The 72,089-nt window shown below is 37.1% G+C and overlaps 5 protein-coding genes and 1 pseudogene across 6 annotated transcripts; 3 read left to right on the forward strand and 3 right to left on the reverse strand.

The window, feature by feature from the left end:
• The first annotated feature begins 22,320 nt into the window (after positions 1-22,320).
• LOC141596938 (F-box/kelch-repeat protein At3g23880-like) lies at positions 22,321-25,795 on the forward strand. Of its 2 annotated transcripts, none has more exons than XM_074417221.1 (5): positions 22,321-22,521; positions 23,216-24,505; positions 24,638-24,739; positions 24,871-24,965; positions 25,501-25,795. In XM_074417221.1, exons 2-5 carry the CDS (start codon positions 23,280-23,282, stop codon positions 25,509-25,511), a joined length of 1,434 nt encoding a protein of 477 aa, XP_074273322.1. In that variant the 5' UTR covers positions 22,321-22,521; positions 23,216-23,279; the 3' UTR covers positions 25,512-25,795. The 2 variants fall into 2 exon arrangements, with proteins under 2 accessions (XP_074273322.1, XP_074273323.1); XM_074417222.1 differs by having other exon boundaries at positions 22,371-22,521; positions 23,195-24,505.
• Positions 25,796-25,800: 5 nt separating this feature from the next.
• LOC141595326 (peptidyl-prolyl cis-trans isomerase FKBP65-like) lies at positions 25,801-30,074 on the reverse strand (annotated as a pseudogene).
• Positions 30,075-30,874: 800 nt separating this feature from the next.
• LOC141596940 (alpha-(1,4)-fucosyltransferase) lies at positions 30,875-35,145 on the forward strand. Its single transcript, XM_074417224.1, has 3 exons — positions 30,875-31,662; positions 34,018-34,191; positions 34,291-35,145. Exons 1-3 carry the CDS (start codon positions 31,204-31,206, stop codon positions 34,858-34,860), a joined length of 1,203 nt encoding a protein of 400 aa, XP_074273325.1. The 5' UTR covers positions 30,875-31,203; the 3' UTR covers positions 34,861-35,145.
• Positions 35,146-35,876: 731 nt separating this feature from the next.
• LOC141596941 (putative alkaline/neutral invertase D) lies at positions 35,877-40,756 on the forward strand. The gene is made up of 5 exons (XM_074417225.1): positions 35,877-36,035; positions 37,376-37,806; positions 38,120-38,551; positions 39,135-39,693; positions 40,203-40,756. The coding sequence occupies exons 2-5, from the start codon at positions 37,429-37,431 to the stop codon at positions 40,496-40,498; spliced, it is 1,665 nt and encodes a 554-aa protein (XP_074273326.1). The 5' UTR covers positions 35,877-36,035; positions 37,376-37,428; the 3' UTR covers positions 40,499-40,756.
• A 423-nt stretch (positions 40,757-41,179) lies between these two features.
• On the reverse strand, positions 41,180-44,121 carry LOC141596942 (uncharacterized). Its single transcript, XM_074417226.1, has 2 exons — positions 43,951-44,121; positions 41,180-41,627 (listed from the first exon to the last, which is right to left on the reverse strand). Exons 1-2 carry the CDS (start codon positions 44,024-44,026, stop codon positions 41,416-41,418), a joined length of 288 nt encoding a protein of 95 aa, XP_074273327.1. The 5' UTR covers positions 44,027-44,121; the 3' UTR covers positions 41,180-41,415.
• Positions 44,122-66,571: 22,450 nt separating this feature from the next.
• On the reverse strand, positions 66,572-68,939 carry LOC141595327 (uncharacterized). The gene is made up of 3 exons (XM_074415288.1): positions 67,719-68,939; positions 67,224-67,530; positions 66,572-66,777 (listed from the first exon to the last, which is right to left on the reverse strand). Exons 1-3 carry the CDS (start codon positions 68,937-68,939, stop codon positions 66,572-66,574), a joined length of 1,734 nt encoding a protein of 577 aa, XP_074271389.1.
• Positions 68,940-72,089: the final 3,150 nt, after the last annotated feature.

Here is a 72,089-nt window from a genome sequence, read left to right on the forward strand (position 1 = left end):
CGATCCAGATTCGATCCATTGCCATCTCTACCTGCTGCGCCTCTTCCTCAACTGTATTTCTGTGATTTTCCGCGTTGGATCTTTCCGAATTCCTTAAAGCATAATTTCCTATTCGTGTGGGTTATTATTTTTGGCAGTTCCGTCCAATCACTGTATTTCGAGTTTTCTAATTCCACAGGCACGTATTTCGAGGCGAGATCGGCATTTTCGTCATTTCAGCACACTTATCTATTTCTTTTTAATTTTCTTTTTAGGGAATCATTTCACCAATTTAATTATTTATTTCTTCAAACTTATCCATTTCTTTTTAATTCTTTCTTTTTGGGGAATCATTTCACTCCCGTTTCATATCACATTTCAAACTTATATGTTTTCATTTTCATTTTTTTAGGGGGTAACCCTCCCTACCGTCCGGTCATGCTCGGCAAATTATTTGCATTTTTTTCGAGTCTTTGTCTTGCGCTAATTTAGGCCATGTGTACAAATACGTGTTTTATGTGCAATTTCTATGTAAATTTCGGCAGTATGACGGCATAAACCGTCATCTACCAAACCTGTTCAAAGCTAACCTACAGGTACAAATAAGACAACTCAGCAGCAAAGGCACTCAGGCCGTCATATACACAACCAAAAAGACATATGTACACCAAACTGAGGGCTCGTGCCCGAAATAAAGTCCGAAAGTCCAAAATAAAGGTCCTAAAAATGTACAAAAGTGTATGCAGTGCAGCCAACAACAAAAGCAACAAAAAAAACAAACGAACTACTACTGGTCGCCGCCTAGCTCAGTAACTCTCGCCTCGAGAGAAGCGATCTCGGCGTCGCGGACCTCTAGCTCCCTCAGTAGGCGAACTGTCTCCTCTCGGGACTGCGCTAGCTCTCGCTCCAAGACACGCTCCCTCTGCACATGACAACGATTGACTCATGTCAATCATTTTAAATATAAAGAAAGTTAGAAAACAAAGTAAACGGAAGGTTCATACCTGACGTCCTCGGCCGCCAGCAAGTGCCTCGACGGCAGTAGCCCGTAGCCGGTTGCCTACCCTCCACAAAGCCACGAATCGAGATGGCGCTACCTGCATTTCAATAAACAAGGATTCTCAATGATTGGACAAGAATTAAACAAATGTATTCTTATACAAAAGCTAATTAAGTTGGGGAACTAACCCTCCGAATCAGATGCTGTCACTCGTCCAGGCCAGCATCTGTCACCGCCTCGCCGAAGTCGTGAAGCTCGGAGATCGTCGTCATCCCCGCCGCGTCAGTGTACTCGAGGGTCTCGGGGTACGCTGGGGGCTCGACGCACGCCGCCTCAACCTCCTGCAAAGTTCAAATGGTTTCCATTAATCGATGATCATTCATCTTCTTTTCAAGCCATTCGAAAGAAAAGTGAAGCACTCACCACAACCGGCCAGCATGCCAACCTCTGGTAGAGGAACGGGGAGTAGTCCTCGCCACGAAGAAGGAGAGTGTCACCACCGACGTCTGCCAAGTTATCCTCCCTCTCAGCATACGAAGGCTCCCTAAACATCGTCCGAGGAGGGTCGATGGGGACTGTGAAGGCATCTCGAGAGCACTGGCGAGCCAAACGCTCACCCAAGTACCACACAGGACCCATCGACATCCTCAGCAGCAACCGGCTCGAGCTCCTGGGTCGAAGGACCTCAGCCACAAAAGGAGGGGCGCCAGTGTAGTCCGCCCAAGGCCTGGGCACCTACTAAGATAAGCAAACAAGAGGTCATTCTTATGATCAGTTCTAAAAGGAAGCGATGAGAAAGCAAATAAAGGAAAGTGGTACTCACGCCACTCATTTGCAGGACGTTCACATCCCGTCGACAGACGTCGTGAGAAGAACGCTGACTCTTCTTCCGACACATCACCCAATCTCTCACGACGGGATAGGCTCTCTCCCCTGGCTCAGTCCTCTTGGGCGCGAAGCCCAGAAAGTAGGAGTACACCCACGCCTGCAAACAAGATAATCAATAACGATCTTTCGTGTTTCGATGAGAAAAGGAAATGATCTTTCATGATACGAAATTAAAGTTCATACCTCCAGCAGCACTCCAGGACCAACAGTGGTAGGAGAAGTCCCCTTCTCCACAAACTCAGGACGAACCATGGCCCTCATGTAGCGAATGAGGACCGCAAAACCAGCAGTGACCCAGTCCCAACGACCTAGGCCATTCAGGTCAGAAAGGAAGGGAAGAAGCTTCGTCGACAGCCTCTCTCCCTTGTCTCCGAGGTAGAGCGAAGACAAGAACCACCAGAGCCACAAACGAGCTCTCTGCTCCGCAATACAGGGAGGAGGAGTCGTCTCCCTCCCATCGATTGTCACCACCGTCGGGACCTTGCCAGCAAAGTAATCCCTGACATAGGAACTCGGCACCAACCCGGGAACCGCAGCAGCTTTCGCCGCCAGCTTCCAACCGATCAAGCTCTTAGCCTCAGCCGAGTCCACTATCATGGCTGTCTCCGGCCACACCACGGCCTCAGTCCCACACGGCAAGCTATAAATCATGCCGTAATCCTCCAACGTGACCCCAACCTCCTCAAAAGGCATGTGAAAGATCGAGGCCGTGTCCCAGAACCGATCAAGGAAAGCTCGAATCAGGCAAAGGTTAGCCCGAATCTTCCTTCCCTTGATATCCCTCCACGCTCGTACCAAAGCACCAAACGCTCCCCGCTCGATGATGGCCTGCGCCTCCGCCAATAGTCTCCCGTAAGCCTCCATCATCGTAGTGTAACCCGGGAAAGACCTGATGTTCCCGGCCTCCTATTTTGATTCAAAGCAAGAGCTATCTTTAGCTCAAATGAAAGAGGAAAGGGATAGCAAATGAAAATAAAAGAAGGTGAATAAAAGAATGGTGAATTCGACTTACCAAGCTCTTCACCGTCCTGTAGGACAGGTGACTCTCCGCTGCCTAGATGAGATGTCGGCTATCCCATTTCTCAGCCCACTTGGGTGCTCCCCTCAGCTGATGACCGCCTCGTCCGACGTTGGCCCGCCTCGGGGCCTCCTCCTCAACAGCCTCCTCCTCGACGACCTCGTCCTCAGCGGCCGCCACTGCAGCAGCAAAAGCCTCCTCTAACGCCTCCTCGAGCGTACGAGAAGGGTTAAGAACAGTGTCCACATCCATGGGACCTCTCCCTGATGTAGAAGCCTCGTCACCTGCAAAATTAAAGTAAATTAGGCCGCGTCTAGTGACGACGAGCCTTAATTAGGGGATTTTCGAGCCTTCAAAGCTCCGAAATCGCTCTTTTCTCGCCATCTTTGGCCATTTTCCCAAAAATCCGACCGCTCATGTGGTAATATGGGTCAAGTCAAGTCGAAGTTGAAGCCTAGTCATGGGTTCGAGTCGGAATTTCGACAGCATTTCGTTATAACGGTGATTATGCCCTAGAAAAGTGTCCTGAAAAAGCCGTCACAAATCAAAAATCCGAAATGGTAGGAAGTTTACCCATCATACAAGGATTCCATTTATCGAGTTTCATCACAAATGGGCAATCCTAAGGTTATTTTCGAAGCAATTTACGGTTCAACTGTGAGACCGTCACAATTTCACTCAAATGCTCAAAACTCAATGAAAATTCAAAATGAACACATGGTTATGATCCTTATACTACCAATTATCCATTTACAAAGGGGTTGTTTGGTTGCCCTCTTAAATCATGGGAAGTAGAAATTCCCATGAATTGCTTAAATATGATGTTGTTTGGTTGCCCATTTCATGGGAATTAGAACTTCCCAAGGAACTTCAATTCCTCCATAATGTAGGAAGTTGCTTACCTAGCCCCCCCTTGGTAAGTGCAACTTTCCACATGAATTCATTTCCCATATGACAACCAAACAACATTTTTACAATTCACATGAATTACAAATTCACATGAACTTAACTTCCTAGGAACTTTATCTTCCCATAGTGAACCAAACAACCCCAAAGTCAATTTTACAAGGCAAAATTGTTTGGGGGAATAGCCCCAAATTTTCGACATTTTTAGGGTTGGAAACCCTAATTTGTCGGTCCAAATTGTTCAAATGCAGAAGATTAATGCAAAAATTATACACATACCTCGATTAGTCATGGCAAATGCAAGTTTTTGATCAAATTTTGGCGAGAAATGGTTGGAATTTGAGAGAGTATTTGATGATTTATGTTTCGAAAATTATGAATAAAACACGATTTTTATCGAGTTTTTACTCAGACAGGGACACATCTAGGAAAGGACGCAGCAGGTGCTGCGCCTCTTCAAAGAGACGCAGCTCTTGCTGCGCCTCTTCCTCCGTTCCCCTCCAAGTCAATTTTTGAAAATTCGTTATAAGTTCGTTATTTGTGGGCCCATCTTTGGTGCGCCTCTTCCTCAACACCATATATCATATATTTGGTCCATTTGATGTTTATTCTTCACCCGGACCCGTATTTTCGAGCAAACTGCGAACTGTTGCGGTACTTTATCAAGACCTCGCTTGCCACAACGAGCGAATACCCTCTGACAGGTGTTTTGACACGCCTCGGTTATGTTCCCCCAGCGAGAGTTCCGGACAACAAATCGTCCCTCTCAACACGTGGAGATCAGCCTCGATTATGTTCCCCCAGCGAGAGTTCCGGACATCCAATTGTCCCTCTCAACACGTGGAGTTCAACATCAATCTCGAGTTTTTTTCGAAGTTTGTTTGAAGACCAACCCAAGCAGATTTCTCCCAGCAGTTCCTGTCAACATTCTGCTACCCTTCAAATATTATGTTTTGTTTCCCCTTGAAGTCCGACAGAGTAAGGAGTCTTAAGGAATCTCAGGTATGGTCTCTTCTAATGGCTGGCGAGCCTCCTCACGTAGTCCGGGTCAAAAACCGTCTTCATTTTCTAATAACCGTTTAAAAATGCCGAGTCAGAATATTCTGGAATGTTCCAGATATTTCTATTCCATATTTTCAATCTTTTAATCTTTGGTAAATTATATCCCGAAATTATTTTATAAATAATAAGGAAATCAAGATCAAACCGCAATTCCATAATAGAAACGCGGAAATCTTTCTTCCGCAAGGGGAAACCCTTGGGGAAAGGGCGCAGCAGGTGTTGCGCCTCTTCCAAGAGAAGCAGTGGCTGTTGCGCCTCTTCCCCAGCTCCTTTGTGCGTATTTTCAAATCTTTTCGAGATTTACTTCCAAAGTTTCACCGAAACCCTAATTCCTCCGTGTGATTAGTATAAATAAGGACCTTTGGTCCTCATATTTCTCACGCGAGTGTCCGCCCTTCTCTTCGCCCTTTGCATTCTAAGACCACGCTCTTGCTTTGTGGCGTCTACGTGTTTGAACTTTCGACCACGTAAGCTCGGATCCTTCTGAGTACCAGCCTCGTTTTGCATGACCGACCAATTTGACCAACTCCACATCAATCAACTTAATCAATCTTGTTCGTTTTCCTCTTAGAGGGCACTTTCGTCGTACATTCGAGTCGAGCATCACTAAACGTTAACTTAGTTAATCTCGTTTCGTCAAACATATAAGTCTGGGGGTGTAAATCCTATCTTTTACTATTGTACTTTATTTTTTGTAATCATTATTGTAAGATTTACGTCAAAAATATATTCAAAACCGTTTTGCAAAACCTTTATTCAAACCCTTTTTGCGAATTAACGGGAGACAGACGTCGAGAAGGAGCGCAGCAACCACTGCGCCTCTTCGAAGGGACGCAACACCTGCTGCGCCTCTTCCTGAGGCTGCCGCAGTTCCTGCTCTCCTTCTTCTTCCTTCGTCTTCTGTTATTTTCGTCTGTTATTTTTTGTTTCGTCTTAGATTGTTCTTATTTCATTAACACGATAATTTTAACATAATAGTTTTAACGTGTAAATCATTAATAATTTATCATCATTAAATTCCCAACTTAAATCCCTTGTAATTAATATTTGAGGGTTTTCGTCATTAAAATCAAATCCGGGTTTTAAAGATTCGATCCATCAATATCAAGTCTCTGAAATTCATCTTTCGTATATTTACATCCATTCATCGTCATCATTGTCAATATTTTAACATTAATTTAACCTAATTAGTTAGTTTTAACCAATTTAATTCATGTTTAATCTTGTAATTAATTCATTCTAATTAGCTCTAATTCATGTTTTATTGTTTCTATGACCCATTCACATGTAAATAATATATTAAACCACTTCTATCCGAGTCAAATATCGATAATCGAGCATTAAATTCACCAATGAACATTAACGATATGCAATTCCGGCTTCACAGCCAGAATTCACCTCAGGAACAGACGCAGTGAACACTGCGCCTCTTCCAAAGGACGCAGCAGTGCTGCGCCTGTTCCGGGTTGAATTCTGCCTCTGAACTTCCGTCGTTGCTTTGACCTAGTTATTAGCTTACGTATTAATTAACTATTACTCGTATTATCGCCCATTAATCTGTTCGTTAATTTATTTTCCCTTTCTTTTCTCAAACCATCCGTTTTAAATGTATTTTCGACGTAAATCAATTAACCCGTTGTATTTATTGTAATTTTCTTTATTGTATTTCTTTATTATCATATTGTTTTTATGCTTTCACATGTAATTAACCTAAATCTCTACTTCGACCCAATGCATGTGATGTGACCATAATTGGCGCATATTTAGCCCCCGAATTACCATTGTTTCCATGCTTTTTAGTGCCCATTTGGGTCATTTCTTATCTTTAGTTCTTTGTTTTGCATATTCTTTGAGATTTTGATCCCTTGGTAGGAAAGGAGTAAGAATCTTGCATTTTCATGGCAAAACGAGGCTAAATTGATCGTATTCAATGACCAAGCATCAAGGAGAGACAAGACTAGAAGGCCTTTGTACATAGCATAGTAGAAGAGCATTGTTGAGAAAGGATCCTTGAGTCCCCAAGGAAATCCCCAAGGAATTCATGAAGAAAAGGGAAGAAAAGAAGAAGAATTGATTTGCGGACAATCCGAACGGATTGTACACAATCCGCCCGTCCGTCCAGCCCAATCCGAGCGTCCCTCAAAGGAATCCGCTCGGATTCCCCTCGCCAATCCGAGCGTCTTGCCCAAGGATCCGCTCGGATTCCTCAGCCCAGATCCGCACGTCCCGACTCCCATCCGCACGGATTTGACAAAGACGTTTTCATTCTTCAAGCTACGATTAGAGAAGCCCTTCTCTCGGAAAATACCGGAGTCTCCTTGCTCAATTTAAAAAGTGTAATTACTAGTTTAGCCCTTAGTTAACCCTAATGCATCCTCCTAATTTCCACTATAAATACCCCATTAGTCTAATTAGAGGAGGATGTTCTTCTTATCAATAATTAGTGTAGTTAATATCAATCAAATCTCTCTTTAATATTGTAATCAAGTATTAATCAAGTTTTAATCCAAGTTTTAGTTCTTTAATCTCTCTCTTGTTCTTACTTTATTTTGGGTAATTGAAGATTATTTGGGTTATTATTGAGAGATTGACAACCTCTCAATCTAGGATTCAAGTACTTCTATTATTCTTGCTTTATTATTGGAATCATTAGTAGGTATAATCTCTTAATCCCTTTTTAATTATTGCTAATTACTTTCATTTATTCATCATGTTTCATTATGTTAGTATGATTGACAACCTTTCTAGCATGTTAAATATGATAATGAGTGAGTAGTCTCTTAGCTAGGGTTTAATGGGTGATTAGGGGAAACCAACATGGGGAATGATTCATGCTTAAATCAATATGCTTTCATATCTTATTTGCTTGCTTGTTTTGATCTTAATACATGCACATGTTATATTTGATGAAATGCTAAGCCTATGAATCCTTGCATTTACTATCATCTTCTATCCTTTCAACTTGACTTGTAAGACATAACCCAACTCGAGTCTTGTTAGACCATGCATGTTGTTAAGTAGGGAAGACTAAGTCGACTTGTAGGTGTTGTACAATCTAATCGATTCGGCTCCGGGACCCAAACTTTCCTAGGATTGTAAGATATAACCCAACTCAATCCATCACAACAATAATAATTGCTTGCTTATAATTTGAGAACATGTTTGTATGATCATATCCCATGATTCCCTTATGAACCCATGACACCCTAGTGCTTTTAATCAATTGTTTACACCCCTTATTTTATTCATCTTGCTAGTTTATTTTCATTGTTATTTTAGTTTAGTAACCTTCTACATCAACCCAATTTGTGACACCCCTTAGACACTACTAGTTACAATAGAATTCTCATTTCAATACCCGTCCCTTGGGATCCGACCTTTACTTGCCTCTTTACTAATTGTAGAGTTGTTTGTGAAGTATAAATTGTGTTTTGTATCGACCATTGACCAACGACCACATATGCTTAATTGTGAACACGAAATGGACCCGATCAAAAATGGCGCCGTTGCCGGGGACGGTGTTTAATTGATTTAAGATTTCTTTTATTGTTATTAGTTGTGTCTTTTGCACCTTGGGGAAGTAAAACTCCTCAAGGTTCGCTCTAATCGTTTTCAAGTTGTTTGATATTTTGCGAGAATGGATTTCATAGATTGTTTTGTAGAGGACCACTTGAGTATCCCTTACTTCAAGGATCCCATGCAAGCATTAGAGGCCTTAGAAGCAAGTAAGGCTAAGAGCATGTATTGGGAGTTGGAGGTGGATCTCTTTGAGGCCGCTCTAGCTAACAAGGAACTCACCCATGCACAATCCGAGTTAGTGCATAATATTCTAGTGGAAGCATGTCAACCCATAGAGGATGAGCAATCCATCCTAGAGGATATTCTACAAACTCAAGAGCAAGAGGAACCCATCATGGAATTTGAATATGATGAGGTTCATGAAAGTGAAGAAGAGTATGTCATGAGAATGGAATGTTTAATGGAGATGGAGCAAATTCTCAATGAAACTCCAAAGGAGGAAAGTGAGGTACAAACCCCTACTTTGAAACCCCTTCCCCCAAATTTGAAATATGCTTATCTTGATGAATCAAAGACCAAACCCGTAATTGTTAATGATAGACTTGATGATGACCAATTGGGAAAATTACTTAATGTGTTGAAACAACATGAGAAGGCTATAGGTTATAGTCTAGATGACCTTAAGGGGATAAGTCCCAACTTTTGCATGCATAGGATTCATCTAGAGGACGACCATAGACCTACCATTCAACCCCAAAGAAGATTAAACCCCCACATGCAAGAAGTTGTCAAAGGAGAGGTCATGAAATTACTTGATGCGAGAATCATATATCCCATATCGGATTCTTTGTGGGTTAGCCCCGTCCAAGTGGTACCTAAGAAAGGAGGTACTACGGTAGTGACAAATGAAAAGAATGAATTAATACCCACAAGAATGATCACCGGTTGGCGTATGTGCATTGACTATCGAAAATTAAACTCCGCAACAAGGAAAGATCACTTCCCCTTACCATTCATTGACCAAATGCTTGAGAGGTTAGCCTCTAACAAATTCTTTTGTTACCTTGACGGGTATTCGGGATTCTTCCAAATCCCTATACACCCGGATGACCAACATAAGACCACCTTCACGTGCCCCTATGGCACTTTTGCCTATAGAAGGATGCCCTTTGGATTATGTAATGCCCCCGCTACTTTCCAAAGATGCATGATGAGTGTCTTCTCCGATTATCTAGAGACCATAATGGAAGTTTTTATGGATGATTTTAGTGTTTATGGAAAGGACTTTGACTCATGCTTGCATAATCTTTCTCTTGTATTGCAAAAATGTGAAGATGTTAGTCTTGTTTTAAATTGGGAAAAGTGTCATTTCATGGTCAATGAAGGAATTGTTTTGGGTCACTTGATTTCGGAAAAGGGCATCGAGGTCGATAAAGCTAAAGTTGAGGTGATAGAGAAACTCCCACCTCCCGTGAATGTTAGAGGGGTGAGAAGTTTTCTCGGTCACGCGGGTTTTTATCGTCGTTTCATAAAAGATTTTTCGAAAATAGCGAAGCCCCTCACTCAACTTTTGCTTAAAGATGCCCAATTCCAAATTACTGACGAGTGTGTTGAAGCTTTTAATAGAATCAAAGAAGCATTGATCTCGGCACCAATCATCCAACCCCCAAATTGGGAGTTACCTTTCGAGATTATGTGTGACGCTAGCAACTACGCCGTTAGAGCGGTTCTTGGCCAACGGGTAGGGAGAGCTCTTCATGCCATCTATTACATAAGCAAAACCCTCGACCCTTCTCAAGTGAATTACGATACAACTGAAAAGGAGCTTCTTGCCATTGTTTATGCTTTGGATAAATTCCGTTCCTACTTGCTTGGATCCAAGGTGATTGTATTTTCGGATCACCGTGCTCTCCGACATCTCTTGATAAAGAAGGAGGCAAAACCAAGATTGTTGAGATGGATTTTGCTTCTTCAAGAATTTGATTTGGAAATAAGAGACAAGAAAGGAGCCGAGAATGTAGTAGCGGATCACTTGTCAAGAATCCGGTTTCATGATGAAAATGGAGAAACCCCGATCAATGACTCATTCCCCGACGATATTTTGATGGCTATTCAAACTCAACTTGAAAGGCACATCACCCCATGGTTTGCCGATTATGCCAATTATATTGTTAGAAAGGTGCTCCCTCCAAACTTGAACCACAACCAAAGGAAGAGATTCCTATTCGAAGTGAAGAGGTACTTTTGGGATGACCCAAACCTCTACAAGGAGTGTAGTGATGGACTCTACCGGAGATGCATCCCTCAATGGGAAATCCAAGGAATCTTGGAAGGATGCCATTCATCACCCTACGGTGGCCACCATGGAGCAAGAAGAACCGTTGCAAAAATTCTCCAATCGGGCTTCTATTGGCCTACAATGTTTCAAGATACAAGAGAATTCATCATTCATTGCGATGCTTGTCAAAGAACGGGAAATATATCTTGGAGAAACGAAATGCCACAAAGGGGCATTCTAGAGGTGGAGATTTTCGATGTTTGGGGAATTGACTACCAAGGACCCTTTGTGACATCCAATGGGAACAAGTACATCCTTGTGGCCGTAGATTATGTTTCAAAGTGGGTGGAGGCAATTGCCACCCCAAATGATGATGCGAAAACGGTCACCAAGCTTTTCAAGAAGATAATTTTCCCACGATTTGGAGTTCCTAGAGCTATCATTAGTGATGGAGGAACACATTTCCATGAGAAGAAGCTTGCATCCCTTTTGACCAAATATGGTGTTCAACATCGAACCGGCTTGGGATATCATCCTCAAACAAGCGGTCAAGTGGAAATTTCAAATAGAGAGATCAAGCAAATCCTTGAAAAAGTTGTGAACAAGACTCGAAAAGATTGGAGCACAAAGCTTGATGATGCTCTTTGGGCTTATAGGACGGCCTATAAGACTCCCATTGGTGCCTCCCCCTACAAGCTTGTATATGGAAAAGCATGTCATTTGCCAATCGAATTGGAATACAAAGCTTATTGGGCAATCCGAGCACTCAATCTTGATCTCAAATTGAGCGGTCAAAAGAGGATGATCCAAATCCAAGAATTGGAGGAATTCCGACTACAATCTTATGAGAATGCAAAGATTTACAAAGAAAGAACAAAATTGTTTCATGACAAACGAATTCGACAAAAGGCCTTGCACAAGGGAGACAAAGTCCTTCTATTCAATTCCCGCTACCGACTCTTTCCGGGAAAGTTGAACTCTAGATGGATGGGTCCCTATGTGATAACCGAAGTTGGGAAATATGGAGATTTCGAACTCAAGGCCGAAGATGGAAGCAAGTTCAAGGTAAATGGTCAAAGGTTGAAGCCATACGATGAAGGAGCATTTTTTGGAGAGGTCGAGGCTACCTACCTCGGACCTCCTTCCCCTTGAAAGAACCATCTAAGGGAGAGTTTGGTGGAGTCCTCCCTAAACCACCATTTGTAAATATACTAACCCTCTAACTTGTATTTATTATTTAATTGCTTTTATTTTAATAAGTGTCATAAACTCTTTTCATGAGCGCAAGTGAGGGAGGGTTACTAACAAGTTTTTGAATGAAGGAAGGAGCAAATTCCTAAGTGTGGGGATGCATTGAAAGAAAGAAGAAAAAGTCAAGGCTCGCAGCTAGAATCCGAGCGTCTCTCTGGAAATCCGGGCGTCTGGCAGAATACGGACGTCCGGGAGAAACCGCACGTCCATTTGTGTTGAGAAATTGAAGGTTTCTGGACTGATGAAGAATCCGAGCGTCCCATGGGAGAAGACGCCCGTCTGAGAGAATCCGGCCGGATTAGTGGAAAGACGCTCGTCTTTTCCCCTGAGCATTTCAAGAAATTTCTCTGTCAAAGAATCCGTCCGTCTTCTCAAGAAGACGCCCGTCCTAACCCTGAAGAATCCGAGCGTCTTATGTTCGGGACGCTCGTCTTGAGGCGAGAAAAATTTTGGGATTTTACTCTGTGGTAGAATCCGGGCGTATTGCCTAGAATCCGCCCGTCCCGTGAGAGGAGAATCCGAGCGTCTTAGCTTCGAATCCGCTCGTCTCCCTGCCCGTTTTTCGGCCCGACTTTTCTCAATTAAATTGCACCCCACCACCCATATAATGACACATCATACTCCTTCCACTTACCCTATAAAACCCACCTCCTTATGACTCCCATACATATCCAATTCACTCTCTTCACCCACAAAAATTAAAAATCCCCAATTTTCTAGGGTTTCCAATTCTCAATCAACAAGGAACATCCTTAGCAAATCTTCAAATCAAAAGAACCCAACAAAAGAAGCAAGAATGGCACCAAGGAGATCCTCCTTTAGAAGTGCAAGAAGACCAAGGATGGTGGGAAGTTCCTCTACCTCACATCTCAACACCATTAGAAGGGAGCATGTAGAGATTGTAGACCTCACAAGGCTCGATGATTTCTCGAATGTGGAATTCCTTGATGATGTGCAGCGATTGGTCTTCCATCGACTCTTAAGTAAGAATATTCTTCCCACTAAATTTCTTTGTCATGATACCTTAAGAAAGCTTGGAATCTTTCACCAAGTAGAAGCACTCTTTGAGGTTTTTGGTCTTTCGACTCTCTTTCGCATGTATGAGCCAATATATCGGTCCCTTGTGCTAGAATTCTTAAGCTTTTTGAGAATCACAACCTTGAACAAGACTATTTGCATAGAGTTTAGGTTGGAGAATGTCTCTAGAATGATGACCCTTGTCGAGTTTGCCAATGTGTTCGGACTTGATGTTTCGCCTACCCGAACATCAAAGCCCAAAAAGTATAATGTTGCACCATTGTGGAGGGCCATGACTGGCCGGGATTTCATTCTTACCAAAGAGTGTCTTGCTTTTTACATCCAAAACCCGATCTTGAGGCTTACATATAGATTTCTTTCGGGTACTCTTTTCGCCCGCCGTGATCCGGCCATTGTCAACCAATTGGACCTTGTATTCATGGAATCATACCTCAACATTCAAGGGACAGATGGGTATCAATTCAATGCACCTCTAGTTATGCTAGAGAAATGGGCAAAGTTTCGAAATGGGAATGATGATGGAATGAAGCACATAGTGAATGGTGGACTCATAACTAGACTTGCAAAGCACTTCAACCCAAGGTTCAATGAGAACAATGAGTACACTCCACTTGCGGGGAACACGAGAATTAATGAAGATCTCCTTATCGTCCAACACCATTGGATAACCCTTGAGGGGGTTGATAAGAGGATAAAGTGGTTGACAAAAGGGAGCGATCCACTCTATCTCCCAATGCATGATCTACCACGGGTCTCCCCAAGAAGAGGAAGCTTGTCCCCAATGCCCTCCTACCTCATCCCAAGTCAAAAAAGGCAAACTCCACCTCCACAAAATCCACCACCACAACAAGAACAACAAACTCAAAATGAAAGGATAAAAGTGCCTCCTTACCCCTTTCCCTACCAACCATACAACCACCCAAATCCCTTCATCCTCCCCCGTGACGACTTTGTCACGGGAATCTTGCAAGATTTACACTACCGTCAATATGAGACCTCCGTGGACACTTATTATGCTCTTTACCCCCAATACTATGAGATGGCTCAAAAAGGACGGATTAGTGAGGAAGGAGCTTTCCCCTCATGGGCTCAAATGGAATTGCTTTTTCCTAACTCGGAGAAGGCTAATGAAGGAGCGAACGGTCGCAAAGGGGAAGAAAGTGGGGACTCTTGTGGAGGTGATACGGTGAAGCTTGAGAGTGAAGATGAATTCATGGATCCAAGTTTAAGTGATGCTTCAAAGGATACTTGGGATACCGATATTGAAGGAGATGATGGCGATATCTAGGAGATTACTTCATCACTAGGTGGAGCGGGCAAGAGGCACCCACCTTAGTTCAAGTGAAGTTTTCTCATCTCTCCTCTTTATCTTTATTTTTCATGAAAAGAACTTTGTATCTTATTTCTTTGTATTTTATTTCATTTTGATCATTGTTGGTTTAGTCCTAGCAACATCAAAGGACTCACACCTCGGTTCCATTGAGGTGTTCTTTATTGTTCCCATTTTTGAAAATCCAAAATGACAATCTAGTTTCATGCATAGCATAGTGTGTGCATGAACTATACCCATCATTGACATTAGCAATAGTGTCTTATTTGGTTTGGGGAAGTTAATGCATACACAACGGGAGGTAATCTAAATTATCCTCTCCGTCATAACAAAAAACCATGCATCATGTAGTATAGCTTAGTGTAAAATTGCATTTAGTATAGAAATCATGCATCATTTTTGCATAATTTCCATCATTTTGGCCATTGAGGACAATGCCCATATTAGTGTGGGGATGGGAATTCTAACACTTAACTTTTATTCAAAAAACCCATAAAAATTGAAAAATTTCAAAAAAAAAAATCATAAAAATTTGAAAATTGAAAAACCAAAAACAAGTTCATTTCCTTTGTATATATTGTCTTGTATATATTGTGTTTGTTTATCCTTGTTCACTTTGATTGACTATGCCACATCCGAGACATGAGGATATTGAAGACCGCATGGTATGATCTTTCCAATCTCCTTTTTCCTCTTTATGTTAATGACTATGTGGCTTTATTTTGATTGATGCGGTAAAAACAATGTGAACTTAGGACTTGCATTTAGTTTATATGTCATATTAGTTGGTAGAATCATTTGCATTAGGATGTGTATATGCTAGTTGCATCATGGCATGTAGTTTGCATGTTAGAAAAAATTTTGTGAAACCATCTACTTGGGAAGCTTGACAAGTGTATATAGGCCCTAGTAGATCCTTTTCTTCTTAAGACTTTGCTTGTTAGAATACTTGTAAAACACCCTAGGATGTGTCATGCTAGTATCCTTTGACCCATGGATTAAGGCCTAGTCAAGAGTACCTTGTGGTGTGATAACTCCTTGGCTACCGTTTATTCCAAGGTGACCCTTGAAACTATGCATCCATCCATCTTTCATCCATGTTCTACCACACATTTTGTCATCAAAGGGAATGGGCACAAAAAGAAATTAATTTGAGTTCAAAGAAATGAAAAGTGAAAGAAAGTTTGCAAAAATGCATCAAATGAAAAGAGGAGCAAAAATAGAACTCCTAAGCTTCAAATACAAGGCACCCTCGTTACTAATTGGGGTGACTTTGAAAATGTTCAAAAAGAAATGCAAAAAGTTGAAAGTTGTCAAGTATTGAAAAGCCAAAAATCAAAAAGAAATGGCAAGAAAGTGTTCTCAAATGTCAAATGCCAAATGAAATTGGGGGGAAAAACAAAAATGAAAGCAAACTCCCAAAATGAAACTCAAATATCTATCGATCCCTTTATCCATCGTATCCATTTTTGTGCATGGTAGAGAGGGGACGACCCTTCTTCTTGTCTAGGCAAGAGGGGGAATTCCGCGATCCTCCAGTGTTTCTAACACCATAGGGAGTCTATTCTTGACAAAAGCATTTAACGATTGAGGACAAAGGTACCCTAGCTTGACACCTTTTGGAGGTGATTTATTGGTATCCTTCTAGGCCTAGTAGTTTGAACAAGTTGCATCTATGAAGGATTGTGTACCCTTGAATTGCTTCCCTTGTAGATAATTTCCGCCACTTAGATGAGGAAAGTGGCTATTCTTTTGTAGATGCATCCATTACTTGATTTTGTGTGCTTAATGTTTGGATGTGTCGCCATTTTGGCAAGACCCACCTTGCCTTGCAAGAAGGCATCCTACCTCATGGTTGTCTTGTTGTGAGTTGAAGGGGCGGAGTGAGACCCGCTAATTGTCTCATATCGGCTATTATTATTAGGTTAGGTTAGTATTGGTCCTAGTCTTTGTCACCTCTTTACTCGGGACGAGCAAAGGTTCGGTTTGGGGATATTTGATGTGACCATAATTGGCGCATATTTAGCCCCCGAATTACCATTGTTTCCATGCTTTTTAGTGCCCATTTGGGTCATTTCTTATCTTTAGTTCTTTGTTTTGCATATTCTTTGAGATTTTGATCCCTTGGTAGGAAAGGAGTAAGAATCTTGCATTTTCATGGCAAAACGAGGCTAAATTGATCGTATTCAATGACCAAGCATCAAGGAGAGACAAGACTAGAAGGCCTTTGTACATAGCATAGTAGAAGAGCATTGTTGAGAAAGGATCCTTGAGTCCCCAAGGAAATCCCCAAGGAATTCATGAAGAAAAGGGAAGAAAAGAAGAAGAATTGACGCTGCCAGACAATCCGAACGGATTGTACACAATCCGCCCGTCCCTCCAGCCCAATCCGAGCGTCCCTCAAAGGAATCCGCTCGGATTCCCCCTCGCCAATCCGAGCGTCTTGCCCAAGGATCCGCTCGGATTCCTCAGCCCAGATCCGGCCGTCCCGACTCCCATCCGCACGGATTTGATGACAAAGACGTTTTCATTCTTCAAGCTACGATTAGAGAAGCCCTTCTCTCAGAAAATACCGGAGTCTCCTTGCTCAACTTAAAAAGTGTAATTACTAGTTTAGCCCTTAGTTAACCCTAATGCATCCTCCCTAATTTTCACTATAAATACCCCATTAGGCTAATTAGAGGAGGATGTTCTTCTTATCAATAATTAGTGTAGTTAATATCAATCAAATCTCTCTTTAATATTGTAATCAAGTATTAATCAAGTTTTAATCCAAGTTTTAGTTCTTTAATCTCTCTCTTGTTCTTACTTTATTTTGGGTAATTGAAGATTATTTGGGTTATTATTGAGAGATTGACAACCTCTCAATCTAGGATTCAAGTACTTCTATTATTCTTGCTTTATTATTGGAATCATTAGTAGGTATAATCTCTTAATCCCTTTTTAATTATTGCTAATTACTTTCATTTATTCATCATGTTTCATTATGTTAGTATGATTGACAACCTTTCTAGCATGTTAAATATGATAATGAGTGAGTAGTCTCTTAGCTAGGGTTTAATGGGTGATTAGGGGAAACCAACATGGGGAATGATTCATGCTTAAATCAATATGCTTTCATATCTTATTTGCTTGCTTGTTTTGATCTTAATACATGCACATGTTATATTTGATGAAATGCTAAGCCTATGAATCCTTGCATTTACTATCATCTTCTATCCTTTCAACTTGACTTGTAAGACATAACTCAACTCGAGTCTTGTTAGACCATGCATGTTGTTAAGTAGGGAAGACTAAGTCGACTTGTAGGTGTTGTACAATCTAATCGATTCGGCTCCGGGACCCAAACTTTCCTAGGATTGTAAGATATAACCCAACTCAATCCATCACAACAATAATTGCTTGCTTATAATTTGAGAACATGTTTGTATGATCATATCCCATGATTCCCTTATGAACCCATGACACCCTAGTGCTTTTAATCAATTGTTTACACCCCTTATTTTATTCATCTTGCTAGTTTATTTTCATTGTTATTTTAGTTTAGTAACCTTCTACATCAACCCAATTTGTGACACCCCTTAGACACTACTAGTTACAATAGAATTCTCATTTCAATACCCGTCCCTTGGGATCCGACCTTTACTTGCCTCTTTACTAATTGTAGAGTTGTTTGTGAAGTATAAATTGTGTTTTGTATCGACCATTGACCAACGACCACATATGCTTAATTGTGAACACGAAATGGACCCGATCAGCATGTTAAATTACGTGTTTACCGACTTAGTTAATTCTCTCGTGCTAGGATTAATCTAATGGATGTTGCATTGCATGCATATAACCTTCAACATATCAAGTATAGACGATTTTCCCTAATCATTAGTAGAGGCCGCTATCGAGGCGGGCGGGAAAAGAGCTTCCTAATACATACCCTCACCCCTTACTTCAGATCTCTGTGAACATCCGTGTTCATTGGCATCCACGAGAGTCATTCTAGACATAGAATGCTAAGGGTAACGAGTTCTTGGTGTTCATGTCACTACTTTGTGTCTTGACATGGCCCGAGGTATTCGAACGGTTTCCAATTTTCCACAATAAATTGGTGGCGACTCCATAAATACAAAAGCTTGCTCGTTTTCTACCTGAGCGACCCCCGTGGGCCCGCGTCCACAATTGGTTGTTTGACCATTATTCACCTCATGCATCCTTGCACAATTACAACAGTACTTATAAGAACCGTCTTAGATTATGCAACTCTAAAAATAAATGAAATTTCAAAGGTATTAATAATAGAATGACTGATGGTGAACAAGTCATCTTTGTCGTCGTCGTCATCATTAATCTTTATAGCTTGAAAAAGGTAATCTCATTTTCATAGCTACTGGCTTATATATGGGTCGTACTTGGATGATTGATGGTGAAATTGATGATGGAATTGTTGAATTTTATAATTTCGTTAGTGAAAATTTTCATCTCCACTCATCAATCCCATGCCCTTGTAATAGATGTGGTAATATTAGGGTTTTGCTTATTCCAGATATCAAAATACACTTAGAAAAGAATAGTTTCAGTAGAGATTATAGGCGTTGGATTTTTCATGGAGAATTAGAGGATGAGGATGGGGAATCTGATGTAGAGGTAAATAATCATACACCTGAAGCTGCTGGTTTAGATATAGGGGATGGGGCATATGATATGTGTGTAAACAATCGTTCGCCTACACCTGAAGTTGTTTTAGGTGAGAAGTTTGCTGAAGATGATGGATTCGATGATTTTGAAGCTACCGGTGATGGGGAAATAAATGCTGATGATTTAATTGAGAAGTTGAGTCAATCTGAAATACCTTTATTTACTGATTGTAAGAAGTATACCAAATTGTCCGTGGTGGTAAAGTTATGTAGCTTGAAGGGGGCAAATGGGTAGAGTGATAAGATTTTTACGGATCTTCTAGCTTTGCTATGTGACATGCTTCTTGACGGTAATGTTCTTCCGAGTCGGACATATGAGGCTAAAAAAATGATTAGAGAATTGGGCATGGAATATGAGAAAATACATGCTTGTCCCAATGACTGCATATTGTACCGTAAAGATTATGAGAAATTATCATATTGTCCGCGCTACTCTGTATGGCGTTATAAGACTAAGGAAGGGATATGTTGGAAATAGCCAGGTTGATGGTGAGAATGTTGGAAACTGGGGAAAAGCCATCAGAAAAGGAGTTGGATATGGTTCAACAAGTTATAAAGAAAGCAGAGGAGGAGGAGGAGGAGGAGGAGGTAAAAAAGGTAATAATATTTATGTCTTATATACAGTGTGTTATATGATTTGGAAAATCAGTACGTGTTATATGGACAAGTGTTAATGTACAGAAGGAAGCCAAGGATGACATGACAAGGGAGAAGGAAATGGGAAAGGAGACTGAAGTGGGAGCCGAGGATCGATATCAGGCAGTTGAAGAGGAAGAGGATGCCAGGAAGGCCGTGACACAGGATGAAGTGGAGGTAGTTGATGATCAGATGTTCTTCTCAACACCGAAAAAGGTAATGGCTGCTAGTTTATAATTATTCATATCATACACGTTTTTTACATATGAAATTTATTAAAGGTAGTGAATGTATGCGTACTAATTGATTAAAGCTGACGTGAAGGGCAATTGCAAGGTGGCTTGTCGTCTGTCCTATTTACAGGGAAAACAGAAAGTTGTTGTTGCCAGGGGATACGTGTTCAATTACGACCGGCTTCAGCAAGTTAAGGTTCATGGTATACCCCTTCGTCACAATTGCAGGAAAGTAGAAGTGTCCCAATTATATAAAGACGAGTATGGGGAAGTAAAAGTACCATTTCCTAATGAGGAGGTCACTTATTTGAAAGAAGCCCTAAGCTCTTGTGTGCAATGGCCTGTCAACCTCATCAATGTTGTCATCCCCAAGGTACCTATATGCAGACGTTAATTATTACTTGTTCTTTAAATAGATTAGGGTACGAATATTAACATATCGTAAGTACTTTAATCTTTACATTTGCAGAATTTAAGCAAAGCCATGATGGCAGTTAAAGCAATTACTACTACGTTAACGAAAGTTGTTGCAGTCAAGCCTGCTTATGATTCTTATTATGAATCGTGTGAATATAAGAAAAACATGAAAACTGCTTTGCTGAAGGCTTTGCACAACCTGACTGTAAAGAGGTCACCTACAGGGGATGTAGTCATGATTAACATTGAAAAGGAAGTTATGGGTGCAGCTGATATAGCCATACTGGACCCAAAGCAACTGATGGAATTTGTCGACCTTGACAATTTAGATGTTGTTCACATTTTGATTTGGATGAAGTAAGTTTTATTAATAAAACTATTTAATCATTTCCATTTACGAATAATGATGTTTGTTTAAATTATCAATTACAATAACAATCTTCGTTCCATGTGGCGTAATAGGTACCTCAATAATCAGTTCGCTGAGTGGAAGGTCCTAATTCACGCCTACGGATTCTTGAGTCCTAAGGCGTTCTCTGGGCACAGAATTTCATACGAAGAACAAATCAATAGTATCGCTCATCGGGTGATGTCGTCCAAAAAACTATGGCTTGCCCCCTACAATGAGAATATGTATGTATAGTACGTGATTATTGTAATGAATCACGGTTCTATAAATTTATTATTAACATGCTTAAATGCGTGTAAATGAACTAACAGTTCAATGTCCCAAAATGAATAGGAAGCATTAGGTGCTACTGACAATCCAAGTAGAAACAAAAACAATGTACTGGATTGACTCTCGCGAAGGCAAACTCTCTGACAGTTGTGTAAGGATGATAACTGAGTAAGTTTACAACCTTCAATAATGTCATTTGTTATTGTATGACTTGAGCAATATATATGCAAATAACAATGGCATGTTGTATATTTATGAATTAGTGTTTTTGAAGCAAAAAAAAGATTATGTCCACTTGGGAAATATGAAAGCAACACTGATCCCAAATTTATCACGCCAATAGTAAGTGTATTCTTAATAATTACTCGTATCATTTAATTAATGTTTATGCGAGCGGTTGATTATCTAATTCAGCTAATTTGTGTGTGATTTATATAATAGTCTCCTAAAGCACCAGACGACAAACAATGCGCCTTTTATGTTTGTCAGTCCATGTGGAAGGTTATCGACGGAAAACTTTCTACCATTCTGATACGGGTTAGTGTGATTTAAAAATTATTTCAGACGTAAATTGAGTTTAATGCTGTATACTTCCATGTATTATATCTATTTTGATTATATATATTTTGAATTGTAGTTTTAACTAATATTCAACAAAGCCCCAGAATATTCGCCACAGGACATCAATCAGATGAGAGATATGTGGGCCAGTTATGTTGTTTCATTAGCGGAGTCTCAATAGTTTGCTCATGCTTTATGTACGTGTGTGTGCCATTGCGTATTGGCTTCTTTTGTTTTTTTGAGGAAGTTGTGTTTTATGGCTTTTGATCATCCTGTTTGTACTGTTTTGAAACTAGGTTTAATAGATTACAGGGTATAATATTTTGATGCAAGATTGAATTTTTGCAGTGCACAGCTGCTGGAATGCTATTTTCAGCAGCAGCTGAAAAATAGCATTCCAGCAGCTGCTACAAACGCTGCTGAAAAAATAGCATTTCAGTAGCTACTAGAACAAGCTAAAATCATTTAAAAAAAAAAAAAAAAATTAAAAACGATATAGGATCTGAACTGAACTGAACTTATAGGATCTGAACTGAACTGAACTTAACTTAACTTAACTTAACTTATAAGATCTGAAGTGAACTGAAATTAAGTGACTTTAAGTCCAAAACAACAGGGCCTCATTTTTAATTTACTCCCCTTATTTTTAACCCCTTAACCCCAAAAATTGTCGGGGAAATTTAAAATACTATAGAAATTTCCATTCGAATCACAGAAGTTTGGGAGTTACGGTAAAAAATAAAATACAAACGTAAATAATTGATCAAGACAAATCTTCAACTAATGAGATAGGTGGTATCAATCTAGTTTTGTTACCGAAAAAAAAAAAAAAAAAATGGAAATCCCACGCGCTAAAATAAACAAGCAAAATAGAACCAATTGGGTGAGGGTGAGGGTGAGGGTGAGGGTGAGGGTTTAACAATTCCCCTCTTTCATTTTACCAAGAACACAAACTGAACAAAACTTTCACCTGGGTTTAACAAACTGATTGAACGAGCTTCAGGAAGCAAAATTCAAAAGAAAATTCCTTGAAATCAGGTAAAAGTTGTCATCTTTGACTGAACCCAGTTCAAATATTACATCTTTAGCATAAATTCAGCATTTTCCCCATATCAATTTATATCATGCTAAGCTTAATTTCTGTGTACCCAAATTGCTTATTGTTTGAGCTCAAGAACAGTTGAGAAGATGTTATATTTGTCATTAGATTTACATAATTGTTTGGTATATGTTAGAAAAACCAGGCTGAAAGACTAGTAGACGTTCTCGGTTTAGTAAGAATTCCTGAATAAACTGAAGACTAGTAAGAAGTTTTTAGTTAGAATTCCTGAATTCCTTCCTGTGAAAACATATGACACCTTGTCGTGACTGTCGTCGTCTCTGTGAGCCTGGAATTTCTCATTGTTTCAGTCTTTTTTTTCTTCTGTTATAGCTCCATTGATCTTGCAGTTTAGGCTAGTACTCAATGTTACGAGCTAAAAGTATTACATGCGCTTTTAGTTGTAGCATCATCTAAAATTCTGTGAGAGTTTCGCTGATTTGGCTACTAACTTACTGTGAGGAAGAAAACTGGAATTCTATATTGCCACATTCTATCCGTTGAACTGCTTTGATCTCAAAACACATGTAGACGTGTAGTGTCAGCTTGAAGTTTTGATGGTTACATTATTTTTTGAGTTTTTTATAGTGCTTTGTTTCTGGTTGATTTCAGTTTGGTGCTCATAAATTGCAGGTCCATACTGTAGAATAGTTTTCCTAAGAAAATTTGGAACGTTTTAATCAACGAACTTGTCAAAATGTCTGATATAGACAAAGAAATCAGCGAGGAGATTTGGATTGAAATCCTGAAACTCCTTCCTGTGAAAGATCTCGGGAAATGCCGTGTTGTCTGTAAACCTTGGGATTCTCTTATTGTTTCACCATCGTTTATAAATGCTCACCTGAAATATTACTCCCAGAATGCTGCAAATACGCTAATTCTGTACAAACAGTTTTCTAACCCCCCTGAAAAACAAGAGCAGTACACGCTTTTTCGCGATTCAGGTGAAGATAAGGAAGCTAACAATCTTAAGGTATGCCACAGCTTCAGTTGTCCCTTCATGGCCACCAAGACCGGATACCATTTTCGTGTCGTGGGCTGTGTCAATGGTTTAGTGTGTCTTTCTGATGACCTATTTGGTTATACTTACACTGTCCTTCTGTGGAACCCTTTGATCCACAAGTACATTAAGCTTCCCGTTCCTCTTGCCACCTACCAAGTATCTGTAGGTGCTTACATATGTATGTTAGGGTTCGGATATGATTCCAAGAGGGGTGATCACAAAGTGGTGAGATTGGTTTATCTCCGTGATAAGAATCATTTGGACACTACTCCTCCAAAAGTGGAATTATACTCAGTTCAGGATAAAAGATGGAGGTGGGTTTGTGCTGATTATCTTGTCGATATTTGCGTTTGCGATATCAAGTGGTCTCAGTGCTTTTTAAACGGGAATATTCATTGGGTTGCATGGGAAAGAGATGCTAAAACCAAAGTCTTTGAAAAAAACTGTTTGTTGTTGTTTGATGTTGAAGGGGAGAGATTCAAGAAAATGAAACTACCTGAGCATCTTATCAAGGTAAACACACTCAATCTCAGTGTGTGTGAACATGATGGAAAGTTGTCGGTCATATATTCACAGCTAAAGGGAGGGTTTTCTGGGAAAGAGATGGAACGCTGTGAAATCTGGGTGAAGAACGAATATAATGTAGGGACATCATGGTGCCAAGTGATAAGCCTCGACTTGGGCTCTAATATCGGTTTAGGGTGGGTTCAATGTTTGAGGAAGAGCGGAGAGGTACTAGGATTCACCAAAAAAGGAACGCTGGTGTCATATGATCCAAGTACGAAACAATCTAAGAGGCTTGGGTTTCGTGGACGTTGGCGCTCCTGGTCTACTTGTGCCTTTACAGAGAGTCTGGTTCTTCTTGACAAGAAACATGGAGTAGGTACCTACAAAGAAGCTGGTGGTCGCATGAAAAAGAGGTAAAGCTTATATTGTAAACAAATTGTATGCATTTTTGTGACAGTTATTTCTTTTTCTAGTTAACATGTAATTTTATGATGAAAAGTACAAGTGATATAGCTATTCAGATTTTTTCACTATGTTGACTACAGATTTACTTACAACATTGATCGCAATAGTCATGCTCAAACTATTGATGAACATGAAGTTGTGCTCGACGATGGTGATGAAGAAGATCCAGTTGATGATAATATGTAAGATGCTTTTTCCTGTTTGCTGAAACAACGTAATTTTGAACTTGTTACTTGAATCTGCTAATCCTCGATAATGTTGTATTGACAATAAAGTTAGAGCTGCTTTGTTAAGTTTCCTGTTTTACTTGCAGCTATTATCAGGGGGGAGTCTTGTTTTATGAGGCATTAATGAAATTTGGAGGTGGCCAAGTGACGGGAGAGCTCTCGGAGTTCTTATCCCAAGCGGGTATGATACTATCATCTTTATTACGTATTTCGCTTCTTTGCAGTTTATAAGCTACTTTGTTTACAAATGTTCGTAAATCATATCCCATTGGGTAAAGGAACATTGGGGTCCGTTTCATTTAAAGTTAATGTTTTCGCAGCTCATCTTTAGACTACTAGCGTATTTAGGGTAATCCCAGGACTTAAGTTCTACAAAAATGGCTACTTTGGGAACAGATGATAAATCTATACACACAGTAACAGTAACATTATCCAACATAACCCTGTGCCTGTAAGGTTCCTTACCATGGCGGGGTAAATGGGGTTGGGTGTATGTAGCTTTACGCCTATGTTACCAAAACATAGTCATGTGACCCATGGTGAAAATTGTGTAGGGATTGAATTGAATGATAGAACGAAGGGCAGCCAGTTTATTAAACTATTTTGATGCTTTCATAATAATTTAAACCTAAGGACGATAAATCTGTACTTGGTATATTTTCCATCAGCCGCCTCAATGTAACTCTATATATATGTTGTTTTCAAATCCTATACAGGTCTTGTCTGAAGAGCTCAAGTTTAAGAAAGTATAAGTTCAAGTCTGAGAATGCAGTTTGTAGGAACTCATAACCTTTAGAACTCTTGTTAGTATGTCTGAGCTTGACTTTAGAACTCTTGTTGGTATGTCTGAACTTGAAACTAATGGCCGTTGCTATAAGCCTGTAATCGACTATATACTCGTTTTGGCTTACACTCACCTTTGAGACGTGTTTAGCTAACTGTCTCATTTGTGCAACAATCGCCATTTTATGTTGACCTTAAATATCGTTGTCTGGTTTAACTTTTGAAGCATTTATTTGTCGTCCATACCCCTTCTAGTGAGCTTCTGAACCCTTGCAAACCACTCGTGTTTTGCTGTTGCATCCCAAATGTTTTACCATTGTCTGAGTATGGTACATTTGTAATAGAAGGGAAGTAGCACAGTTATTGTGACTGATTTTGGTGATTTGCATTACTGTCTCTCTGTGTTTTTAGCCTACCATCTTACTCTGACTAGCCGCCATAGACAGGATTCTTGTTAGGCAATGTAATAATAGATATATTAGTCATAACATGATTTTATACAGGCTGCTAATGTAGCCTGTAGTTAAGTAGAATCCTTTTGATGTAGAATTTGCATTCAATACTGAGGGTGTGACAGGTTATAAATCATACGAAAGTAGGTAGGCTAGACTAATTTTGAGATCATTGTACCAAATTGTTCAGCTTGCTGTAAGGCATGCTCCTTTTGTTTAGCCTTAACCATTTTAAGAACATGTTTGATGTCTCTGAAGCACAAGATGATGATAAAAATGTCGGTTTTTGTTAATCGAGAATGATCAATGAACTATGCAAATAGATGCCGATAAGAGAGCAATGAATTTACATAGGACGTACTACTTGTTTGGATCAACTGTCAGTGCTTTTCTTATATCAGCATCGGCTTTGTCTAAATTAGAGGTATTCAGGTAAGCTTCGGATTGTCTGAAGAGGGCTTCGTGCTGTTTGGATCTAGCTCTAGAACCTATCATGAACATCCTCCCGTGTTTTTAAACAATGGGTAAAGGCGTAAGGCTGCACACATTGCAGCTTATTAATAAGCCCGCCGTTCTTAGAGACATTGAGATAACTTTGTTGAAACAGTTGGATTTTGCAACAGTCGAGTTTTTGCAAACCCCGACTGTGACTTAAAAAAGTACAGTTCTACTACACAACTACCCCAACTGAATGACCGTCAGTAACTGATCCAAGCCAAATGCTGCATTGTTCAGTTGACAAGTTAAATGCAGACCTATGTAGTCTCCAAGTTTGAGCTGACATGCTGCATTGTTCAGATGAGAAGTTAACAGCTGCGCGTTTGCGATAGACTTCTCCTCAGTTCAGCTGTGGCTGAACTGAATGCAAGTCGCCACCTGAATAAAGAGTGTACAAGAAGTACTGTAAAAGAAGTACTGTATGCATGTCACCGTCAAATTAGGACTTTTTGAGAGCAATGGTAAGATATCTTTGCTTCTCATAGCCAGGATTTTCCGGCTTTGAAGAGTTAGTTTCCGCTTTGTTTCTTCCTCTCACATGCTTCAATCTTCTCATGTGTGTCCATCTTCCAAAAGGGTTTTGCCTGGGAAAAGTAGCGCGCCAATGAGATAGATAGTTTGACGGGAAGATTATCGAGTCATGGACACGTTCCGTACCAGTCATGGACACATTCCTTACTAGTATGTGTCATCCGGAAATAGCATGTGTCTGTTTTTAACACAGGGCGAAAGTTGCATCAGTCTCGTCTAGCCACATTTATTTTGGGGAACTTGACGATACACAGCTCAGGCTGTTTGGTTATATTCAGGGATTATGACAGCATAGAGAGTGAGCACATACCTTAGTGAAATCAGGCAACTGCACCTCATAGACGAGCCTTAAGTCGCTGAAACCTAGTTCCTGCATTTCAGTTTCTTGTAGCATATCAAAATGAATGAAAACTTGCGCCTTTTCTTCCTTCTTCATCTACATTACTGCTCTGTCCAAGGCCTCGCTAACTTGATCTATGAACCAATGCAACATTCTAGCATTACTTGCACAGTTTTGAAATAAAAGAGAAGATGCAGGTTTGGGTTTTAGGCTGCCAAGGACCTTGGATCTGGAGGCAAATGTACTTGAATGGCTCTTGATAGGATCCCTTTTTTTCGAATATGGTCCCGTCTTCTCTCTTACCAACATATATACTGTTAAATTTACAATCCAATTTAGCATTGTGAACAATAAACGTTATTCAACCGATACTATATAATGCTCGAGAAACATTCACACCTTTCGCAGAAGAACCTTCATTAGGATGATCAAGACCTTCCCCGTAACAGTCTTTTTCAGAAGCCGAGTCTCCGAGACAGAAGCTCAACTAAGATAGTCACGTTAGAAACGTCACTGCAATAACCAACTTTTGTAGCTGCCCGACTTGCATCTTCCAATCCAAACCCATCTAACAAAGGCTACTCTTAAAGCTGGTACTACTGATTTTAGTTTACCTCACAGAAAACAGCAAGTCAGCCCTTCTATGCAACTATGCAAGTACTTTTAGACTAACAGTCGAACTTGACTGATAACTGGGATTTCTCGTTCTTCCTCATCGTCTTCACTACAACATACCTGTATACTCGGTCACCATCTTTATGAGTCGCCCATCCCTCTCCTTCGACAATGATCTTCTTAAGTACTCCTCCTGTCCTCCATCTCCTGTTACATCCCGGATGGCACTCCAAGATACAATCTCAACCTCGAAAGTCAGGGTTGTATTAGGCCGAACTAGGAGTGGAAAACCGGCCCCTCCATAGGCTAAATTAGGAGGTATGATAAAAATGGCTCTCCCCCTTTTTTTCATAGAGATAGATGCTATATTGCTATCCCTTCATCCAATCCTTCAATACTTCCGTGAAATAAACATTAGCTCAATTTAGTCATGGACTAACATCATCTCCTATCTACTAAAAGAATAGGTAAACTCACACATTTTCCCTCCAAAAAGCATCTTTTTAAATAAGGAAACTATTGATAATTTAATTGTATTCACTAAATAAGGAAATTAATAAATATAATTTTTTTCATTAAAATTAATCTTTTCATCAAATTATATAATTTTCACTAAAAACTAAACTTTTATTGATACTATTTTGAGAATGACTTGACTCATAATATGTATAAACAAAATTATAAATCGTTTTGATTACTTTCAGGAAAAAAAAATTGAGAGAATTTATAAATTGAAACCATTAGCTTTGTGGTATTAAAAAAATACTTTTTTAAAAAATACATTTCAGCACATTACTCAATTCTCTTGGATTAATTTTTAGTTTTAATTTTTTCTTTTTCTCGAAACAAAATACAATAACGAGAAAAATGAACAATTAATGAGATACCACTATTATTTTACAGTTCAATTTTATTCAGTTTTTTTGAATAATTTTACAGTTTAATTTTTTTCCTCATATAAAAATATAATGACGTGAAATATGAAAAACTAATGAGGTGTTAATTCAGCATGTTTAAGTAATACAAAAATAAAAACTCTATAAATACCGCGCATCCATTACGCGGGATCTAAACTAGTATTTTAGCATTCCAAAATATCTCCATCTTTCTAAATACGGGGTAAGACTGTATATATTCGACCCCCTTAGCCCATCACAAACGAGAGCTCACCCCTGGAGTAATATGTTATTGTCGTCGTATATATATTTCAGACTCTGCATAAATAAAAAAAAATCTTGCTAAAGTTTGAACTCAAAGGGAGCTCCATTGTCATAACTTTGAACCAAGTGAGCATCTATCTCGAACGCGCCTCGGGTAGTGAACTATTGCACCACAAATCACAGTTGTTTAACAAGAATACTACTACAAGTCTACAATGTTAAGTAAGCAAGCCTTTTTAGCTGAGGACCTTCAATTTCATCACCAGGAAATGGGGTTTGCCAAGTGGTTCCACGTTGAAGAATTGTCTTTTTAAGACCGAGATTTCCGATAAGCTTTTCCGACAACGTCGGAACAGGAGTTTGTTCATCGGCTTTTGGGTTGGTTATAGCCAAGTAAGTAAGAGGTAGAGATGAACGTACTAAATATTATTATTTGGTTTCTAAAAATACTTTTTAAAGATTCAAGTTTCAGTCCGGTCCAGTCTTGCACCGAAAAGACCGGAATTATTGTTATTTGATTTTTTTTCATAAAATATTATTGTAAAAAATATTGTAGGCCGACTTAATCCGTCTAATTGGTCCGATCTAATCCGAATTTTTGGACTGGAATTTGAAAAGGTGGGTATGTAAATATAATTTCGGTCCGATCTTGGATTGGACTTTTTCCGGTTCGTTCTCCGGTCCATAACTTTTTGGAATTTTGATTCTGGTCGGGGTCGATGCACAACCCTACATGTAACATTAGACGGGTTTTAACTTTTAAGCTAGTTCACATAAAATGAAAACATATTCTCCTTTCTATTGGGCTTGAACCAGTAAACTAAATGAAGTGAACCATTTTTATTTTTTGGGATATTCTCTCGTGTACCCCTAAACTTTTTCGTTTCTAAGATGTACTCCCTTCCATCCATCCTTTTTTTCCCCTTTGAAGTGGGCACGAAGATTAAGGGTGGGAGTATAATATTGATAAATATATGAGTGGGGTTTGGTAATTGGAGAGATGTATGAATAATTATGATTAAATATTAATAAAGGAGATGGGTGGGGTTTGGTTATTGGAGAGAGGTAGGAATAATTAGAATTAAATATTAATAAAGTATATAGTGGGGTTTGATGAGTGGAAAGAGGTAAGAGTATAATATTAATAAAAACTTTCTCAAAAAGGAAAGGGGAAGAAAACCTGAATAATCCGTTTTAGGAAATAGGGAAGAAAAGAGTGGATAGGAGGGAGTACCTCTCTTTTCTTGCAAAAAAACTTTGATTGTCAATAATTCTTGGCTACAAGTTGAGAATATTCTGATAAACTTTTTTTTCAAATTGACCGTTTTTAAGAGGTCTTTAGTTTGAAAAAGAATTCACCGACGTCTCACTCGTAGTCGGGAATTATGGTCGGTCAAAGTTTATTCGTTAAAAAAGCTTTGACCAATCATAACTACCGGCTAAATGTTGAAAAAGCGGTTAACTTTTTTTTTTCAAATTCAAGGCTTTGACGAGATAATTGGTTTGAAAAAAAGAAATTACCGTTTTATGAACTCGTAACAGAGAATTATTGTCGATCAAAGTTATTTTGTGAAAAATGAAAGATGTACCTTAGAAAACGAAAAAGTTTCATGGATACACGAGAGAATATCCTTCCTTTTTTTTTTTTTTTTTTTTTTTTTGTGAATAATGAATTAAGTGAACCATTTAAACACAACACACACGATTGACTGGGCCAAAAAGTAAAACACAAAGCATGCTCCAAATCTCCAAATGTATTTCTTACTCCTCTTCTCCAACTGAACAACACACAAAACAAGACTCTTCTTCTCAGTTCTCACACACAAAAATAAAACCGAACAAAAAAAAATCTGGAAAAATTCCTCCTTCAAAATCTCCAAAAAGAAAGTGATGTTCGCCATCAGAGGTCTTAGCCTAGAAGTTAACACGTAAATTCTGTAAATAATAGGTCACACGTTCGAACCATTTCTTGTTTATATTGTACTGGTCGGTCTTGTGCCTCGTCTTAAAACAAAATACGAAGGAGGAACCCATTGAGAAATGCGACCAAGAGCCATATTAAGCAACCCAATTACAATCGCAATAATGCTATCATTCTCTCTTCTCCTTCTAATTGCATTCTCAACCCTACTCCATTTCTCCTCATCACTCCCATCTGTATCCGACCCGATCATCAAATCCGGTCCCGACCCATTTACTGACCTGTTGGTTGCATTCAGTAAGTGGGATGCCCAAGTGGGTTGCCCCAGGTTCAGGGATAAAACCCGGAATTGGGCCGGAAATGGGTCGGATTCATTGCAGCTGAGTGGGGATTGTGGTGGGGTTGAGTTGAGACAGAAGCACGTGAGTGTGTTGGTGAAAGGGTGGACATGGATACCTGATAATATGGAGAATTTGTATAGTTGTAATTGTGGGTTGAGTTGTTTGTGGACTAAGTCTTCTGTCCTTGTTGATCACCCTGATGCTCTTTTGTTTGAGACTACTACCCCTCCTCTGAAGGTACTTTTGTTTGATTTATTTCTGTTTTCGATGTTTCAGTTTTTGATTTTGTTTTGTTTTGTTGTTGATTTATTTTTCATTGAAAAGTTGTTTTTTTCGACGAAATGGTTGTTGTAATTGGTAAACTTGTGTTTATTTGAATGAATATTTTGTGGTACTATGTCTTGATGGTTAGTGCAAAGAAATTGAATTGGGATTTTCATTGATGTGATGAATGAGGATATGGTTGAATAGGGTTCCTAGTCGATACGGTTGATCATGGAACTATGGGTAGTGCAAAGAAAGTTGGATTGGGGTTTGGAATGTAACTGGGGTTTCATTAATGTGATGAATGAGGATATGGTTGATTGGTCGGTAATAGGATTGGTTAGTCGATAGCCCCTGGTATAGTTGATCTATCTTTCAATGGCATTAGAAAAACCAAATTGGGATTTTGAGTCTAATTGAGATTTCATAAATGTGATGAATGAGGATATGGTTGATTGGTACGTAATAGGGTTAGTAAAAAATGGAATTGGGATTTGGAGTGTAATTATGAATTCGTAATGTGATGAATGAGTATAGGCGATAGGAAAGGTTAATCGATAACTCGAGAAGTTTGATCTATTTTTTTACGATAGTAGAAAAATCAAATTGGGATTTCATGGTAAATGAGGATATGGTTGATTGGTAGATAATGAGGATATGATGGACCTCCCTTTGTGGGATATGAGCTAACAGCTAGTCTTGTACAAAGCGGTTTAATGGTAAAAACGACTAACTAAAGTTACATATGGATAATACCCATACCTTTTTTATGGGGTATTTGGATCAAATAGCATGTTATTTTGCAATAAGGCTTGTGTAAGGTCACCACGCACCAGAATGAATAATGTCGTGTACTCGTGTGACAAAATCTTGAATTGGAGCTTCAATGTATGCAGTGTTCATAATTGAAATCTCTTCAACGTGGCGGAGATGACAAGGATTAATTTGTTAAGCTACGTACACTTGAGTCTCTAGGATACACTTGTGTGGTAGATCTGAACTGGCCCGGTACCTATGGTGTGTGTGGTTTTCAATTTTCATAGCCGAGAATCCATGAATCTGATGGATGACGGTAGAGGTTAGGGATCATACTATGGGGGATTTGGTATGTGGATCAAGGATGCTTTTTTATAATCTGAGGATGTGTAACACTACGATATGTTATCTGGTTATAGTGTGGGGAACTGAGGATGTGTAACACTATATCCATGTCACATGTGTAATGGATGGGACTTGGCAACTTGAGTACTCGAATTTGTAAGCATTCAATGGAGGTTGTGGTTGCATTTTTTGCAAGACTGAAGCTTTTGAGAAGTTGATAGATGAACCTACAGTGAAGACTGGTTATTCTATTTGGAGGACGGGGTATGGGATTAAATGTGCACGCTTTGTACAAGTTGAAATCGAGAGCAATTAGTAGGATGAGCAGTAATATGCACATGAAGTGACCTAATCTCACTTTTATGTTAGTGTTGGTTGTAGATTGACCTGGCAAAACTGACCCGAATAACCCAGCCTGAATAACGTGATCTACACTCGCATAGAGGACCTGAATCTTGAATTGACCCGATCCTGCCTGATCTGAGTGTTTGTTGTTGCACACTGACCATTATTACTAAATAACTACTCCGTAGATAACAACAAACCCGAACATGACTTAAACCCAAAATGACACCTAATGTGCATACTGCTGCTCATCCTACTAATTGCTACCAGCCAGATGTTCTTAATATGCCATCTTCTGTGCATATTACTGGAAGCTCCTCTTGCAAGTTGCAAGAGATAGCATAGTTTATTCATATTGTAGGGTGCGCTTCATATGTAAAGTTTGTTTTACCTCATGCTTGATGATCGTTATTATTGCTCTGTTTTACCAGCAAATCAAATAGTCGCTGAAAAGGCAACTATGTTCTGATGGGAACTCTTTTCCTGATATAATTGTTTACGACAGAGTATAATTTGAAAAGGCTTTGCTTTTCACATGAATAATACTTTCTGTTTTGAGCAACCACCTTCATTTTTTGTTAGCCCCAGATAGCAGATATGCCAGTTAGTAGTAGTATTGAACTACCTATAGATAAAAGGCTTGATTTTGGCTTATTATGCACAAATCACAATATGCAAATCACACTCGGGCCTCGGCCATTTTGCTTTGTTCCATCATATATTCATATCACAAGACCAAAAAAATAAAAAATCTTGTACTGCATGAGAAATGGATAATTGGGACACTCCTTACTCAGTCTCTCTTCTGTTTGATTCTATTTGTACTGTTGTTGCTTGGTTTTATCTTGGTCGTGTAACCTAAGAGCTTTTTGTATTATCTAGAGACGTGTGGGTGAACCGCTACGTGTCTACATGGATCTTGAGCCTGGTAGAAAACGTTCAGGACGCGAGGATATTTTTGTTAGTTATCATGCCAAAGATGATGTACAATCAACTTATGCTGGAGCCCTTTTTCACAATAATCGAAATTATTATATATCTTCAAAGAAGAACAATGTAAGTGTTTAAAAGCCCTTTTGTTTCCATTATCTCAATACTCAAATTATGCTCTGTAGTCTGAACTTAATTTTTGTTAATTATCATTTGTTTTGTCAGGACATTCTCATATATTGGTCTTCATCTCGTTGTCTTCTAGAAAGAAATAACCTTGCTAATAGATTTCTAAGCTTATTACCTCATCATTCATTTGGCAAGTGCTTAAACAATGTTGGCGGCCTCGACAAGGCCCTTACTATGTATCCACAATGCGTCAAAGACCCTGACACAACTCCCAAATGGTGGGATCATTTGCATTGTGCCATGTCGCACTACAAGTTTGTACTTGCCATCGAGAATACAATGACCGAGAGTTATGTCACGGAGAAGCTATTCTATGCCCTAGACACTGGAGCTGTGCCCATCTATTTCGGGGCACCAAATGTTATGGACTTTGTACCTCCACATTCGATAATTGATGGAAGTAAGTTTAGTTCATTGGAGGAGCTAGCATCTTATGTGAAGGCGCTTGCTGATGACCCTGTTGGCTATGCGGAGTATCATGCTTGGAGGAGATGCGGTGTACTTGGCAATTACGGGAAGACTCGTGCAACAAGTCTTGACACGTTGCCTTGTCGTTTGTGTGAGACCGTTAGTAAAAGAGGCGGACGTAATGCCAAAGCTTCATGATTTCTTCATCTTCTTTCTTGCCACGTGTTCTGAGCAAGGAAAGATTTGCCTATACATTTTTTGACGAAACCTGATAGAAGACTGTCTGACGTGGGAGGCCGACACTAATCCTATAATTAGACGAGCAACATATAAGAATTGGAGTTGGCAACTCTGATGACTCCATACGCTGTAAATTTTATTCTTGCTCTTTTGTACCTAGGATGTTTGCTGTTGAGGGATAACACATTGTATTACAATTGTAATCATAGTGATGAGTTCAGTTAGTTGCATTTTGCATTCCTGCCCGCGCGCCCATAGTGGCTTGTTGTTCCGATGGTAGATCAAATAAGTTCGAACGCTCACACCACATCTGTTTTTTCTGTGTGTGAAAGGACTTACGAAGACGGTTCTAACGTCAAGGAGGAGTTTCCTACTCCACTCCAATCACAATTCACAACTCAATGTTAATTTACAGCTCTGTTCAAGCGACTAAACTAGATTTTCAAAAAAACACACTCATATGAGAATGATGGTTCATTTTATCCTTTTGAATTAACTTTTTGGCTGATCATTTAAATTGAATTCAGGGTGGTCTCATACATTACGAACACAGATTCTTGTTTAAGACGATGATATCCGTTAAGTATAGTAGATGAGACAAACAAAAGGTTTGTCCTATATATGCAAGTTGGAGTATATTTGACTTGTTTTCATCTTACAAAAATGGATACCGCCGGCCGTCTTAAGAGAGACTTAATTCATTTCGAAATCAAAATCCATATTTAAAAGGGACCAGAACACAATCGAAAACAAGAAACACATGTACTAACGAATACAAACCTAAAACAAAACAAAAAATCGACTTTTCTTCATTGGTTAGAATGGATAATCCTTTATGACAAACTTATTATAAAACCGTCTTATATAAGTATTACCACGGGCTTACAAGTTACGACAATACTCGTTGACCATCAGCGTTTAGTCACACCCTTTGCCCATTTATGTAACATCGTTAGGTGTAGTACGGAAAATTATGAATTAGCTGACCTCATGACGAGGGATCACTATAAAAGCCTGCTTCACCAAACATGCTCTTTTTTTCCCTTTCTCCTTTTTCACCCTTTTTCTCCGGCCAACCTCCACCGTTCATCTCGCCGGAAATATCACTTACCTTCCGCCGCCTTATTACCCTGGTATGTTTTCCCTTTTATCACTTCTTATATTTTTTTTTACCGTCACCATAGATCTGATGTTACTACATCGTATCATTTTATTATTGTTCTTCAGATTTTAATTTTGTTTTCTAGTTAAAATTTGTCATTTATTATTATTGCGTTTGTTACACCATATTTATGATGGATCTGCTTTGTCCTATGTAAATAGTTTAACTTATGTGTTTATTACTAAGTACGTCTCAATCATTTGTCTACCTTTTTCTTTATTCTTTGTAAGGTTATACTAATCGGAGTTAAACAAATGATTGGGACAGGGATAACCTATTTATTTCAACTTAAAAAAGGCTTATGAATTGTTTATGATTACTTTGTATTGTTGTTTTGGATCATGTTACATAAATGGTGGTAGGTATGCTATGTCTTCTAGTGTATGTTATGTTATTGGTCAATCAATGAGTTGTTTGCGGTGGTAGAGCGAGGAGGGCTAGCACAATTAACGCTTCGATACGTGTTTTAGCTTCTATAAGCAATGGTAAATACTCCCCCCCGGTCCCAATCATTTGTTTCCCTTTGGTTTTGGCACAAAGATAAGGAAAGAGGAGAGGACCAATTATTTGATGACAAGTGGACCAAAACGAGTAGGGAGCATCAAATTGTTCATCAAAAACATTCCCAAAATAAAAATGGTAAACAATTGACTGGACAACCCAAAATGGAGTAGGTAAACAAATGACCGGAACGGAGGGAGTATCAACTTTTGCGTTTGAATTTCCCAACTTTTTTCCAAGTTACTCTGAGTCATTATAGTTCGCCCTTTGTATTTTAGCCCGGATGACCAACTTCTGGCTCTGCCATTTGGTGTGATGGATGGTTAGTTACTGTTACTGGTCGTGAGGTTGCAAATATTTGACTCTGGAACAATGGCAGATCTATGATAGTTGTGGTCATTATTATTGTAACAGACATTTCTGTACAAAATATAGGAGTATATAGTTAGTTAAATAAGTAAACTTAATGTTTGATAATAACAATGAATTAGTCAAGTTGTATCGGGAATTCAGGATAAGATAAGGTTGTATACTTCTAGGATTCACTGACCCCCTAATATTGTCAGATTGAGAATCATAATGATATGTGACATTTTCTTGTTGAGTAAGGGTATGTACAAGAAAAATTATCATTTTATATTCCAATATGTGTGCATGATGCATGTGTTTGTTTTGGATTATATAATTGTAGGGCTTAGACAAGAGTATCTTTGAGATCCTTGTGTTTCCATGCTGGAGTGCTTATCTTTTTCAATTTTGTTCATTATTTTGACTTGGTCACATTTTGTTTACTTGATTATAAATTTGTAGATCCACTGTGCTATTGAGAGTGGTTAGGTTTGAGCAAGAGTTTGAGAAAAAAAATGGAAGGAGTTGGGCTTAGAAAGGTGAGCTCTCATGCCTCGATTTCTGAGATGGATGATTTCGACCTCTCAAAGCTTCTCGATAAGCCTAGGCTGAATATTGAGAGGCAGAGGTCATTTGACGAGAGATCGTTGAGCGAGTTATCCATTGGTTTGACTAAAGGGAGTGTGGACAACTTCGAAAATATGTATTCTCCTGGTGCAAGGTCAGGATTCAATACCCCTGCTTCGTCTGCTAGGAATTCTTTCGAACCCCATCCTATAGTTGCTGAAGCTTGGGAAGCGCTTCGAAGATCTATGGTGAATTTCAGAGGACAGCCTGTTGGCACAATTGCTGCTTATGATCATGCCTCAGAAGAAGTTCTCAATTATGACCAGGTAACTTTTATTTTCGAGTTTCCATGAATAAACTTCATAGTTGAAATGCTTCTTGTTTCTATATGTTGGTAAAATGGTAAATATAGTGTGTGACCCACATCTTTCGACAGCTACATTTCTATCCGCATATTATTGTGGTCGTTAAATGTGTGTAAATACACTAGAAAGTTTTTCATGGAAGAATGAAGCAGTTCTTTTGACTATTTATAGTGAGTTGTTGACTGTGCTTGAAAGCCATAAATATGTTACTCGTATTTGATATTTAGTAATGCAAGACACTCGTGCCACTTTACAAATATGCTTTACTTTTCAGGTTTTTGTACGGGATTTTGTACCTAGTGCGCTAGCATTCCTTATGAATGGTGAGCCCGATATAGTCAAGAACTTCCTGCTAAAGACTTTGCAGCTTCAGGCCTGGGAAAAGAGAGTTGACCGATTCAAGCTTGGGGAAGGAGTTATGCCAGCCAGTTTCAAAGTGCTCCATGATCCTGTCCGGAAAACTGATACTATTGTTGCAGACTTTGGTGAGAGTGCCATAGGAAGAGTTGCGCCAGTTGACTCTGGCTTCTGGTGGATTATTCTGCTTCGTGCGTATACAAAGTCAACAGGGGATATGTCACTATCGGAATCACCAGAATGTCAGAGAGGGATAAAGCTTATTCTGGATTTGTGTTTGTCAGAGGGGTTTGATACGTTTCCCACCCTACTTTGTGCAGATGGTTGCTCAATGATTGATCGGAGAATGGTAAAGTACCTTCCTGCGGTTTCTATCATGATGGACCTCCATCGTTTTCTTACTGTTTGTGAAAATGCTTTCTTTGATGCTTTTTGAGTTCCTTAGAGCTCTGTTAAGCAAAAAAAATATTTTTGACATGATAGTCCCGTATGGAACTCAAGAAAAGATACTGAAGCGAGGTTGACTGGAATTTAGAAATTCCATTACTGTTATTTTTTGTTATGGTTGTTCTGAAACAGCCATCTGCCTCTACGTGTTTTCGAACATGACTTACGTGTTTTCGAACATGACTGTTACAGTGTCACTGCCACCTGCTACACAATATAAGTATTTGTGTTGTTGCCCCCAGCCAGAGTTTACAGGACAAAGTGCCAAATATTACCCACGTTTACAAAAGTGATTGAACTATTATCGTGTGATAGATGTTTTTACTCAAACTTTTCCATCTGGCAATAATTGACCATTTTGTTGCTCATCTATAAGACTCTGTTTGCTCGTTTATACTTGCAATGATCATCATAGTTGTTTAGGTCTGCTACTGTATTTGCTCCTAATAAAGATATTCAGTTTAGCAGTTGGGATAAATGTGCAGGGCGTTTATGGCTATCCAATTGAGATTCAAGCGCTTTTCTTTATGTCATTGAGATGTGCTTTAGCCTTGCTTAAACATGATGCGGAAGGGAAAGAGTGTATTGAAAGAATAGGGAAGCGTTTACATGCATTAAGTTTCCACATGAGAAGCTATTTTTGGCTTGATTTCCGTCAACTTAATGACATATACCGCTACAAAACAGAGGAATATTCTCATACAGCAGTGAATAAGTTTAATGTCATTCCTGATTCAATTCCAGAGTGGGTTTTTGACTTCATGCCTACTCGTGGTGGTTACTTTATCGGTAACGTCAGCCCAGCTAGGATGGATTTCCGATGGTTTGCCTTAGGCAATTGTATTGCCATCCTATGTTCTCTTGCAACTCCTGAGCAATCTACGGCTATTATGGATCTCATCGAAGAACGGTGGGAAGAGTTAGTTGGAGAAATGCCTTTGAAAATTTGCTACCCTGCTATAGAAAGTCATGAATGGCGGATTGTCACTGGATGTGATCCTAAAAATACCAGATGGAGCTACCACAATGGTGGATCCTGGCCAGGTTTCCCCCTTTTCATGCACTTTAATAACTTTGTGTTCAAATTGATGCCATGATAGCGACTCGTCTTTTGAGCACCTAATTATTCACCTTCTATGTGTTGGTCCCCTTTGTGAAAAAAGTTGGCCAACTAGAGCCGCCCTGATTGGCAATAAAAATCGCCTATAAGTTTAACAGTAAGTGAGGATACTGTCATTTGATTTAAAATTTTGCTGGGAACATTGAATTTCAGATTCACTATGCATTCCTTGTCAAGTCTAAGAAACAATGGACCAAAACATAGACCCCCTTGGAGGCGTTGCCGATTAATTTAGTTTTCTTCATTTCAAGGAGGATATGTTTTGTTCAATAACGCATACTCTTTTAATGACCCTTACCCTAATGAATTAACTGTTGTGTTAAAATAAAAGGTAATTGGTCAATGTTTTGATATGTTGTTCAAGTTTCCTGTTAACTTTTTTCATCATCTGGGATCCATTGTCCATTTTTACTTACTTTTTCATTGCTTACAGTTCTCTTATGGCTGGTTACTGCTGCCTGCATCAAAACTGGCCGGCCACAGATCGCAAGACGGGCCATTGATCTAGCTGAGCAACGACTGTTGAAAGACAGCTGGCCAGAATACTATGACGGTAAGCTTGGTAGATATATTGGGAAACAAGCTCGGAAATTCCAGACATGGTCCATTGCTGGATATCTAGTGGCGAAAATGATGTTAGAGGATCCATCACACTTGACTATGATCTCCCATGAGGAAGACAAGTTGATAAAACCAGTACTTAAGAGATCGTCATCTTGGACATGCTGACCGTTATCAATTGATTACCCACAAATATCTACCAAATTGTCCTAGAGGTTCCAAGATTGTTGCATGTAATTTAGGCAATGTTTATTCTTTGACATATTCTTGTCATTCTTGCCTTTTTGGGCTGATTGCTGTGGCCTATGTCTACTTGTGTACAATAGTGTCTTTCAATTAGCTTCTTGTTTTTTCTATAGTTTGTTCTTTCAATGTTTGTGTCGAAAGATATTTCTCCCAATTAAATCGAAATGGTTTCATTTCCCATTTTGCAAGTGGTTACGAGGACCATTCCACTCACATTCAGCTAGAGCTAGACCTGTCATGACTGTCAAATTCCGATTCAGCTTGATTTTTTTAAAACTGATTTAGCTTGATTTTTTAAAGTTAATGAAAGGATAATAAAAAAGTTCTACATACCGAAATGCGAAAGTTGGTAGAGTAAATGAGAACATTTTTTGAACCCTTATTTTGATTGTAAACCCACCCGAACAGTATTGACAAGATCAGTACTTCGACCCAAAGATCAAACGAATTGACCTGACCAGTCCGACCCATTAGGTCCATCTATAGTACAACCTCACGAGAAGACTTGAGAAGTCGCCGGTAACTGCAAGCTTTAGTATCGCAGTCCTAATACTGCTATAATATGAGAGTGTGATGCTAGATGCTAGATGCTACAAAACGATCTGCCAAAAACAAGGTTACATTTGATCGATCCATCAATAATTCAACAAGCATACAATAATTAAGCAATTGTAACAAAATTCTTATTCTGGAAGCATCTTCCGACGTTTTAGACAAGAAAAAACTTCAATGGGAGAGATACCGAAACTGTCACATAGTTATAATGATCTTTCCACACAACGCACATAATCGAAAGTCTATATAGCTTGTCACCATTTCAAGAAGGGGCCATAAGGAACTCAACCAGATGCCGTCTTCTTTTGCTGGAAAACGACTGCGTAGATGGGTACGCCAACACCGATACTAAAGGCAGTTAAGACAGCAAGAGACATTGTCGTCTTCTGGTACTTCATCCTGTCTAAGTTGTACATGTGCTTTGCATGAAGATAGAATGGCTCATCATGACCGTGTCCACCCATTTTCATTCCGCTCGAGTGGAATTCCCTGCTTGCTGCACATTCCACGTTTTAAATTTATATTATGAAACTTCATTAAACACCTCCTTTTGCATGAGAATTAAGAAGCATATTAAGATATGGATGAAAATGCAAGTTGAGTAAAAATATAGGGTTAGAAAACATAATCACAGATCACGCACAAAAAGGAAAGATTCACAATGAGAATTTTATTTATGAACAAAAAAATATATCAGATAATATCCAACTTCTTTTAACTGAAATGCACACAGTGGAAATGTGGCATAACTTATAACAGTTACAAGCGTAGTACGAAATCCAGGTTTTAGTTATAGGTCGTCGCCGCCTAAGCACGCTAAATGCTGCCAATATCACCTCAAGATCCAGCCATGAGATCTTCACAAAATGGTCTTCTTTTAGTGGCTGCCTTGATATAAATAACATATTACCATGCTTAGAAGTAGAAGTATGCGTTACACTAAAATGCTCATTAGTTAAGCAAAAGACATAAGAATTGCAGATAACAAGGGAATGAATAAAATACAGTAGATATTAGCGGATTGTAAGAGCGACTACAAAGATTAAATAAATAAATAAATAAAAGTAGTGCCTGGCACATGAGCCTTATTTTACACCAGTGAAGCAATCTCTTGATGCAAAGCTAATTAAAATCGTTAATCTTGGACAACCAAGGGGTCTATCATCTGTGTGTCTAAGGAGTAAGGACTATGAACAATTATCTCTGAACTGCATGAATTTAAGGGTGCTTACCAAAATAATAAACTAAAGCGAAGATCACAGTATTAACTACAAGCTTGCAATAGAATTACATAATTCGAAGTCATCAACTGACTAAATTCCCGATCTTCAGATTGCAGGCAATGGTTATAAAAAAGATCCCAAATTCCCTAAGCAATGCTGATCATGAACTTTAAAGTCAGCTCAACAACAATAACAAGAAGTCAACAACACAAACACCAACATTAATTCAACGCAATGGTTCCCGTAAAAGATGACATAAGGAGGTAGAATGTAAGCATTGTTACCCTTGTGTTAACTTAAAGTCGGCTCTATGAAAAGGAAACAGGGTGATAACTATTCAATACAATCATCAATCATCAATCATCAATCATCAATCATCAATCATCAATAGTAATAATTCTCACTAGAAGTATCACCTTCAAAGACCGACTTATCTAACATCTCCTACTAACCGATATCTCAATAGGAGCAACTCACCTTTAACAAATGCACATAAGAAATCAACACGAAAGGAATCGATAGAGACCAATACACTCGCATAATGTTGAGCATAATCATTGCTTAAAATTTCTATCACTAGGATCGGTCAACTAATGTCCATTTCTCTTCCTACGGTTGGATGACTCAATACCTCACCATGTTCCATCCCAAACCTCCCTCGAGTCCCTCCTCTTCCTCATCTGCAACATAGAATACAACTCTTCCAACAACATCATCAAACAAACACCAGCATAAACTTTAGCACCCTTTTAAATGTAAAAAAAATGAACAACGCAACCTCGCCAAAATATTAATTTCATCAATCCAACAACCTAACAAACCTATTATCCGATTAAATACAATAAAAAAAATTCCTCCTACACTACTAGGAGAACAATATTTCCCAATGCCTCAAAAGACTTCTACAAATGACGGGGCCAGGTGGTTGGATTGGGCATTCAACACAATATTACATTATTACCCATATGCCAGCAACACAAACAGACTGGTTTTGGATGACCCAAAATGAAATTTCGATTCTTTGGCTTCATCGAAAATGGAATCAAAACTCTTCCTAGACTATGAAAGAAAAATTTCAACTAATTATTTGGATTCGATATTAGAAGCGAAGGGGAGGGGAAATCAGCATATAAATAACTTGTTTCAAATCTTCCCTATCTTTGAAGAATTTCTATCGAGTTCCTCTTTGTTCTAACAATAAAATCTAACCTAACTTGCTAACCAACCATTGAATTCGTCAGAATCCTTTTACTTCCTCTCCAAATTACTCCATCCAAACACGTTCTAAAACAAATTGACATATGATGCATATTACAATATACAACTCCCGCAACTCAGAACCATAAATCCAACAATCATCGCTAAAATGCAAAATCAAGCAATCTTAATCGAATCAGAAGAGTAAATTCAATCATTTCAAAATTGGAACACTTGAATCAATCAATAAATTAATACAATTTGAGAGGTAACAGCATTTACAAAGGCGATGATGAAAACCCAAAAATCAGATCTATAAAAATATAAGAAATTGGCAAAAATCAATAAAAATGTGGAATTGAAAAGGAAGGATATATTAGTAAGAAAATGATTGAATACCTGGCTTAGATAAGATGGGCTTAGAAGAATTCATCAACTTGGAGGCACAAGAACGCAATCCATTGCTCATCGCCATTTAGTTTGTTACTGGTTTTTGGTGAGAGAAAGAGGAAGGGATTTATCGCAATTCGCAACTAGAGAGAGAGAACGATGAAAAAGGGGAAATTAGCGTTGGGTCCTTTATGGGTCGTGTTTTTTATTTCTAAAATCGGACTCCACTGACCTGGCCCAAACGAAGTGACTAAAAACTGTGTAAGGGGTAATTTTGAAATTTTAAACAAATTTATTCGTTTTAGGTTGATTAGTTTAATATTGTTATACTTAATAATTCGTTGTTTTGATTTTAGAAAAAATCGATTCGTTTTATGTTGATTAGTTTAACGTTCAAATGTCTAGGATGAGAGGGATAACTTAGGAACTTAATTAAATTTGTCAACATTTCGAAGTAACGTGTCGACTACAAATAGCGGTTAGGAATTTATATGACCTACTCATTTGAGATAGTACATTCGAGCCATTGTAGAAATTATCATGGTCATGTCATGATTTTATGTTGTGGTATAGTTATAACTTATGAGTTATTAGATCTGGTAAATGGAACAATTGAGTCGGGTATCGGTCGGTAAGGTCATTTCAGGTTTCAGGTATGTTTCGATATGTCAGTCGGTCATTTTCGAGTCAAGCCGTCCGGGTCATTTTCGGGTAGATGATTAAGGGAGAAAAAATGATATTATAATTGTAAATTTATTATAATTAATATTTTGTATTAATCAGTGGAACAGGAAAAGTTTAGTATAATCCATGTGTAAATATAATATAATGAAAGCCCAATAACAAATATGATATATTAAAAGCCCAATTACAGATATGATATAATAAAAATCCAATTATAGCCAAATTCATTTAGGCGGGAAAAATTTGGAAAATTCTTATTCTTTTAGTATAAGGGGGATTATATAAAGTGTTATTTTAAATTAATCATTTCAAGTCGTTTTGGTTCAACGAGTTATGTTTTGTTGGGTCATTTTTGGGGTGGGTGGTTTCAGGTCGGGTCATTTTGGGGCGGGGCAATTTCAGGTAGACCTGGCAAATAAATCAGGTCGTGTTGTGTTCATGTTTGTGTTCGTGTTCGTGTCAGCTTTAAACGCGTCACCATTACCCCAACCCTAACCCGACCCAATTACATAAACGGGTCATTTGTCTCAACCCTAACCCAACCCATTTAATTTTTCTAGAACTCAACCTGACCTGTTTAACATATTTATCTTTTAGCAGGTCATGTTTAACCCGTTTATCTTTTAGCGGGTCATTTTTAACCAACTTAACCCGTTTAAACCAATAAACTAATAAAATAAACTAAAGCTTTATAAGCCTATTATCCCAAAAATGAGGAATGAAAATACTTATTTTTAAGTTGTTTTTCAACCCAAATATATCATGACACTTTTAAATAAGTGGGTCATTCGTGTCGGGTTCGTGTAAAAAGAGCTCAACCCTAATTCAACCCATTTAAGTTTCGTGTCGTGTCCGTGTCAACCCAATTACTTAAATGGGACACAGCATCTTGACCCTAACCCGCTAACTTCGTGTCGGGTTCGTGTCGTATTTTCGGGCCGTGTCAATAATTGTCACCTATAATTCTAGGTCAACAATGTCGAGTCATATTCGGTCAGAGTCGGGTCAATTTGGATTCCAGGTCACATTTGAGGGTTTGCTTGGGGACAATTTCGGGTTTTGACTCAGCCTTTTTAGGCCGGGGTAATCGAATCAATTTAGTTTTGTCAGGTCTATGAGTTATGTCGTTTGCTGGCTCAAAACAAATTTGATTAATCAACCTAATAGAACATCAATCAAATCACTCAATTTGAAATAACCCGAGTTAAAATGGTTTTTACAAGTAAAAATCGATGACAATAAACTCACAAAAGTAGGCTAAACAATGCAAATCTCCTATATACTAAGAGAATAAAATTTCTCATAACTTTTTCCTCCAAAAATAATCTCCTTAAATAAGAAAACAAGATTACATTTTATTAAGTTATTATTTTTCTTATTAATATATAATTCTTTAATCTTTTAATCACTATAATCTTCCATAAACTCTAAATTACATTTGTCTAATTAAAATAAAATAAAATTGGTATAAATCTAAAAATTATAAATTACTAACAAAAAATTCATCAAAATTATTTGAGAAGAGTTATAAATTGAAATCATTAGTTTTGTGGTAGAAAAAAAAATCATTAAATACACATTTTATGATGGGGATGTAGCAAATTACCCCCATAACTTATGTACTATGTGCAAATCAACTCCCTAAGTTTCACTTGTAGCAAATTAGCTTCATAAGTTTTCAAAAATGTGCAATTAAGCACCAAACAAGTTTTCTACCATTTTTTTTAGGGATATTTAACGGGAATAATCCAACCTATGCGTACCCTTCTCATATTAATCCATGCTTAAGTTTAACTGAGAAAAAACCAACCTAGCGCATCATTTAACTTCTATTGAACTTATGGAAGGGATACCTAGCGTACCGGTTCCCTTGACTTCTTAAACACATATCATCCGTCTCCCTCACTTAAACAAAAAATATCCCAAATTAAGAACACAAATTCTTAATGAAATCCCTAAATTCTTTCTCTGTATTCTACTCCTAAATTAAAACAAAATTCCCTTAAGTGGCTAAGTTCATTCCATCATTGATTGATGATCATAAGCACTGAAGTTTCATATGGCGCATGTAAGTTTCGCTATTTATTTCGATTTTCAATCCTATTCATTCAATTTGTATGCGATTTCCATTCCTAACTCTCACTTTTTTGACATTCTTGACTCTTATGTTTGTCTTTCAAACTAAACCACGTTTTTCATTTCAAGGTGGCATTAATTTGTCTTTTTGAGTGTGTATAGCATTAGGGCGATGATGAATTCCACTAATGTTTACTATATTTTTGAACAAGTTTCTTTCTTGTGTTAAATCAAGTAAAATCAAGTTATTCGTATAAGGAGTGGGGTGTATTTGGTCAAGTTTATTTACTAGTATTTTGTAACAAGGATAAATGATCTGAATTGTTGATAAATTGAACGACTTTGAATGAACTGGTATTATTATTCAGCCAACTGTTAAATCCAATGTTTAATTTAATAATTTGAAATTTTAATAGGTTAATTCTTTGGATTCGGTTACTTTGAAGTTGTTGTATGGTTTGAACAACTTGAGTTTAGTGAAGAACTTTGTGTCTTCATTAATTAACAGCTACAAAAAAATAGGGAACAAATAATATGAAATAGAAAATCAAGGAAAAATGGAGGAAAAAGAAGAAGATGAAGAACAATGGAGGAAAAAGGAGAAGATGAAGAAAAATGGAGGAAAAGGAAAAAGTTGAAGAAAAAGAACAAGATAGGGGCAGCTAATACGTTTCAAGAAGATTAAAAACAAAAAAATGGGACCATATCAAGTGACCTAATAGGATACCTGTTACAACAGGTCAAAAATTGTCCAAGTTCAATAGAAGTTAAATGATGCGCTAGGTCGGTTTTTTCTCAGTTAAACTTAAGCATGGATTAATATGAGAAGGGTACGCATAGGTTGGATTATTCTCGTTAAATATCCCTTTTTTTTAACTACAGCCTATTATTTTCTATTATAAAAAACATTTAAAATATATGTAATAAAAGTTGAATACAATATTTACATATTTAATGTAATACCCGCCGTTTTAAGTGCTCGTTGATCAACCCTTTGACCGTTGTGACCCTTGTGGAAGATGGGATAAAGGAGATGTGCATAGTCATAGAACGGACTTGAAACTCGTCCAAGTAGTTGTTACTCGATCGAGTAAGTGTAACTCGATCGAGTAGGTGCTTACTCGACCGAGTATCAGCGTGTCAGCGCGATGGTTTATATTTCGCGGAGGTCGTGACTTATAACATTTCATTTATTTCTCCGTCACCTCTTAAACCTAATACTCTCTCTAACCTTTCATCTCTCACTACCTTATCACCTGCCGCCCTACCATGAACCTATCCGGGGAAGTAGACAGTCTATGCTTGAGGTCGTCGATTCGGGGTTGTCATCGTCATCGGCATCGGTTGTTCTTTAAGGTGAGTTTGCGATTGATTATCTTTTCTTCAGTAGCTCTGAGTAGTTTAGTGATAGGATACCATTGTTGTTTTAGGATACAATAAGGAGTCTTGCGTGATGTGACGATGGATGCGTTCTATAGCTTTACAAAGGTAGGGTTTTCCCTACTCATGAGTTGATTGTGTAATTGTTTATGTGTATTGCGGTTGTTATTGCTTGTTTACCATTGTTGTTGATATTGTGGCGATTGGTTAGAAGAGATGGTGATGGTTGCGTTGAGATTTTTTTGTGAGCCATGTCGAGAGATGGTCTCATTCCCATGTTCGCCTCTTGTGTCTCTCGTCACAAGGGGATGTGCACATTAATGATCTGGGTTCGCTCGTTGCAATGAGCGGGAATTTGGTGGGCAAGGCTGCGGTCCCCTACTGGCGGTGTGGGTTATCTCTTGCGATGGGTAACCAGTGATTGGGGGTTGTTGGAGGTCGTGGTTGACTGATTGCTTTACTATAGTTGTTTCCGCTACGTACACTGTTTGGTATGCAGTTGACTGGCCCCATTTTATGTTTTCAAAACTGTGGTGATCCATTCGGGGATGGTGAACAGTGATTTAGCAGGTTGGATGTTGATGTTGCTTACGGGATACGGATGGGATCGAGTCGCCACGCTGACGTTTTGCTAGTAGTCTCACCAGTAATGTCGGAGGATTTCCTTTTGACATGTTGTATTATTGTAATAATACATTTTTATATACGTTCTGTAGTGTTGTCTTTTGATATACTTACCTCGGGCAACCAAGATGGTAACGCCTTTAGTTATTGGAGAAGGTCTTGATAAGGCTCAAATGTAAGTGGGGGTGTTACATTTAACGAAAAATGTGAACCAAATTTAATATAGAGAAAAATTTAGTCACATATCTTTTCATTGTAACTTCACTAAAAATTCTCATATTATGAAAAAAATTTCACCAAAATGAATAAAAAAAATATTTGAACATGCATTATAAATTTTTAATAGTTAGGAATTTTAGAATTAATATTTGATTAATAATTTTGATTTTCAATAACAGTAAAATATTTAATTTAGTATATTCATTCTTAAAAATAAGATATGTGGTTAATTGCACACTAGGTTTGTGACCCCGTGAAATTTACGGGTTTATCTGTTTTAGTTTTGATATTTTTATCGTATTGTTAATATTTGTTCGAGCAATTAGTTGTTGATCCATTTAAAATTATACGGTCTTGAAATACATAGAAATTAGTTAGTTAATATCTTATTTCTTTGACAACTTTGGTTTATTTTTTTAAATCGAATCCTGCAAGTAACAATGTGGTAGCTACTAATTTTGAGAAACTTGACAACGTAGCAATGACAAAGACGACTTATTATATATACATGTGTTTTACTCCGCAATATAATAAAGTGAGTTTTTTAAATATTAAAAGTTGAAACCATCCGTATATAATAAATTTCGTATGGAAAAATCTTCAATGACGCCTTATTAGGTTGTAAACTCAATACCTCATTACAGTCATCTTGAAATTATTTCCAGACCTCTCCATCAACCTTCCCATGGAATATTTTTGAAGTCTTATCACCACGTGCATGCTTCAAATATTATTTACATCCGAAAAACATTTATTATATCGATAGAAAAATATTAGATACGATTCAACGATAGGGTTGGTATCTACTCCATGTATTACGAATTAAATTTTCATTTCAATTGCTCAATAATCTAAAAAACTATATTTCCGAATTCAAAAAGGTTCATAAATTTTTTTAAGTTCCTTATTACTATTTCAAGAATTTGATCCATCTCTTGTTATACTTATGTCCACGATCCTATATAAAAATAAAAATAGTACTAAAGACTATAAAGTAATCTATTCGGGGTTTGAAAAAAAAAACACATAAACTTAAAAATATACGGATTAGAATTTAGAAACCATACTATTTAATATTTATCTGAAGGTTCACTTTCGCTTCCTTTTAGTACGCTTCCTTTTAGTACATGCCTTGATAATAGTTCATATGAAATGAAAAAGAAAAATATATGTTAGAGATGATTATACTCATGAATACAAAAATACAAATTCAAATAGGTTGATCGGGAAAGCATAATAGTAAAATTACACAACAATATACGCTTAATAATAAATTTAAAGAAATATTATAAGATCTTCATTTTGAGATCAACGATCATCTTATAATGGTTAAAAAAGCATAAACCACTTAAAAAAGTAAAGTAAATTTTATAGAAAAATAATCAAAAGGTGGGAGTTGGAGAAAACTTAAATTGGAAGAGGAAATGACATAATTAAAATGACTAACTATTGTCATGATGGTTCAAAAAGTAAATTGTGAAATTTTAAAGATTTTTCATTCAATTATTTGTACTTATTTATTTATCATTAATTATGAGAGTAGGTTTTTTTTAAGGAAATTATGAGATTAAGTTTTATGTATTATTCCTGTTTTGACAAAAAAAAAACACATAAATTTAAAAACATACGAAATAGAATTTAGAAATCATACTATTTAATGTTTACCCGAAGGTTCAATTTCGCTTCCTTTTATTACATGCCTTGATAATAGTTCATATAAAATGAAAAAGGAAAATATACGTTAGAGATGATTATACTCGTGAATACAAAAATACAAATTCAAATAGGTTGATCGGGAAAGTATAATAGTAAAATTGCACCACAATATACGTTTAATAACAAATTATAAGAAGTATTATAAGACTTCTATTTTGAGATCAACAATCATCCATTACTTATCAGTTTCTACCTTACGTTTTCTTACCTTTAATTTTACCTCAGTTTCGTGTCTTTTGTATTTCTTCCCTCTTCAGATTACCCACGTGATGGTTTGCCTTATCTGCATTCACATACGTTTCATGGTACTTTAAAGTTATATAAAAAAACACATTGACCAAAAGATAAAACATCAACCCGGCAAAAACTTGACAAACGAATCAGAACATTGTCACATGTAAGTCACTTAAATTAAACCAACTGGAAAACATGAATTCAAATAAAACAAACGATTCATAAAACCAACAACATAACAAATTAAAATATACTTTATGATGGGACACAACAACAACAACAACAACAACAACAACAACAACAACAACAACAACAACAACAACAACAACAACAACAATAATACTCGACAATAATACTCAATATACTCAATATAATCAAATAAATAAATTAAACCATAAAATACAATCCACAACTTAGAAACTCATGACAAATGGGCATATTTTAAATAAATAAAGTGAATAAAAACTATTATAGGTATTGTAGGTTTTATAGTCATTACACAACCATAAATTCCTATATTTTAATTTAATTTTTAATTTATTTTGTGGTATTATTAAATTAGATAATTGATTGTCGAGAACCTCAAGAGATGAATTAAATAGGACAAAATGTTAATGAAGATTATGGGTGTTAAGTAATATAAGGAGTTTTAATAAAATTATTAACATATTTTTTATATTACAAAAATTAATTAAATAAGAAAAACTTTTAATTAATTTGGTGTATGTTAAGTATTATGAAGAGTTTTAATCAATTTATTACCATGTTTAATTAAAAAGAAATTAAATAGTAAAATGTTAATAATGGTGGGTATTCAGTAATATAAAGTGGTTTAATTATTTTATTAACATGTTTTATTACAAAAATTTTAAACACAATGAATTAAATAGGAAAATGTTAATAATGGTGAGCGTTTAGTAATATGAAGAGGTTTAATTAATTTCTTAACATGTTTTATTACAAAAAATTCAATTAAAAATTCAATTTTAATTAAAAATTATGAAATTTATTAACATGTTTTATTACAAAAATTTCAATTAAAATATCAATATTAATTATAAATCATGAAATTTGATGTAAATTTGTAAGGGTTATATAAATTTTGGAAGACAATATATTTAATATACAAAATTAATTTAAGAATAATAATAATATCCTTTAATATTATAGATATAATTAAGTGAATTAAATTAATTTATAGATAAATAATTTGAATTAATGTCATGTAATAATAAATTGATAATCCATGTCACATTAATTCGCCATGTCACATTAAAAATATGCAACATCACGTTTAAATATGCCACGTCACATTAAATTTTAATCTAGGTGGCTTTTTTGATCCTACGTGGCTTTGTCTAGGTGGCATTTATTTGTCATTTTAGGTAGCCTTTTAATTATATTTTATAGATAATTTGTCTAATCCATATATATTTCGTTCTATCGTTCTATTCCTAGGGCACATGTTAGAAAAACCCTTATTTCTATATGTGTGGACGTATAAAAATTAAAATTAATATGTCAAATACAAATATATGCCAAAAATGGAAATAGATATTTATTGATCGATACACCCGAAAAAGAAAATAGATAACTATTGACCATAACGGTGAGAGTATTTTGAAATGATTTAAAAAATTGTGTAAATTAAAATCTCATCCCTTAGTATTATAAAGAATGAGACCAATGTCACTTTGAGAGAGGAAGTGGTGGTCACTTAAGGCAATATCCTTAGTTTAATTATTACCATAATAAATTTATAAAGAGGACAATTAATTTGGAATAAATTTTAGAGAAGATAGAACAATAAAAGTAAAATAGGGGGAGTATCACTCTTGTGTTACATATTATATTTACAACCATGTCGTATATTTATAAGTGTGAATAATCTACACGTTTATAATTGGGTCTTGTATCATGCTTACACCTGTGTCGTATATCATGTTAATAACTTCGTAAAGAAACGAATTATACCATGTGCGAAGTTTTAAAAATGTTTTTAATAAAATAATTGTTGCAAATAGAGATAGAAAAAGGAGGAATAAACTTATTAAGATTATGAAATGGTAGTTGGTACTCGATTTGTTTTGGTCTTTTTTTTTTATTTCATTTTGGAGGGTCTTAGTCAATTGTTTGTCTTTCTATTTTAGATTTATCTTTGATGGTCAATTGAATCCTCCTCACTTAATTTAGTCTACTTGTAATCTAATAATTGACCCTTTTTTTTCCTTGTTTACTTATCATCTACATTCCTTGTTTTTCTGCCAAAACAAAAGGCAAACAAATCAATTGTTTATCTTTCTATTTTAGATTTGCCTTTAATGGGCAATTGAATTCTCTCCACTTAATTTAGTGTACTTGTCATCTAATAATGACCCCTCTTCTTTCTTTGTCTTTCTCCAAAACAAAAGGCAAACAAATTGACCAAAATAGAGAGAGTATATTCTCTTTTATTACCCTACTTCTATTTTGAAATGATTTTAGGAAAAAAATTCATAATAATTTTATTATTATAATCGAATTACCAACACTACAACATTACATGCACATTCAAAAGTTATAATCTAATACGTTGGATATTCAAATACTTACTCTAATCGAAATATGAGACATGAATATAGTTAACGATAAACATTTCCGTTTATTTAGAGAGATTTTGTGGAGAATGATATTCAATATTCATTTTTGTTATATACGGAGTATCATCTTTCCCTTCAATACATTATGCGATGGAATTTGGAAGATACAACTTCAAAATACACAAAACATAGAGTAATATGTACATAGCTATATCATATATACACCTAATATACTCCATATAAGGATTAAAGATGGCAAAATATGAAGAATGCAAAAATAGTAGGAAGCATAATGAGTATGTTTGAAATTGATGAGAGAAAAAAAAAATTATAAGGATATGAGAGACTAAAAATTACGTCCAATTAGTGACAAAATAGTAAAAAGCTTCCTTTTTAATGCCGTAAATTTAACTTGTTGCTTATATTTCTGTTATGAAATTTTTGGTATTTAGGGCAATTAATTATCAGGCCAATATTCTTATCAATAATGACACTCGAGATTCTTGCCATTAATGATTAGATTTATTACTTTAGACAGAACTAGTATTGGTGCCCGGCTTCGCCCGGGCTACCTCTACTTACCATTAATTTTTCTTCATTAAATAAAATTACTTAAGCATAACCCATAAATTTATCATTTATATATTTTTCTATAACATATCCTAAAATTACTATGAAATAAATTTTGAGACAAATTTACTACTCTCGCTATTAATATTTTATTCTTATTAATGAAATAATAGTAATAACATTTCACTACTTGCCGGTCATCATTGTTACTTTCACTACTCCCGCAGTAAATGTTAAATAATTAACATCTCTATACATCTAATAAACTATAAAGTTTAGTAAAATTGAAATAGATTTTAAATTTAATATATAATTTTATGATGATTTATAATTAATACCATAAATGTGCATGTTTATACTAATTAATTATTTTATTTTAAGTAAATTGACCATCTTCTAGTCTTCTATAAATATTTAGGAAAATTACCAACATCTTCTTTCTTTTAGTATACTTGAAATTGACCATCTTAATTAATTATTTTATTTTAAGGAAATTGACCATCTTAATTAATTATTTTATTTTAAGAAATTAACCATGTTTTAGTATCTTACAAATGTTTAGGACAATTACCAAGTTTCAATATAATATAATTTTAACCCAAACTATATAATATTTGCATTGAGATCCCTTAATCAGGTCCATCACACGATGCTAGTGATTTAAAACTATATAGTATAATTAATTTGTATAACTTTCTTTAATTACATTGAAGTCCCTTGGTTTCTGGAATTAATATATAGTATTGATTTATGTAGTATTTTAAAGGCAATCAAATTAATTGTTATATAGTGCATAATTTATGTACTATTTTAAAGGCAGTCAAATTAATGTGTGATGATAATATTTTAATAATAAATCCTTTCATATGGCTATGACACGTGCCATCAACGGGATAATCGGTGTCACCTTTAATATAATATATGATGATGATATTTTTTTCGAATTTTATGATACTTTTGGTATGTTAATGTTAATTATAAACATTATGATATTATTCGAATTTTATTGGTATGATATTTTTAGACTTTATTTTTCAGTATATATACATTATGAACATAGAAAATACGCCGAATAAATGCTAAATTATAAAACTAATTTTCTTATTTGCCATTTTTGCGGTATATTCCATCACAGCTTAAGGAAAGACCATATTGATAGGCTATATTTGTTATGCTAAATTATACTCCGAATATTGTTCTTGTTAGGTTAATACTGTACCCAAATTCTTTCCTAAATTTTACCCCAAATCAAATTAAAATTAGCAACTTCTACCGAAAATATCTCCTAAAAAATTGCACAAATATCTCCTAAAAAAATTATACCGAAAATATTTTAAAAAATGATACTGAAAATATCTACTAAAATTTTTTTAAGTTGATTTGTTGAAATATTCTACCGAAAATAACTCCTAAAATTGCGCACAAATAAACTTCAAAATTAGCAACTTTTTTTTTTTTATATGTTTACGTGATTGCACATCTTATATTTTATTTTATTTTATTTTATTTTAAATAGAGAATGACACATGGCGTTTAAAGGAGTTGTGACATGATGAGGCTGTCGCAACCTATCAAAAATAAACCAACTGGTTTCTAACTAATATAACTAGGGAAGTCGGGATCGTATCCACAGGGTGGCTATTTGCAAATCTAAATGTCAATTCAGTCTGCATCGAGTCACCAAATTGGGGGTTTTGAATTGGGTTCTAAACTAAAGCAATAAAATAAAAGGACTGGAAAGAGATATTAAATTAAGAAAAGTATAAAGGAAATGCGCTAGGACATCGGTTCACCATGGATTATTACGGGTCAAAGATAGGGTTAAAGGTCAGTCTCAATACCGGTCTATAGGGCAGTAAAAAGGTCCTCTCGGTCCGCTATTTGCCCTAGAATACTTCTAGCAGGCTCTCGCAACTTACTAGGGCACTCTAAAATGTGTGACAGGTCTAACCCTTTCCAGGCTTTCGATCTTAGGTCGGGGTTTATCAATTTAATTAATTAATTATGTCGACTTAACCAATTAATCACAATTAAATGTCACAATTAACAACATAGACCAATTATATCGACTATCTAATTAATACCGTCTCAATCCATGGCTCCCCTAAATCCTAGCAAAAAGGGATTTAACTACTCATAATGAAATTTGCAATAATAATTGAATAAAACGATAAAGGAAAAGAATTCATAATGAAATTAATTGAGAAATAATATAACATAAATTAAAACTAATAATAATAGCGAGAGAAATAGATGAGATTAACAAGGAAGAGCAAAAGGGAAAAGAGGAATTAAAATTACCAATATGAATCCGAGTATAAGCAATGGAGAAAAAGGGAAAATAATTCTAGATCTAAAAGTTTACAGAGGAAAAGTGTCGTCATCCCAGTGTCTGCTTGCATAAAGTAAAGTGTAAAAGTGTAACCTAATTAAAAGATTACAAGAGCTTTTATACTAGGTCCATTATAAAAGAAATAAAATGAGCAAAACACGTATGTCCGTCTAATTACTCGATCGACCTAGGTGTAGTGTCAATCGACAGTATGTATAGAAGTCTATCAACAGAGCAGAGATGTCTATCGACAGAGCTGAAAGTTCTGCAAAACGGTCTCCTGTGTCGATTGATAATGTCTATCAACATATGGGCCCGTGTCTAATGGTCATGTCTAACGACATATTACACTCTGTCTATCGACATTGAGAGGCTAGTCTATCGACAATAGCAGCACGTCAATAGACAACATGTATAAAACTCCATTCCTCGCTCTCCTAAGCTCGTCTAAACTCTTCCAAGCTTCTATATTGTTCCTTTACCGAACGGATTTGGCTTCTAAATGCACAAACGAGTCTCAAACCTGCAAGAGACATGAAATACACCCAAAGTAGCAAATACGGGAGGAAATAGAATGAAATAATCATACAAGTAAATAGAAATGTGTGCCAAACATGTGAATAAACGCATATAAAAGGCACACATCAAACCTCCCCAAGCCACACCCTTGATTGTACCCAAGCAAGCAATAAACAAGATAGAAAACGGGACTAATGGAGCGGCATACAACTCAGAGCTAGCTATACAAAAGACTCGATAAACCAATTTAATGCAAATGTGACACCCTTGCTAAGAAAAAAAATTCCAAAGCGATTAAGCACATAAATTTCAAGTGCAAACGAGTTGAACTAATGACCGAAAACTACCAAACCGTCGACCTTGCAAGACCATTTATGTCGAACTCTCACGGGTCGCTCATCTCTCATTAAAGTACAAGGTGAGTATACATTTTGTAAGAGGGAAAGGAAAATAGTCACTCACCTAACTACGACCTACAAAAGCATGCATGCAATGTAACATGATAGATATCTCTAGTAACCGTACACATACACTCCAACCAAACGAGGTCCAAAACACATGCCGAGAACTTATATATGAATGTGAGGTGAGGTAAGTGGGTAAGAAGGGGCAAAATGATTTGGATATGTGGAGGTAAAAGCCAAGCTAGCACCGAACATAACCAAAAGTAAGGATATTCCACTTCTAATCCAACATCAAAAATTAAGCATAATGCCAAGTGTGGCATAAACTCACTCACAATATCAACAATACTCCTCAAATAATGAATATAATCAACATAGGAGTAGAAAGAATGTCACTCTTTTTTTTCTTTTTCAACTTCATTTTTTATTTTTTTTTTATTTTTCTTTGTCATTTTTTTTTCACAACTGTTTTTTTTTTTTGTTCTCTTTCTTCGCCTTCCTTCCAACACAAAAGCATTCTTCGTAAAATGACCACAACAAGGCTTCCAAAACTTACCAACAAGACTAGCTTGACAAGGGTAGGCATTATAGGAATGTAGTTGAATAAGTTGGTCAAAACAAGGCAAATTTGGCTAATGTGAGGCTAATAGGGGTAAAGCATAAAGGAAGGGTCGCCTCTCCACATGTGTCGCCGCCACAAACCCGAGTGTATGTAGGTAATAAGAGACAAATTTCATGCTTATGCAAATTGATGTTACATGCCATGTAAGGAGTACTACTCACATCCTAAATGAAACCGGTCATGAGTGTCACCGATTTAATAAGCTCTAAACTTTAGAATTTGTAAGTAGTTTGCCAACATATAAGTCAAGTCTATTCGTTTGGTAGAAATTATCAAAAACTCGTAGATTATGCAAATGAATTTCTGAAAATAGGGTGTCAAAAATTGCAAGGCTTAAACGAGTTAGCAAGAGTATAAAAGCAACGTCATCATTGTTATAAAGCCACTCCGGCTCAACCTAAGACACTATCTAAATGCAAAGTAAATGCAAACATGTTTTTGTATTTTTTTGAAATTTTTCAATTTTTTTGTGTTTTTGAAACAAATGCATGCAGAAATGCAAGAAATATGCATATGGATGCAACACAGACATATGTATACCCTCCCCAAATCAAATCACACAATGCCTTCATTGTGTTCAACAAACAACAATAGCATCAACATATAGGGGAAAGGGATATAAGAACAAGATGAATGAAAATGAAATAAAGCAGATGAAAGCAAACTTACAGATGTATACAATATGGACTTCCCCAAACCAGCCAACAACAAAGGGAGGTCGTACAACCCGGGTTGCCTCTCGGTCAGTGCTGGTTTATATAGTCCCGCTCGATCTTTGTCGCCTCATCTACCAAAACCATTGAATAGACCACAACATGGTTGCTGACTGTATGAAGTACTCTCAGCATTCTTGATCTTGGCCTTAGTCCACCACTTTACCATTTCTTCAGAAATAGAAAGGCATACCGTCGCACAGGCTAACTCACTACACTTAGCCCTCGGGCGCCCTTTCTCTACACGCGACCTGGAATATCCTATCCTTCTGCCATAATTGATAAGTGCATTTTCTATACATTTTAACTCCTTATATTAGCTTTATTTCACATGTCATTTAGCACTTATCTTAGTGTTTTATAAGCTAATATGTGTATTCTAGTATCTTTGCTTGTCTTGTCATATTTTGTAGGTACTTAAGCTTTTTGGAGCTAAAATATTACAAATAAGCTACTAGAAGAAATAAGCTAAGTAAGAGCACAAGTTTGGGCTAAGTGTTGGAAGTGCATGGATTTTGCATGAAGAAAGTGTTGGATCAAAATGAAAATACAAGCAAAGTCATTGTGCAAAGTCAAGCCCAAATTCAAAGTTCAAATTATGGTGGAAACTATTGGATGCTAAGAAGAGCTTAGGATGCTAATATCACATTTAACCAAGTGAATTATGATGGAATTAGTGGCTCACTTAGAATTCCTTTGGTAATTAATCAAGCAATTAAGAGAAAATATTTGGGGTTGACTCCTTGTATTTACTCTATGTTTCACCCCTTATTTCTTATATAAAGGGTGTAGATTTCAACACATCACACACCATCTTTTCTACACAATTTCTCATAATTCTCTCTAAATTTAGTAGTTAGTTTAGGTTAGCTTTTAGTTTAGTTTAGTTTAGATTTACTTTATGTTATTTACATTTCCTATTTACATTACAAGTTATAAAACAATTTACATTTACAAGTTATTTATATTACAAGTATTGTTCTTCCATTTTCATTTCCAATTTCAAGGTAATTTCTTATTCATGTTTTCATTTATCATTAGTTTAATTTACATTTCCACCATGTTAGAGTAGTATCTTTTGTCTAGGGAATGAAGGGAGCCATACATAAAAAGTATTTGTAAAATGTTAAATTAGGTTGATATAATATTGTCTAAATTGTTTCTCACATGTTTGCATCTTAATGTTTAATCTTTGCTTAAAGGCTGATGAGTTCTCATTTTGTATCCATTTCACCCTTTTTCTCTTTGCTTATTTCCCGGTTATACTCGGTTTTCGACCCCTTTTAGCCCCATTTTGTAGTTTTAGCTCCATACTATGAACCATATGTTCCTCACTACAGGCTTTGCGTAAGGAAGAGGGCTAAGGGAGCTAGATATGGAACTTTCAAGGCATGCATAGAGAAGAAGGGCGAAGTGAAGAGAGGAAGGACTCCCGGCCGGTCGGCCGGCAGCCGGTCCACCGGCTGAGAGTCCCACTATGCTTACATTGACAACTGAAGAGTTGAAGAAGGAGTCCCAGCCGGTCCGGCGGCGGCCGGTCGACCGACTGAAGACCCCCCTCTGGAGCCGGCCCATAGCCGGCGGCCGGTCCACCGGCTCGCCACACCTGATGATTTAATTGGAACCCAAAAGTTTCAGCGGGTTTTGTGCTGGTCTGAAGACCGGCGGCCGGTTGACCGGCTCAGACTCCCTTCCCCGCATTTTGAACTTCCTTGTAATTTTCGACCTAAATAATTGTAAACTATAAATACCCCCTCCTTAATTCATTCTACACACAACCCTAGATCTCAGAATATTTCCTTTCCAAGTTCAAAACTTTATTAATCATTTTGTTAATCATTCTCTAATTAGATAAGTTCTTGAATTAAGTTAGCAATAGAATTTGGGTTGTAAGAAGATTGAAGGTTTCTCCTTCTTTATTATTCTATCCTAATTCATCTTTGCTATTGAGTTGGTATTGTTTCTTTCTCCCTTTTCATTAGTTTACACATTGCTTTTCCTTCTAGTTTGTTTAATTGTTTTTGTTAAAATTGCATCCTTGTTGTTTGATTGTTGTTGTTTTCCACTTTTGTTCATCTTTTCTTAGTTCATACTTGTTATTTCCACCCAAAGATTCTATCTTTGAGTTGTTTGTGTTAAAGATTGTGTCTTTTAGTATAATCTCCTCTCTTATTTGCTTGTTAGTCATTTGTTTACATTTATCTTGTCCCTTATAATTGCTATAATAATCATCATGTCTTTTCTCTATGTTATTTGTTCTTCCCCACTTATTAGCATAATTATCCCCAATATGAGTGAGTAGATTTCCTTCTAGGGTTTAGGGGGAGTCTATATGGTTTTTATGGGCATGATTGTATGATTATTTGGGTCTTTGGTGGATTGTTTATCTTTCTTGTTCATGCACACAAGGTGTTTGATTAATTGCATGAGTGAAAGTTTGTGCCTTTCTTCATTATTGCTTAATTCCCCCATTGAATGAAAGTTTGTGGAGGTCTTGTTGTATGTTTAAGAGAAGTGTGATACTTAATGAGAGTTAGTTATCACCTTTAGGATATTCAAGACATTGATTTTGCATCTTAGGATGAACTCTTACCATAAACCCCTTAAATCATCATGTTTGCCCTTAAACCATTTAGATGAACCCGAAAACCCTAGCTTTTAATCATTTGAATTCATCTTCACTAGTTTGTTTGTTTACTTGCCCTAGTAGTTAAAACCAAAACACCTCCTTTCATTGTTGATTAAACTTGACACTTTGTCGGACCTAGTAGAAACCCCCGCCATCTTCGTGTTCGACCCCGACTAAATACTACATTTAATTGGGTTATAGATAGTTTTGGTAAAGGGATAAGACGACAAATCTCTTGTTATCAAAGGCCTTATTCATTGATTAATTTTGTTCATTCGTTCTAAAAGTCGAGAGGCACGGAATTGAATTAGACTAAGCATATGTAGTAGGACGACCTAGTCATGGACGAGAGTTTCTCTAAGACCCGGTCTATGGTTGACACTAATGTCGTAAGGTGGGTGTCTCTAAGCCTAAACAATTAACATTTATCAACTCCTATGTTTAATTTAAGCATTTACATAATTTGCATGTGTGACCCGACTTCCCTAGACTCCTTTTATCATTTATTTTATTATTTTCTAATCATCAAACCATCCAGCAAATCAATCCAAAACGTAATCGACCTAGATAAAATTCACTCCATAACAACTAATTAACAACTCCCGTTTCTTTGTGGTTCGACCCCTAAGTACTACATTTATTTGTTGTCTAGGGTATAAATATTATCTTTGCATAGGTGTGCGATAGCCTATCAAATTTTGGCGCCGTTGCCGGGGAGACGGTTTTGTTTGGTAATTAGTTGTTGAATTTTATCTTATTTTATTTGTCTCGAGGAACACTTGTTCCTTGGGATCTTTCTCACGGTTTTCTTGTAGTTTTAGTCCCTTTTTCAGGTGGTAAAACTATCTCAAGGGGATCCTCATATTCGTGCAATGGGTGTATTTCCTTTCTTGCAACAACAAAACCAACCTTTCCATGACTATTTGTCCCAATTTGACGAATACGTTAATCATATTGCTTCTCTTGGATTCATTTACAATGAATATGAATTGGGTTAGGTTGTACTTGTAGGAATGAATTCTGAGTCCCGTGATTTGGCTCTTTACATGAGTTGTGAGAGTCTTTACTACAAGAGTGCGGAGGAGCTTTGGGTATTCCTAAGGTTCATGGCCGAACAATGTCGGGAAGTAGCTCGCCAAGAAAATTTAAGGCGTGTCGTAGAAGAGTTCACAATGCTTACTCAAGTTTATTGGGAGCAACAAGCTTCTAAAGTCCGTTCCTTAAAAAAGCTCGGAGACATGCTCACAGAAATGCGAGAAGAAAATTAGCGATGTATCGAAACTTCTACTCTTCCACCTTCCCAATGTGAGTCTTTTGCCCCTAATAACTTAGATTTATTGGAAGACGATGATGATGGTCCGAATGTTTCTTTTGAAATTCCCCTTAACATCACTCCAATTGACCATTTACAGACTCATGTTAATGACATTGACCTTGTAGTAGATGACACCCATGACATGGATGTTGTTGGGCTCGATTTTAATGACACGGATAAGGTTACACCCGAACCTTTGGAAACCCTTGAAATTCCTTTCACAGAGGATATAGTCGACCCAATTGTGGTTGATGCGGGACTTCGTGATGAGCCTATCAAGAATAAGTGGGAAGAACCAATCATTTCCAAAGAGACTCGCCCCCTTGATTTTTCATGTCACCAATTTAAGACCATTTATGATGATATGTTATGAACTAACAATTTGTTTCATGGTCTTAAGCATGATGCTCCATCTCTTGCTGACGAGTGGAATGATACGGTGGTTCTCTTTGAAATCTCGGATGCGCATTTTGATAAGATTTATCCTACTTTATATTTGATCTTTCAAGCTAATATCTTATCAATTGCGTATATATGCTTTTGTATTGCCCATGCACGGGTATATGATTTACTTCTTAGGGCATTGACGTACTTTTTAGAGGACGATGGAGGATCCATTAGAAAAAAAATAGTTTGTTTTTATTTCACTTTTTACGCAATTTCATGTTTTATTAGAATTAGGAATAAAATTTAGACTAATTAGCTATTTTGAGTTGTGATTTGTAGGTGTTGGAAGAGGAGAAGAGACCTTTTGAAGAATAGCATACTACCCCATGTTGTAACCCCGTTCGGGGTCGTAACATTTCCGTTTTCAAGCAAGAAAAAAAAAATTAAAAAAAAAAAAGTCAACGGTCAACCCCGATTGGGGTTGACCACCCCGGTCGGGGTCGTGACTTTCTTCCTTTTTGCGCGTTTTAATAAAATACGGGATATGCTAATATTTTCCATATGCTTCAAAAGCAAAGGACGATACTCCTTCTCTATATTTTTTTCTTCATTTTTCAATCAAATCACCTCCGAAAACCTCTTTTAGCATCAAGGACCTCGTACCCACCGGATTTTTGACCCATTTTTTTTGATGAGATGCTAAGTGGAGGAATCCCCCAATGTTTATGCTAGCTTGGGGGAGGCTCGTTAGTCTAGTAAGTTTTCTTTCCTTTGCATTTTAGTTTATTTCTCGCAACCCATTAAATATGACCTCTTGTCCTTCTTGTTTATGTGATTTGCGCCATTTTTATGGTTTCGTTGGGTAATTTGATTGTTGGCACATTGAGGACAATGTTATGTTTAGCTTGGGGGGAGATTGCATTCGCATATTAGTTAGTTTGGATTTAGTTAGTTTAGATTTAGTGAGAATTTTTGAAAATTTTGTGTGAATTTTTGCTTCTAATTCTTTGCTTGTCCTACTTATACCCTCTTGTTTGTCCCATTTTTGGCTTGATAGCTCTTGATTCGCTACTTTTGACGGGATATAGCATGCATGGGGATGTTTTGACATAGTAGGTGGAAGATGGAAATTAAACCAAGTAGGCTTGATCTTGACTTTTGGCAAGCTACAAAATTGGTAAGGTAGAACCTCCTTAAAGGCCATTTCATCTTTATTTGGTCTCACTTAAGTGAGTGGTAGGTCTCCTTATGGTGTGTGTTACATCAAAACGCACAAGTATGGTCTTCTTTTCATCTCTTTTAAGCATTACTTTCATTTTGCTATGCATTTTTGAAGCCAAATTCACATTGATAAATTTGCCCATTTTCTAGCCCCCTTCACATATTCTTATTCCCTAGCTACATTAAAAATAGCCTACCCTTGTTAAAGCTAGTAACTATGTCTTTTGGTGATGGGATGCTCAAAATTGGGATGTTCTTTAAAATTTATGTCATTATGAATTTGTTTTTTAGGATGTCATTTTTTTCCGGCTGTGCTATGAAAAAAGAATTAGAGTTGAAGAAAAAGAAGAAGAAAGAAAAAATGAAAAAAAAGGGATGAGAAAAAAATGAAAAGAGAAAAAAAAAAAAGAGAAAAGATTTGTTTGATGAAGTTGATGTTAATAATAAATGGTAGAAGAAGAAGAAGTTAAGATTTCTCATATGGTTAATTATATATTTTGGAGAAATTCTTAAGGTTTGTAATGTAAAAAGTCATTTGTCTTCTAATTGGGCTATTTTGGGTTGGAATGAGCATTTTCACATGGTTTTGTTGCTAGCTTAACATTAGCTCCACATATCCATAATCATTTGTCCCCCTTATGTCCCATATCACAATAAAGCCTTCTTCTAACTCTTTGGCTTCATTATTTGCTTGCATTTGATTGTTTTGGCTTATGATTTGATTGTTTACCATATTAGATTGCGGGCACATTCTCACGAGTCGAATATAGCTTGAGTGATTATTCACAAAAATGTCCTTTACACAAAATTGAGTTATGAGTGGATCGTGAGAGTCCGAAAGTCAAAAAATCATGCAAGAGCCGAAAAGTTTACTTGAAGTCATCCATGCTACGCCACCATGTAAATCTCATCCATGATTTTGCTTATCCTTATGCCCATGTTATTTCGGGATTTGAATCAATTGCTTGTTAGCTACTTGGGATTTGCAATGTTGGATGATCTTGCTTGAGGACAAGCAAGGACTTAGCTTGGGGGAGTTTGATAAGTGCATTTTCTATACATTTTAACTCCTTATATTAGATTTATTTCACATGTCATTTAGCACTTATCTTAGTGTTTTATAAGCTAATATGTGTATTCTAGTATCTTTGCTTGTCTTGTCATATTTTGTAGGTACTTAAGCTTTTTGGAGCTAAAATATTACAAATAAGCTACTAGAAGAAATAAGCTAAGTAAGAGCACAAGTTTGGGCTAAGTGTTGGAAGTGCATGGATTTTGCATGAAGAAAGTGTTGGATCAAAATGAAAATACAAGCAAAGTCATTGTGCAAAGTCAAGCCCAAATTCAAAGTTCAAATTATGGTGGAAACTATTGGATGCTAAGAAGAGCTTAGGATGCTAATATCACATTTAACCAAGTGAATTATGATGGAATTAGTGGCTCACTTAGAATTCCTTTGGTAATTAATCAAGCAATTAAGAGAAAATATTTGGGGTTGACTCCTTGTATTTACTCTATGTTTCACCCCTTATTTCTTATATAAAGGGTGTAGATTTCAACACATCACACACCATCTTTTCTACACAATTTCTCATAATTCTCTCTAAATTTAGTAGTTAGTTTAGGTTAGCTTTTAGTTTAGTTTAGTTTAGATTTACTTTATGTTATTTACATTTCCTATTTACATTACAAGTTATAAAACAATTTACATTTACAAGTTATTTATATTACAAGTATTGTTCTTCCATTTTCATTTCCAATTTCAAGGTAATTTCTTATTCATGTTTTCATTTATCATTAGTTTAATTTACATTTCCACCATGTTAGAGTAGTATCTTTTGTCTAGGGAATGAAGGGAGCCATACATAAAAAGTATTTGTAAAATGTTAAATTAGGTTGATATAATATTGTCTAAATTGTTTCTCACATGTTTGCATCTTAATGTTTAATCTTTGCTTAAAGGCCTTATTCATTGATTAATTTTGTTCATTCGTTCTAAAAGTCGAGAGGCACGGAATTGAATTAGACTAAGCATGTGTAGTAGGACGACCTAGTCATGGACGAGAGTTTCTCTAGGACCCGGTCTATGGTTGACACTAATGCCGTAAGGTGGGTGTCTCTAAGCCTAAACAATTAACATTTATCAACTCCTATGTTTAATTTAAGCATTTACATAATTTGCATGTGTGACCCGACTTCCCTAGACTCCTTTTATAATTTATTTTATTATTTTCTAATCATCAAACCATCCAACAAATCAATCCAAAACGTAATCGACCTAGATAAAATTCACTCCATAACAACTAATTAACAACTCCCGTTTCTTTGTGGTTCGACCCCTAAGTACTACATTTATTTGTTGTCTAGGGTATAAATATTATCTTTGCATAAGTGTGCGATAGCCTATCAATAATCGACATCTTTAGCTTTAGAATTCACACCCAATGCATCTAGTCCACCTCCTGAATCCTCCTGGTAGCTCAACTTGTCATGTCCTGGAGAAAGAGAAACAACAGTTTGGTCCTCCATCTTGCTCCCAGTATGGGGCGGAGGTGTTATAGCAACATCAAAACATGACTCAACTGTGGGACTATCTGCTACCCTATCAGACTCTATAGGGGAAATAACATGGCATGATACAACTTGCATAGGTGCCTTACGAACACTAGACTGGGTGTATGTCAATTTCTTACCCCCCCCCCCCCCCCCCCCACCTTAAATGTCAATGTCCTCGCTCCTACGTCAATAATTGCACCAACAGTATGAAAAAATGGTCTCCCTAAGATAATAGGGGTATGGGTATCCTCAGGAATGTCTAAAACAATAAAATCAACGGGTATAAAGAACTTTACAACCCGCACAGGGACATCTTCTAGGATCCCCAAAGGACGTGACAAGGAACGGTCTGCCATTTGGACAGTCATATTGGTACATTTAAACTCAGTCAAACCTATCTTTTGAGCTAAAGACAAAGGTAAGACACTGATGCTGGCACCTAAATCACACAAAGCATTATCAATAGTATGGGTGCCTATAAAACAGGGGATAGAAAAACTACCTGGGTCAGCCAATTTAGGTGGAGACTTATTTTGTAGAAGCGCACTACACTCCGCAGTAAAAGCAATAGTCTCTACCTCATCAAAATTCCTCTTACGAGACAAAATTTCTTTCATAAATTTAACATATGAAGGAATTTGAGTAATAAGTTCAGTGAAAGGTACCGTTACCTGCAGATCCTTCACGACTTTAAAAAACTTCCCGAATTGCTGCTCAATCTTCGTATTCAGCTGTCGCGCTGGAAATGGAAGCTTAATCGTAATAGGTGGCTCAGCAGCTTTACTCTTCCCTCCATTCGTAATGGACGCCTTATCAGCAATAGAAGACGTTTTATTAGCAACAGACGACGGATCAGCAACTCCGCCTGGCAAATTAGTCGATCGACCAGTTTGGTCAGTCGATCGACTAAAAGGACCAGTCGATCGACCAGTTTCGATTTCCACATTGCTCATATCAGAAGTTTTAGTCGATCGACCAAATATTTCTGTCGATCGACTTTTTTTTCAGCAATCTCGGCAGTTTCGTCAGCACATTCATCTTCCGCATCAACATCCAAATCCTCAATAATAACCTTGTTGTTCACCCGGGGCATCTCTGGTCCTTCGTATGTAAGACCACTTCGCAGATGTATCGCATTAACAGTCTCACAAGGCTTGTCAGGCTTAGACGGCAACGCACCTGGCTGCCTACTTGTATTATGGCTTGATAATTGGGCAATTTGAGTGTCCAAGACTTTATTATGAGCCAACAACTGAGCAATTAGAGCCTCCTGCTTTTGTGAAGCAGCCATTTGCTGTTGTAACATAGCTTTAATGTCTGACATATCACTGTTTGAAGCCTGAAGAGGAGGTTGCATCTGTTGAAACTGCTGTAGAGGCGGCCTAATAAAGTTCCCTTGTGGTTGATTACCACGATTTTGAGGGATGATGTAAGGATTGGCCGGCGGAGGAGTAGGTTGGTACACATTCTGCTTTCTCTCAGCAAAGAAATTGGAATACGGAGTACCTTGCTTAAATGATTGATAGGCATGAACTTGTTCCAAAGTACTCATGCAACCAGCTGCAACATGACCATGAGCACCACATCGCTCACAAGGAACCTCCCGCTGAACCAAAGCATTAACTGTCTGCCGATTTCCCAAGGACTGGGCTGTTTTTAATTCGGCAATCTCGACAATTAGAGCGTTTAACTGAGTTGCAATTGCACTATCCAAGCCTCCCCTTTTCCTACCTCTTGGATTACCGTACTCAGCTATGTGAGTAGCTATCTCATTAATTATTTTCCGGGCATTGGTATCATTAGTGTTGTCCTGGAATCTCCCATTGACAGCTGATTCAAGTAATGCCCTATGATCGTCATATAGCCCATTGTAAAACTGGTTACAGAGGAACAAGGTCTGGAAACCATGATGTGGAACAGAGCGAACTAGTCGTTTAAAACGAACCCACGCCTCATTAAAGTCCTCATCAAGACCTTGTTTGAAACTCGTAATTTGGCTTCGAAGAGCATTAGTCTTCTGGGGTGGGAAGTATCTCTTGTAGAAGGCAAGAGCTAATGAATTCCAGTCCGTAACACCATGAGCTTCCATATCCAAGTCTCGCAGCCACTCCGCTGCATCATCTCGTAGGGAAAAAGGAAAAAGTGTCTGTTTGACTTGCTCCTGAGTCACCCCCGCAGTCAAAGGAACGGAGCAGCAGTAATTTACAAACTTCTCCATATGTTTAGCTGGGTCCACACCAGCTCCCCCTCCAAATAAATTCCTATAACACCCCCAATTTATCCGTCATTTTTTTTAACAAATCGGGAGGGTTACGAGCACGAGGTAAATCGTGCTAGTGATTACAGTCCAAAAGTAGATTTACAAGTATTTACACTTGTAAATCTACTTTTGGACAGTAATCACTAGCACTATTTACCTCGTGCTCGTAACTCTCCCGATTTGTTAAAAAAAAATGACGGATAAATTGGGGGTGTTACAATTCCGCTCCACCAAATTGATGTAAGATTGGCGAATTTCAAAAGTACCCGTGTCCGTAGTGGGGAGCTTGAAGCCCTTGGGAAGAGAGGTAAGGGTAGGCTCAGAGTGACTCGCTAAAGTCGACATGATTGTAGTAGGGGCAGAAGTAGATGTGTCTTCCTCTAAAGACCGATTTTCTGCAACAAATGCGGCGTAAGCTAAATCAAACGTACTCAAGTCTTCTGCTTGATATATCTCCTTCCAAAAGTTTCGTCTAGCACGGAGAGTTCTTTCTGGTTCTGGGTCAAATGGTATGAGTTCAGACCTAAAAGACCTGGGCATAAACAAAACTAGCACTGAAAGGTGAGAAACGGTCTCAAGGAACACATGTTCCTTGAGACAAGAGACAGACTGAGGTAAAACAAATAGAAAAATGCGTCGCCTCCCCGGCAACGACGCCAAAATTTGATGAGGCTGTCGCAACCTATCAAAAATAAACCAACTGGTTTCTAACTAATATAGCTAGGGAACTCGGGATCGTATCCACAGGGTGGCTATTTGCAAATCTAAATGTCAATTCAGGTCTGTCTGAGTCACCAAATTGGGGGGTTTTGAATTGGGTTCTAAACTAAAGCAATAAAATAAAAGGACTGTAAAGAGATATTAAATTAAGAAAAGTATAAAGGAAAGGCGCTAGGACATCGGTTCACCATGGATTATTACGGGTCAAAGATAGGGTCAAAGGTCAGTCTCAATACCGGTCTATAGGGCAGTGAAAAGGTCCTCTCGGTCCGCTATTCGCCCTAGAATGCTTCTAGCGGCCTCTCGAAACTTACTAGGGCACTCTAAAGTGTGTGACAGGTCTAACCCTTTCCAGGCTTTCGAACTTAGGTCGGGGTTTATCAATTTAATTAATCAATTATGTCGACTTAACCAATTAATCACAATTAAATGTCACAATTAACAACATAGACCAATTATATCGACTATCTAATTACCTAATTAATATCGTCTCAATCCATGGCTCCCCTAAATCCTAGCAAAAAGGGATTTAGCTACTCATAATGAAATTTGCAATAATAATTGAATAAAACGATAAAGGGAAAGAATTCATAATGAAATTAATTGAGAAATAATATAACATAAATTAAAACTAATAATAATAGCGAGAGAAATAGATGAGATTAACAAGGAAGAGCAAAAGGGAAAAGAGGAATTAAAATTACCAATATGAATCCGAGTATAAGCAATGGAGAAAAAAGGAAAATAATTCTAGATCTAAAAGTTTACAGAGGAAAAGTGTCGTAATCCCAGTGTCTGCTTGCATAAAGTAAAGTGTAAAAGTGTAACATAATTAAAAGATTACAAGAGCTTTTATACTAGGTCCAAATAAAAGAAATAAAATGAGCAAAACACGTCTGTCCGTCTAATTAGTCGATCGACCTAGGTGTAGTGTCAATCGACAGTATGTATAGAAGTCTATCGACAGAGCGAGTAGATGTCTATCGACAGAGTGAAAGTTTCGCAAAACGGTCTCTGTGTCGATTGACAATGTTTATCGACATATGGGCTGTGTCTAATGGTCATGTCTAACGACATATTACACTGTCTATCAACATTGAGAGGCAAGTCTATCGACAATAGCAGCACGTCAATAGACAGCATGTACAAAACTCCATTCCTCGCTCTCCTAAGCTCGTCTAAACTCTTCCAAGTTTCTATCTTGTTCCTTTACCGAACGGATTTGGCTTCTAAATGCACAAACGAGTCTCAAACCTGCAAGAGACATGAAATACATCCAAAATAGCAAATACGGGAGGAAATAGAATGAAATAATTATACAAGTAAATAGAAATGTGTGCCAAACATGTGAATAAACGCATATAAAAGGCACACATCAAACCTCCCCAAACCAAACCCTTGCTTGTACCCAAGCAAGCAATAAACAAGATAGAAAACGGGACTAATGGAGCGGCATACAACTCAGAGCTAGCTATACAAAAGACTCGATAAACCAATTTAATGCAAATGTGACACCCTTGCTAAGAAAAAAAAATTCCAAAGCGATTAAGCACATAAATTTCAAGTGCAAACGAGTTGAACTAATGACCGAAAACTACCAAACCGCCGACCTTGCAAGACCATTTATGTTGGACTCTCACGGGTCGCTCATCTCTAATTAAAGCACAAGGTGAGTATACATTTTGTAAGAGGAAAAGGAAAATAGTCACTCACCTAACTACGACCTACAAAAGCATGCATGCAATGTAACATGATAGATATCTCTAGTAACCGTACACATACACTCCAACCAAACGAGGTCCAAAACACATGCCGAGGACTTATATATGAATGTGAGGTGAGGTAAGTGGGTAAGAAGGGGCAAAATGATTTGGATATGTGGAGGTAAAAGCCAAGCTAGCATCGAACATAACCAAAAGTAAGGATATTCCACTTCTAATCCAACATCAAAAATTAAGCATAATGCCAAGTGTGGCATAAACTCACTCACAATATCAACAATACTCCTCAAATAATGAATATAATCAACATAGGAGTAGAAAGAATGTCACTCTTTTTTTCTTTTTCAACTTCATTTCTTTTTTTTTTCTTTTTTTTTTCATTTGCTTTTTTTTTTCTTTGTCATTTTTTTTTTCACAACATTTTTTTTTTGTTCTCTTTCTTCACCTTCCTTCCAACACAAAAGCATTCTTCGTAAAATGACCACAACAAGGCTTCCAAAACTTACCAACAAGACTAGTTTGACAAGGGTAGGCCATATAGGAATGTAGTTGAATAAGTTGGTCAAAACAAGGCAAATTTGGCTAATGTGAGGCTAATAGGGGTAAAGCATAAAGGAAGGGTCGCCTCTCCACATGTGTCTTCGCCACAAACCCGAGTGTATGTAGG

Source organism: Silene latifolia, chromosome 8 (genome assembly GCF_048544455.1).
Source record: "Silene latifolia isolate original U9 population chromosome 8, ASM4854445v1, whole genome shotgun sequence".
Taxonomy (NCBI): Eukaryota; Viridiplantae; Streptophyta; class Magnoliopsida; order Caryophyllales; family Caryophyllaceae; genus Silene; species Silene latifolia.

Excerpts from the sequence above, each read along its gene's own strand:
- LOC141596940 (XM_074417224.1), top strand. The coding sequence starts at position 31,204 with ATGCGACCAAGAGCCATATTAAGCAACCCAATTACAATCGCAATAATG. Across the intron at positions 31,663-34,017 it reads CTACTACCCCTCCTCTGAAG|AGACGTGTGGGTGAACCGCT; the intron begins GTACTTTTGTTT and ends TGTATTATCTAG. Across the intron at positions 34,192-34,290 it reads TATCTTCAAAGAAGAACAAT|GACATTCTCATATATTGGTC; the intron begins GTAAGTGTTTAA and ends TTGTTTTGTCAG.
- LOC141595327 (XM_074415288.1), bottom strand. The coding sequence starts at position 68,939 with ATGGAGAAGTTTGTAAATTACTGCTGCTCCGTTCCTTTGACTGCGGGG. Across the intron at positions 67,531-67,718 it reads CCGAGATTGCTGAAAAAAAA|GCGTCCATTACGAATGGAGG; the intron begins GTCGATCGACAG and ends ATTGCTGATAAG. Across the intron at positions 66,778-67,223 it reads ACCTAAATTGGCTGACCCAG|AGTCTGATAGGGTAGCAGAT; the intron begins GTAGTTTTTCTA and ends TTTCCCCTATAG.
- LOC141596942 (XM_074417226.1), bottom strand. The coding sequence starts at position 44,026 with ATGGCGATGAGCAATGGATTGCGTTCTTGTGCCTCCAAGTTGATGAAT. Across the intron at positions 41,628-43,950 it reads GCCCATCTTATCTAAGCCAG|CAAGCAGGGAATTCCACTCG; the intron begins GTATTCAATCAT and ends TGGAATGTGCAG.
- LOC141596938 (XM_074417221.1), top strand. The coding sequence starts at position 23,280 with ATGTCTGATATAGACAAAGAAATCAGCGAGGAGATTTGGATTGAAATC. Across the intron at positions 24,506-24,637 it reads GGTGGTCGCATGAAAAAGAG|ATTTACTTACAACATTGATC; the intron begins GTAAAGCTTATA and ends TGTTGACTACAG. Across the intron at positions 24,740-24,870 it reads GATCCAGTTGATGATAATAT|CTATTATCAGGGGGGAGTCT; the intron begins GTAAGATGCTTT and ends TTTTACTTGCAG.
- LOC141596941 (XM_074417225.1), top strand. The coding sequence starts at position 37,429 with ATGGAAGGAGTTGGGCTTAGAAAGGTGAGCTCTCATGCCTCGATTTCT. Across the intron at positions 38,552-39,134 it reads CAATGATTGATCGGAGAATG|GGCGTTTATGGCTATCCAAT; the intron begins GTAAAGTACCTT and ends ATAAATGTGCAG. Across the intron at positions 39,694-40,202 it reads CAATGGTGGATCCTGGCCAG|TTCTCTTATGGCTGGTTACT; the intron begins GTTTCCCCCTTT and ends CATTGCTTACAG.